Source organism: Elephas maximus, chromosome 20 (genome assembly GCF_024166365.1).
Source record: "Elephas maximus indicus isolate mEleMax1 chromosome 20, mEleMax1 primary haplotype, whole genome shotgun sequence".
Classification (NCBI taxonomy): Eukaryota; Metazoa; Chordata; class Mammalia; order Proboscidea; family Elephantidae; genus Elephas; species Elephas maximus.
The window spans coordinates 5,551,054-5,622,846 of NC_064838.1; the positions used below are offsets into that span (position 1 = coordinate 5,551,054).

The 71,793-nt window shown below is 47.3% G+C and overlaps 1 protein-coding gene and 1 non-coding gene across 2 annotated transcripts; both read right to left on the minus strand.

Annotated features, from left to right (window-relative positions):
* Positions 1-17,549: 17,549 nt before the first annotated feature.
* Positions 17,550-17,653, minus strand: LOC126064442 (U6 spliceosomal RNA). Its single transcript, XR_007514519.1, has one exon. It is a non-coding gene; the product is annotated as a U6 spliceosomal RNA (small nuclear RNA).
* A 21,272-nt stretch (positions 17,654-38,925) lies between these two features.
* Positions 38,926-43,418, minus strand: EN2 (engrailed homeobox 2). Its single transcript, XM_049863169.1, has 2 exons — positions 42,719-43,418; positions 38,926-39,242 (listed from the first exon to the last, which is right to left on the minus strand). Exons 1-2 carry the CDS (start codon positions 43,416-43,418, stop codon positions 38,926-38,928), a joined length of 1,017 nt encoding a protein of 338 aa, XP_049719126.1.
* Positions 43,419-71,793: the final 28,375 nt, after the last annotated feature.

Below are 71,793 nucleotides of genomic sequence, written 5' to 3' on the forward strand. Positions count from 1 at the left end.
GAACCAAGCCATGGTATTTTCAATTGCCTCATACGCATGCGAAAGCTGGACAATGAATAAGGAAGATGGAAGAATAATTGATGCATTCGAATTATGGTGTTGGCAAAGAGTATTGAATATACCATGGATTATCAAAAGAATGAACAAATCTGTCTTGGCAGAAGTACAACCAAAATGCTCCTTAGAAGCAAGGATGACTTTGTCTCACTGATTTTGGATATGTTATCAGGAGGGATCACTCCCTGGAGAAGGACATGGTAGTTGGTAAAGTAGAGGGTCATTGGAAAAGAGAAGACCCTCAAGAAGAAGGATTGACACAACGGCTGCAACGATGAGCTCAAACAAAGCAATGATTGTGAGGATGGCAAAGGAATGGGTGGTATTTCATTCTGCTGTGCTGGAAGGCACCTAGCAACAGTGACAACTACACTATTCAAATGAAGAAGACTATTGGTAAAATTACAAGAAACACTAAGAAGCAATTTAAGGAACAGGAAAAAAAATGTTGATAATATAAAATTCAAACCTGTACCACATAAACAGAATTGTTCAAGTGAGGGGTAATTAGAAGATTCATTTTATCAGAGAAAATCTTGATAATCCATCCTCTAGTGCTCATTTTGATAGAGCTATAAAATCGGCAGTAAGACCACCGATTTGGTTTGAAATCCTTCAAACCAACATGCACGTTTGAAGGAGATAAATACTTACAAATAAGTTAACCATGAAGTTGTTGCTAGGTGCCATTGAGTCGGTTTTGACTTATAGAAAGACCTTGTGTGTTACAGAACTAAACTATGTCTGGTCCTGCACCAGTCCCCCAAGCATCACCATGTTTGAGCCATAGCTTCACTCAATCTATGCTGTTGGCAAAGTGAGATGTGACCTTTGGGTCCTTGGGTACTGTGCTGTCAAAATTCTTTTAAAAATATAGAAGCTTTGAGGGGAATATGCACTGAAAACATAAACTAATCTCATTAGTTTCTAAAATTGTATCCTCCAAAGAATGGAACAGTACGTGTTTTTATTCACTTAACCAATAATACAAATGAAAAGGCGGACAATTTTACTCTGTCATCATTTTCATAAATCAAAAGTATAATAATGTATGAAAATGTAATACTATAACAATATAATTTCCCTTTCTGTAATTTGTGTTTGAATCTCGATTGCTTTCTGTGTTATTGCAAGATAATATAGAGTCACCTTTCCTGTAATAAAGAGGTGCTATTCCACTAAAGGAGCCCCTCTGGCACAATGGTTAAGAGCTCTGCTGCTAACCAAAAGGTCGGTGGTTCAAACCCACCAGCTGCCCTGCAGGAGGAAGATGTGGCTGTCTGCTTCCATAAAGATTTATAGCCTTGGAGACCCTATGGGGCAGTTCTATTCTGTACTGTAGGGTCACTATGAGTCGGAATTGACTTGATGGCAACAGGTTTGGTTTTGTTTTAGTCCACTAACTGAACTTTCACCCAAGGAAGCTAATTCTCGCTGTCTTCTTCTGTTCCAGGGCTGTCTTCCTGTGTCTCCTTGCTCCACTTATTTTCATGTTACTGCCTCCCCAAACCTCACAGTGGGATAGGCCCTATTGTGTCTTCCACCAGTTCCAGCTCCTGGTACACTGAGAACAGGGCTGGCCGCTTCTTGTGCAAAGATGACACCTGCAGGTCCTGTATGGGTCCCTGTCCCTCAGCTGCCACCTTCTTTGCTAAGCCCGGTGTTCCTCTCGCCCATGCACTTGCCTCCTTCAGCTTCTCCTGCAGCTGAAGTTCTGGCCTTTCTTGCTGTCTATCTCAGCTCTCTTTCACTCCCAATGTTAACCCTTCCCACCCTCTCAGCATCATTCTTTTCCTTTCCAGCCTTCTTTATCCCAGTACTCAAGTATGTCTGGTGTTTAAAAAGCATGCGGAGTGGTTCCAGGGGAGGAGCTCACCATAGGGTGAGGCAAGAGGCCTGATGTTCCGGACTCTGGGCTTCCAACTGGCCAGGAGACCTTGGGGAATGTGCTGAACCCTTTAGCTTTCCATTTTTGTCCTGCCTGTAACATAAAGGGGCTTGACTGGACGATTTCTGCAATCCTTTGATTTTCCATGGTTTTACGCAATTCCAATCCTCACTCTCCAAAGCTATGTGTGTGTGTATGTGCATTTGTGTGTGCATATACATATATACACTTTTTTCCTTTCACCTTAACCTTCCAGCTTTTATCTATTTTCTCTACCTCAGTTCCTGGATATTCTACTTGTTTCCGTTGTGTTTCTGTTCTCCACTTCAGTCCCTTCCCGTTCTCTTTCCAGTTCCCCCACCAACATCTCCAGGATCACTTTGTAACGTACCTCCTTGCTCTTTCCTTTGCTCACTCCCTGCTCATTCCACCTCTTCAGTCTTCCTCCTTCTCGTCCATCCTGTCAGCTCCATCTTGTCCCTGCACCCCCCTTTGTTCTTCTAGTCTTCGTTGGGCCATCTTCATTTTTTCTTGCCCTTTGTTTTTTTTGTGGGGTTCTCTAAACTGTCTGCACATTTTAAAAAGTCCAGTCTTAAACTGAATGCTTCGAAAGTCAGCAGAGCAAGGGCGGGGGTTTGGGGACTATGGCTTAAGGGGACTTCTAAGTCAATTGGCAAAATAATACTATTATGAAAACATTCTGCATCCCACTATGAAGTGTGGTGCCTGGGGTCTTAAATGCTAGCAAGCGGCCATCTAAGATGCATCAATTGGTCTCAACCCACCTGGAGCAAAGGAGAATGAAGAACACCAAGGTCACACTATAACTATGAGCCCAAGAGACAGAAAGGGCCACATGAACCAGACTTACATCGTCCTGAGACCAGAAGAACTAGATGGTGCCTGGCCACAACTGATGACTGCCCTGTCAGGGAGCACAACAGAGAACCCCTGAGGGAGCAGGAGATCAGTGGGATGCAGACCCCAGATTCTCATCAAAAGACCAGACTTAATGGTCTGACTGAGACTAGAAGAATCCCGGTGGTCATGGTCCCCAAACCTTCTGTTGGCCCAGTACAGGAACCATTCCCAAAGACAACTTATCAGACATGGAAGGGACTGGACAATGGGTTGGAGAGAGATGCTGAGGAAGAGTGAGCTACTTGTATCAGGTGGACACTTGAGACTATGTTGGCATCTCCTGTCTGGAGGGGAGATGGGAGGGTAGAGAGGGTTAGAAACTGGCAAAACGGTCACGAAAGGAGAGACTGGAAGGAGAAAAAAAAAAGGGGGGGAGAGGGTTAACTGATTAGGGGGAGGGTAAGTGGGAGTATGGAGTAAGGTGTATATAAGCTTATATGTGACAGACTGACTTGACTTGTAAACTTTCACTTAAAGCACAATAAAAATTATTAAAAAAAAAAAAAGTCCAGTCTTCACATTACCCCTGTCTCCCGCTGCATCAAGTAATCCCTATGACTGTGTTTCCTGTAACTCGTCCTGGATGCCTGAAGCTAGCCATGGCAACAGTCAGAAGTGAAGGGGGCGGTGCTGATACAGGTCTCCCCAGCATCTTTGGGTACTTAATTCTATGCTATAGAAGTTCATTTTTTCGGCTGCACCTTCTTTGTGGAGAAAAGACTAGAAAGAAATTCCCTGGGAAGCAAAGGAGGAACAATCCAGAAACCTAGCCCAGGGCCCCAGGTTCTTAGGCAGTTCCACCAGGAGTGGAAAGGTGCATTTGAGTTTGTGCAGAAATAGCTCCACGCTCAGGAGTGACATTTGTTGCTAAAAATTGGCAGGTCATTGTAAGTGTATGAAAATAATACCTTCATACCACCATTAAAAAGAAACAACTGAGACCTCTACCAAAGGGCCAGATCTGTCCCTGATGTTAGGGTTGTTTTCTCTGATCTGTTTCCTTCTCGGAAAGCTCAAGACTCTTGAAGTCTTGGCCTTTGCCTGAGTTTACTACCAGGGCTGCCGCGAAACAGTGATCTTTGGCCTGGTTGTCCCTGATAACCCTTTTTGGCAAGGGCAGGAAACTCCCCAGCCCTGGCTCCTGTGATCACTTCCTGAGACACTCCTCTTTCTCTCCTTTGGCATCAGCTCTTCCCACTTTTAAAGACACACGGCACACAAAACACGCAGCCATGCATGCAGCCGAGAGGGGCCATTCAGTAGCACTTAGCTCCTTCCCACAGTCTCGCAGTGCTCTGGGAATAGACGCGCATCATTCACCCTTCCCTTCTGACAGCTTCTGAACCATGAAGCCCTGGTCAGTGGTGCTTAAGACAATCCCATGGATGAGAGGGGGCGGGCCCAGGAGGCTGTGGGGCCCCTTCTGAGGAGGGTCCCTGCTGGCTGGATTCACTCCTTCCCCAGTTCCCCTCATTACTGAGCCAGGCTTGTGACTGTAGAGGCCTCTTCCCAACAGCTCTTAAAAGTAAAGCACTGTCCTCTGAAGATGGCAGTGTGGTCACTGAACCTTGGCCCTCAGAGCCTGTGCTGTTTCAGGGCAAATGGGAAGGTGTGTCTTGCTTGATCCTCTTTCTCACGGGAACCCTAGCCCCTCACTGCCGAAGGAGAAGGTCACAATCTGCAGCCAAAAAAAGCAAGTCAGGTTGCCTTAGTGGGCGTGACCCTTCACTACCAACCATGAGCACCATTTTGCCAACTCTACTCTGTAACACTCTCACGTTCAGAGTTCTTTTGGATCCAACTCTTAATGCCCTATGCTGGCCCTCATCCCTGCTCTCTGGTCCTTGCAAAATGGCACCCCTCTCCCATCCGTCCTTCCGTCTGTTGTCAAGAAGCCTTCTAGCAACTCATCTCTGGTCACATCATCCCCTACAGGGGCTTACTCTGATAAGTCAAGGCTCTCCTTTCCATCTTTCCAGCTTTATTTTCTGTACTTCACCTCTATGTACCTGGTGCCAGAGCCAACCAAAGGATTGTGATTTTCCATATGCCATGCCTAGTTTCCACTTCCATGCCTTCACCAATCCCACTGGCAACACCCCCCCCCAAATCCACGTGTACAAATCCTCCCCTATTCACCCATTCATTCAATATTGATTGAGCGCGAGCTTTATGGCAGGCTCTGGTCTCCATGTCCAAGATCCAATGGTAAACAAGACCCACCCCTGTTAGCCAAGAGCTTGCCCAGTAGTGGGGCAGACAGACAGAAAGAAAGGCACCTTGGGTAGTGAAAGCACAATAGAGGCATCTGACCTCATTCTGAAAGTGACCTATGGAGTCCTTTCAGGGGAAGCTAAGAACTGGGGCTCAAGGCAGAGTGGGTGGGGTGCACAAGTTCCAGGCTATCTTACTCACCCAGTGCTGCTATAACAGAAGTACCACAAGCGGATAGCTTTAACAAAGAAAAATTTGTTCTCTCATAGTCTAGTAGGCTAAAAGCATGAATTCAAGGCGCCAGCTCCAGGGGAAAGATTTCTCTGTCTCTGTCTGCTCTGGTGGAAGGGCGTTGTGATGCATCAGTCTTCTCTTGGTCTGGGAGCATCTCAGCACAGGAGCCTCAGGTCCAAAGGACACACTCTGCTCATGGCACTGCTTTCTTGGTGGTATGAGGTCCCCATGTCTCTCTGCTTGCTTCTCTCCCTTATATCTCAAAAGAGATTGACTTAAGACACTACCTAATCTTGTAGATCTCATCCATATAAATGCCATTAATCCATCTCATTACGTCATAGTGATAGGACATACAGACCATAGGAAAATCACATCAGATGTCATACAATACTTGAAATCATGACCTAGCTAAGTTGACAGGCCTTTGGGGCGGTGCACAATTCAATCTATGACACAAGCCTAGCATTCCAGGCAGGAATTCATGCATACTGGTTCTCCTTCGAACAGAGTATAAGTTCCTTGACTGCAGGAAAGGGCTGGTTTGACGTTGTCTTTCCCAGTCCACCTAGTATAGTGCTTTGCCTATCAGGAGGGGAAACTGCCAGCCTTCAAACCTCTAAGCCTTAGTTTCTTCACTTGTAAGACAGGGCAGGTAAGGAGTAGAGAAGATAACTTTTAAGTGTGTAGGACAATGCTTGGCGCTTAATAAACAATGTCACTTATAAGATGATCACAGAATTTTTCATTCAAACTGAGACACTTAAGGTGGGTGGAGAGGGAGGGCTATTAGTAACAGCATCAGGGCAGCAGGCATACCTGGAGACAGTCCTCAGGTAACCACGGTGCACAGACTCTCTGTTCTTGCTATTGCACCAAGTGTTAGTAAACTTTTATGGACTGGGTAAAATTATAAATGACCAGATTTCTTATTAGACAAAGCAGAAAATGAAGGGAAATGGAGAGTCCGATAAGTCTGGCACTCAGCGGTCTGTGGGGCTCTGAGGGTCAGAGACAGGGCTGCTTTCTGACAAGGGGGTTGCAGCACGGTCTGTGAAGGCAGGATGGTGGCAGAGAAGATGATGTTTGTGGGGCAGAGTTAAAAGGGGTTGGGGGATGTTTTCTCAATGGGAAGAGGATAGGGGTGTGGGGCATTACTTCTGTCAGTTTCTTCCATGGTGAAGTGGGAATAGCCTTTTTGTACCTCACAGGGCTGCTGGAAGAATGAGATGAGATGATAATCTATCGCAAAATCCTTTGAAAAGAAAAAGGTCAATCAAATGAAGGGTATCTTGGTGGAGGTCTTCTAAGCACCAGCTACGGGGTGAGCGCGCAAAGGGGAATCAAGCTCAAAAAGCAGCCAGACCTAAGAGGGCAGGAGAGCCAGGTGCCTGCTGGGGTTAGGCTGGTCTCAAGGCTTGTGTTCTGGGCAGAAGGACGAGGAGCGAGAGTCGAAGTGGCCTCTCTCCTCTGTCCCTGAACACCTGGACGGGTGGCCGTGGGCCCCTGTCCCGGGGGCGCAGCAGGGCTCAGAGCTCAGCTGCTGACCAGGCCCATGCCCTATCCCTGCTGGCCTTTGAACCTCTTCCCAGATCAGCATCAGTTTTGGGCAAAAAATTAATGTTCAGGAAAACGTAGACCTATATGCCCTCCTCAGGACTAACTACCAGCCAATCACACCCTCATCCCGCTCCCACTTTTACCCTCAGCAGCCAGTGGTCATCCACCCTGCAACCCGTTGCTCCAACTCAATGGGCTCAAAGCCCTAATGAAAGTGTGTAACCACAGCAATGAGCAAAGCTTTTTGAGCTCTTCCTTCCTGCAGCTGCTCAAGATCTGACCGTCAACCCCCCTACGCATTTACCACAAGTAAACTGAGGTTTGGGGAATGAGCTGAGGGGCCCAAGGTCACACCACCAGTAAGTGGTAGAGTTAGGATTTAGCCCAAGCAATGTAAGGTCAAGGGGGTTGGGGGCCAACAGGGCCAGGGGTGGGGCCGGAGCTCAGAAAGGATGAGGGTGTCCTCCTTTTTCACTAAGGAGAAGTTGTCAAGGCAGGTCAGAAGCAAAAGGGATTCCAGGGGAGAGGGGGAGAAGGGGAGAGGTGGAGAAGGGCAGAGGGGGCAGCGCGGAGGTGTGTCACGCCAGCGGCAACTGACAGTGCTGACAACGGCTAGAGGGACACAGAGACCCAGGGGACCAACCACAGGAAATGAGGTCTGTGAAGGGAGGTAACTCGGTAAGAATAATAAGAAAACTGATATTTCTTGAGTCCCTTGCATTGTGCCAGGTGCTGTCCTAAGCTTTCTATGAAAATAGTCCAATTCCGTCTTCACAATCAGCCCACAAAGCAGGCATTATTGCCTCTTTTTTGCTGCTGCTGTTCTTGCTGTTAGCTGCCCCGGAGCCGGCCATGACTCACGGCCACTCTACGGACAGCAGAACAGAGCACCGCCTGCTCCACGCCGTCTTTGTGATGTTCGCTTGGTTTGAGTCCACTGTTGCAGCTGTTGTGTGGACCACCTTAGGGGACGTTTCTTTCATTTTTGTCGATCATCTACTTTACCAAACATCAGGTCCTTTTTTAGTGACTGGTCTTTTCTGACGACGAGTCCCAAGTAACCAAATCGAAGTCTCGCCATCCTCTCTTCTAAGGAGCATTCTGGTAGTATTTCTTATAAGGTCGATTTATTCTTTTTTTTTTTGGCAGTTCATGGCATAGTCAATACTCTCTCTTATAGATGAGGCAACTGAGGCACAGGGCACAGACCATATCTCAGTGCCAACACAATTGTACCATCGGTATAAAAGGTGCGAGGGAGATAAAAGAAAAGTTAATGATCAGGAAAGGCTGTCACACCTTGTGAGGGCAGAGACCCATCTAATTACTTTCTGTGCCTTGCGCTTAGCTCAGCATCAATGACTTTGTTGAATGAATAAGAGCTTGAGGTGGGAGTTGAGCCAGCCAAATGGTTCCCACTCTCTAGCCATAGCCCCGCTGGAGTATGGAGTTATTGCAAGAGATCTGCAAGCCTATATTCTCATCGGTTAGTTCTGTAGACAGAATAAATAATATACCTTGGTTTTATATACCAAAAAAACCAAATCCATTGCCACTGACTTGATTCCAACTCATACCGACCCTATAGGACAGGTAGAACTGCCCCACTGGATTTCCAAGGAGCGCCTGGTGGATTTGAACTGCCAACCTTTTGGTTAGCAGACATAGCTCTTAACCACTTCACCACCAGGGTTTCCAAGTAGGTTTATATAGCACAGTTTATATAACTGGCCTCCAAAATCCATTCTTTCCATCTTCCACAGTAGTGATATTGAGACCCAACACACGACTGCTTAGCAAGATGACATTTCCCAGCCTTTTTTTTTTTTTTGCATGTAGATGTGATCAGGTGCCTGAGTTTTCTCATGGAGTGTGGGTAGAAAGAGTGCTCAGTTCTGGGTCTCGGCTGTAAAACATGGGGCAATCCTCTTCCACTCTCTCTTCTAACTTCCAACTGAGCAGAAGTGCAATGTGGAGTCAACTCACGGCTGTGGCCAGGCAGATGGCAACAGCACCCTAGGAAATCTAGTAGAACTGTGCTGTCCAGTATGGTAGCCCTGAGTCCCATGTGGCCACACCAAACCCAAACCTACTGCTGTCAAGTTGATCCTGACTCACAGCAACCGTATAGGACACAGAAGGACTGCCCCATAGAGTTTCCAAGGAGCACCTGGTGGATCCGAACAGCTGACCTTTTGGTTAGCAGCCATAGCTCTTAACCACTATGCCACCAGTGTTTAAATTAACTAAAATTAAAAATTCAGCTTCTCATTTGCACTATCCACATTTCAAACACCCAATAGCCACATGGGGCTTGTGGTTCTCTTTTTGGACAGTGCAGATACAGAACGTTTCCATCATCACAAAAAGTTCTGTTGGACAACACTGGGAAGGAACCTAGGTTCCTAGTGATCCAAAGGAACAGAGCTGCCCCGTGTTCAAGATCCAATTCACTTCAAAATTATTTCATGAAAGAGAAATAAATTACCATAATCTTTTAGTCACTGTATTTTTGGGTCTCTTTGGGCCCTTTAGGCATGTGTACACACTGTATTTTTGAAGCCCTGATGACTAGTGGTTAAGAGCTCGGCTACTACTCAAAAGGTTTCGAATTCAGCAGCCACTCCTTGGAAACCCTATGGGGCAGTCCTACTCTGTTCTATAGGGTGGTTGCTATGAGTTGAAATTGGCTTGAAGGAAATGAGTTGTCATTTGTTTTATACCATATTTTTACATAAACGATGCACACTTTGTACGTTTGTTTGCCAACTGCTTCCTCCCCCCACAAAAAAATTAACATAGTGTGCTTATGAAAACACCTCAAGGGGGAGGGAGCACTTGGCAAACAAACATAGAGGGTGAGTGTTATTTGTGTAAAATATGGTATATACATATTTTGTATATACGTATTTGTGTGTATACATGTATATGTGTATCTATGTGTGCATATATGTGTTTGTGTGTATATATATTTATGTGAATATGTATTTGTGTGTATACATATATGTATGTGTAAATTATGCCTCAAATATATGTGGATGCTATTAAGATTGATAAAGTACAGAGTCATTTAAAAGCACCACTGAACTGAGAGTTTTTTGTCCGTATGTATTTTCTCCGTAAATACTAAAATATATAACTACCATCAGGTTATAAATCTCAAAGTCCTTGGAAGTTCAAAAGAGATCCTTTATCTGAAAATGTTGGCAGTCATTAACCAGGCCAAGAGTGACAACTAGGATTTGTAGAAGATTAAAAATAAATGCCCAGGTGGGATAGCTGTCAGCTGATGCTCCCCAAGTTTGACTTCTTACACCCTGGTGTGAAAGGAAGTCTGGGGAGCACAGCTGGGTTTTGGCCACTGGCCCTTTGTCTGAGGCACTAGGTCCCAAGCCCTTGCTCTTGAGGTAGATGATTGAAGTCACGTAAAGCAAAAAAAGTCCCCAGATATCTGGGCCCGAGGGTGCAGTTAATCCTCTAACAACCTAATGAAGAGATTACTGTGATCATCCCCATTTTACAGATGGAAAAACTGAGGCACAGCTATGTTAAGTAACTTTCCCAGGGTTGCACAGCTAGAAAGTGGAGGGTTCAAGGTTCAAACCGAGGCACTCTCATCCCAGAGCCCCTGCTCTTACCCTCTCTGCTACGTTGCTTCTCTAGTGGCAGTTGGTGGAGGAACAGTGTGGAGACGCGTTAACAGAGATGTATTTTGTTTCTTTGAGGCAGCTAACCACTATCGGTGAAATAGTCCTGCCTCATCATGCAACTGTTAAAAGTCTCCCTTCACTCCAGTTCTCCCCACGCCTTCATCTATTGGCCTTTGTTCAGGCTGTCAAATAACAGGCAATTGTACTCTTAGTTCTTTCTGATGTGTGAACACATCCCCTGGGAACTCACAATAACAGCCAAGAAATTAATTTTGTATTGGTCACCAAACACCTTTTGCTAAACGTGGTGATAATTCACTGTCCTTCCTGTGCCTCAGTGACGGCAATGCCACAAGCAAAGCCTGAGTTTATCAGCAGGATCTCCTTGCTCTGATATGTGGGTATTCCCTCCCCAGCCCTTGAACCCAGGAGCAAGTGTCTTTGGGCCAAAGGATCTGGCGTATGACCGGTAACCCTAGAAGATTCGTCCCTTATGGGAGGTCTTCTTGAAAACCATCCTCCTGTGAAATCCTCGTGTTTAGGATCCCACCCAATCTGACTGAGGCCGAAAACACTCAAATGAGGTCAGTTACGGTTGTCACTCTCAGAGGGGACGGTAGTGACCCCTGATGGAGTGGGGGTCCCTGGTGAGGTGGGGCTCCAGTATCTTCAGAGGCTGCTGAGTCACTATAGTGTTGGAGGGACTTGTAAGCTTTTAGGAGTAACTGTGACCTTAGGAAAGGCAGGAAAGCCCAGTAGGGGTGGGGTGTGTGTGTGAGACAGGGATGGGGTTTCTAGAGAGGGTGGGCCAGGATGAGCAGCCTGCAGGGAAAGCTCAGAGTCAAAATCGAGCTGAAGGGGAGTTTGGAAGAACCCCGTGTGCTGTTTGAAAGGGAAGGCTGGCCTGGGGGAACATTTAAGTACTTGCTGGCTTCCTACAGTGAGAGGAATCCCCACTCATCGTTGCAGAGGGTGGAGCATTGATAAGGTAAATTTCACAGTTTGGGAAATATTCATTAAATCTGAGCCCAGAGGCAGGTGTTGAGCATGTGGTCACCTGGAGCCCAGGTGGCAAAGGGGCTTTACTCCTCCTGGGTTAAAAATGGGGCTCCAAAGATTAAGAATAAGGACAAGTGACCCTGGGGTAAAGGGGAGCCAGAGACTGGACTGAAAAGAGCAGCCTGGACTCAGGAGCTACTCAATGGTGCTGCTGACTGCTCCACAGAGGGATCGGACCTCAGGAAGTTGATAGCATGAGACACTCTTGCCTTACTGTGAATAGCAGGGTCCTGATGCCACATGAAGGGTCACAATGAACACTGTAGACCAGACAGGCCAGAGGGGGAAAGACATGAAGGCCAAAACTCCCAGAGACGTGTTATTTGGAGGAGACTAACATGTCAGACCACCACCCATCTGTCCCTTTGTTGTACTGTGGTGGCTTGTGTGTTGCTGTGATGCTGGAAGCTATGCCCCTGGTATTTCAAATACCAACAGGGTCGCCTGTGGTACAAATTTTTTTTTTTTTTTTTTTAGGAATAAAGGCCTGAAAATCTAATCCTGAAATGTTGTTGTTGTTAGGTGCCATGAGTCACTTCCAACTCATTTTGACCCCATGTACTACAGAATGAAACACTGCCTGGTCCTGCGCCATCCTCACGACCATTGTTATGCTTGAGCCCATTGTTATAGCCACTATGTCAGTCCATCTTGTTGAGGGTCTTCCTCTTTTCCGCTGACACTGTACTTCACCAAGCATGATGTCCTTCTCCAGGGACTGATCCCTCCTGACAACATGTCCGAAGTATGTAAGATAAAGTCTCACCATTGTTGCTTCTAAGGAGCATTCTTGTTGTACTTCTTCCAAGACAGATTTGTTCGTTCTTTTGGCAGTCCACGGTATATTCAGTATTCTTTGCCAACACCACAATTCAAAGGTGTCAATTCTTCAGTCTTCCTTACTCATTGTCCAGCTTTTCCATGCATTTGATGCGATTGAAAATACCATGGCTTGGGTCAGGCACACCTTAGTCTTCAAGGTGACATCTTTGCTTTTCAACACTTTCAAGAAGTCTTTTGCAGCAGATTTGTCCATTGCAATGAGTCTTTTGATTTTTTTTTTCTTTTTTAAATTTTTATTGTGCTTTAAATGAAAGCTTACAAATCAAGTCACTCTCATACAAAGATTTATATACACCTTGCTATGTACTCCTAATTGCTCTCCCCCTAATGAGACAGCACACTCCTTCCCTCCACTCTTTCTTTTCATGTCAATTCGGCTAGCTTCTGACCTCCTCTGCCCTCTCATTTCCCCTCCAGACAGGAGAGGCCAACATAATCTCATGTGTCTACTTGATCCGAGAAGCTCTTTCTTCACCAGTATCATTTTCTATCCCATTGTCCAGTCCAATCCCTGTCTGAACAACTGGCTTTGGGAATGGTTCCTGTCTTGGGCTAACAGAAGGTCTGGGGACCATGACCACCGGGGTGCTTCTAGTCTCAGTCAGACCATTAAGCCTGGTGTTTTTATGAGAATTTGGGGTCTGCATCCTACTGCTCTCCTGCTTCATCAGGGGTTCTCTGTTGTTCCCTGTCAGGGCAGTCATCAGTTCTAGCTGGGCACCATCTAGTTCTTCTGGTCTCAGGCTGATGTAGTCTCTGCTTTATGTGGCCCTTTCTGTCTCTTGGGCTCATAATTACCTTGTGTCTTTGGTGTTCTTCATTCTCCTTTGCTCCATGTGGGTTGAGACCAATTGATGCACCTTAAATGGCCACTTGCTAGGGTTTAACACCCCCAATGCCACTCTTCAAAGTAGGATGCAGAATGTTTTAATAGATTTTATTATGCCAATTGACTTAGCTGTCCCCCGAAATCATGGTCCCCAAACCCCTGCCCCTGCTACGCTGGCCTTTGAAGTGTTCAGTTTATTCAAGAAACTTCTTTGCTTCTGGTTTAGTCCAGTTTTGCTGACCTCTCCTGTATAGTGTGTTGTTTTTCCCTTCACCTAAATAGTTATTATCTACTATCTAATTTTTCTTTTTCTATCTAATTAAATACTTCTCTCCCTCCCTCCCCTCTCCCCCCTCTCGTAACCATCAAAGAATATTTTCTTCTCTGTTTAAACTATTTCTCCTGTTCTTATAATAGTGATCTTATACAAAATTTGTCATTTTGCAACTGACTAATTTCACTCAGCATAATGCCTTCCAGGTTCCTCCATGTTATGAAATGTTTCACAGATTAATCACTATTCTTTATTGATGCGTAGTATTCCATTGTATGAATATACCATCATTTATTTATCCATTCATCTGTTGATGGACACATTGGTTGCTTCCATCTTTTTGCTATTGTAAACAGTGCTGCAATGAACATGGGTGTGCATGTATCTGTTCGTGTAGAGGCTCTTATTTCTCTAGGATACATTCCAAGGAGTGGGATTGCTGGGTCATATGGTAGTTCTATTTCTAGCTTTTTAAGGAAGGGCCAAATCAATTTCCAAAGTGGTTGTACCATTTTACATTCCCACCAGCAGTGTATAAGTGTTCCAGTCTTCCCAACATTTATTCTTTTGTGTTTTTTGGATTAATGCCAGCCTTGTTGGAGTGAGACGGAATCTCATTGTAGCTTTGATTTGCATTTCCCTAATGGCTAGTGATCGTGAGCATTTCCTCATGTATCTGTTAGCTACCCGAATGTCTTCTTTAGTGAACTGCCTGTTCATATCTTTTGCCCATTTTTTAATTGGGTTATTTGTCTTGTCTTTTGGTTTCTTGACTGCTGCTTCCATGGGTGTTGATCTTGGACCCAAATAAAATGAAATCCTTTACAACTTGAATATTTTCTCCATTTATCATGATGTGTCTTATTGGTCGAGTCGTATTTTTGTTTTCTTTATTTTGAAGTGCAACCCATACTGAAGGCTGTTGTCTTTGATTTTCATCAGTAAGTGCTTCAAGCCCTCTTCACTTTCAGCAAGCAAGGTTGTGTCATCTGCATAACACAGGTTGTTAATGAGTCTTCCTCCAATCCTGATGCCATGTTCTTCTTCATATAGTCCAGCTTCTCGGATTATTTGCTCAGCATACAGATTGAATAAGTATGGTGAAAGGATACAACTCTGATGCACACCTTTCCTGACTTTAAACCATGCAGTATCCCCTTGTTCTGTCTGAACAACCGCCTCTTGATCTATGCACAGGTTCCTCATGAGCACAATTAAGTGTTCTAGAATTCCCATTCTGAAATGTAGTCAACGAAAACCTTAATGATCACAACAGAGCATTGTCCCACTCGCTTGCTTTGGTTACATCATCAGAAGAGATCAGTCGCTGGAGGAGGACATCATATTGGTGAAGTAGAGGGCCACCTAGAGCAAGGGAGACCCTCTGTGAAATGGACTGGCACAATAGCTGCAGCGATGGATTCAAACATGCCTGCAATCATGATGATGACACAAAACTGGGCAGCATTTTATTTTGTTGTACATAGGTTGCTATGAGTTGTAGTTGACTCAATAGCATCTATCTGTCTGTCTGTCTGTCTATCTGTCTGTCTGTCTGTCTATCTACTATCTATCTATCTAATCATCTGTCTACCTACCTACCTACTTCTCTCTCTCTATCTATCTGTCTACCTACATATTTACCTACCTACTTATCTATCTACCAATTCAGCTATCTATCTGCCCATCTAACGTGTCATAACAGAGAGGAGTAGAAGACAAACTCTGAATTAGCCTTAGTTGACAGGTCTGACCCAAGAGTTGAAATAGTGAGAGGAGAGAGAAATCAAAGAGTCCTGGGAAACTGTAGAAGGCTGTGACTTCTGAGGGTAGGCGCTGTCTTAACAATCGTCTCTATGCTTGGCATCAAACCCAAACCAAACCCATTGTCATTGAGTCTATCCGAATCATAGAGATCCTACAGGACAGAGTAGAACTGCCCCATAGGATTTCCAAGGAGCAGCTGGTAGATTAGAACTGCTGAGCTTTTGGTTGGCAGCTGAGATCTTAACCACTGTGCCACAGGGCTCCATGCTTGGCACAAAGAAGTATATATTTACGGAATGAAAGAAGTGAGGATTGAGTCATGCCTGTGGGCCACCGCTTCAATGATTTTTTAGTTTCCTCTTGTGCATCCTTTCCCTCCATTTCTCCATCTAAGCAGGGCCCTAATTTTCCATGGATGTGGTCTTGAAGGGACTGACCCCACCCCCATTCCAGGAGGGCCCCGATTGGCTTATGCCAGTCAGCACATCACCTGTGTAATTGGTTCAGGTAAATCACATAAACCAAAGTGAGCCAATGAGGCATCAAGAAATGTTTACAGTATGCTTCTGGGAGAGAATTTCCCTTTGTCCATCTCTCTTCAGATAGAATCCTGGAAGGATATTTCCTCTGCCACTGGACGTGAACCAGGAAGATCAATGCCCCAGTTTTTCCTGTGTACAACTTGTATGCCTGCAAGAGGAAGCCTTAAGATAAAGCCCACACCATGAACTGCAAAGGGAAGAAATCAGTCCCTGGTAACATTGTTGAGCACTGGACCAAGGCTTGTCTAAAGTGAATCTTACTGCTGGACTTTGGAGTTTGTAAGCCAATGTTGCTAATGTTAGGTGCTGTTGAGTCCGTCCTGACTCATAGTGACCCCATGTGTAACTGAACAAAATGTTGCTCAGTCCTGTGCCATCCTCACAATTGTGGGTATGTTCGAACCCATTGTTGCAGCCACTGTGTTAATCTATCTCATTGAGGGTTTTCCTCTTTTTTGCTGACCCTCTACTTCATCAAGCATGAGGTCCTTCTCCAGGCACTGGTCTCTCCTGATAACAGGTCCAAAGTAAGTGAGACTAAGTCTCACCATCCTCGCTTCTAAGGAGCATTCTGGCTGTACTACTTCCAAGACGTATTTCTTCATTCTTCTGGCAGTCCATGGTACATTCAATATTCTTCATCAAAACCATAATTCAAAGGTGTCAATTTTTCTTTGGTCTTCTTTTTTCATTGTCCAGCTTTCACATGCATATGAGATGATTGAAAATACCATGGCTTGGGCCAGGCACATTTTAGTCATTAAAGTGACTTCTCTGCTTTTTAAGGTTTTAAAGAGATCTTTTGCAGCAGATTTTTCCAGTGCAATACGTTGTTTGATTGGTTTCTTTCTTATTTTTTTGTTGGGCTTTAGGTGAAAGTTTACAGCTCAAGTTTATCTCATACAAAAATTTATACACATATTGTTATGCGAAAATAGTTGCAATGCCCACAATGTGACAGCACACTCCCCCTTTCCAGCCCAGGTTTCTTGTGCCCATTCCACCAGTTCCTGTCCCTTCCCACCTTCTCATTCTGCCTCCAGGCAGGAGCTGGCTATTTGGTCTCATGTATCTGATTGAATTAAGAACCACACTCCTCAAGACTATTATTTTTTGTTTTATAGTTCAGCCTAATCTTTGTCTGAAGAGTGGGTTTCAGGAACAGGTTTAGTTCTAGGTTAACAGAGTGTTCAGGGACCATAGCTTTGGGGGCTCCTCCAGTCTCTCTCAGCCCATTAAGTCTGGTCTTTTTACGCAAATTTGAGTTCTGCTCCACATTTTTTTCTCCTGTTCTGTCTGGGACTTTCTGTTGTGTTCCCTGTCAGGGCAGTCATGTTGTTGATGGTAGCTGGGCACCATCTAGTTCTTCTGGTCTCATGCTGGTGGAGTCTCTGGTTTATGTGGACCTTTTGTCTCTTGGGCTAATATTTTCCTTGTATCTTTGGTGTTCTTCATTCTCTTTTACTCCAGGTGGGTTGGGACCAACTGATTGATCTTAGATAGCCACTCGAAAGCTTTTAAAACCCTAGGCATGACTCACCAAAGTGGGATGTAGAACATTTTCTTAATAAACTTTGTTATGCCAATTGACCTAGATGTCCCCTGAAACTATGGTCACCAGACCCTAGGCTTAGCTACTCTGTCCCTCAAAGTGTTTGCATTATGTTCAAGAAACTTCTTAGCTTTTGCTTTGATCCAGTTGTGCTGACTTAAAAATATGGAACACTTCAAGAATTTGGGTGTCATCCTTGCACAGGGACCATGCTAATCTTCTCTGTGTCATTCCAATTTTAGTATATTTCGTGCTGAAGTGAGCACTGTTGTTTGATTTTTTGACTGCTGTTTCCATGGGCATTGATGTTGATCCAAGTAAAATAAGCTTGACAGTTTCAATCTTTTCTCCATTTATCATGATGTTGCTTATTGGTCCAGTTGAGAGGATTTTTGTTTTCTTTATGTTGAGGTGTAATCCATATTGGAGGCTATGATCTTTGATCATCTTCAGTAAGTGCTTCAAGTCCTCTTCACTTTTGGTAAGCCAATCTATGGTGAGCCAATAGATTCCCTTTATTGTTTAAGCCAGTTTGAGTTTTTTGTTTTGTTTTGTTTTCTGTTACTTGGAACTGAGAGCATCCTAAGTGACACAGCTGTAAATCCATTTTGCATTAAGCAAGGCCTACAGGCTGAATAAATGAACTGTCTCATCTTTATACGAGTGGTACTGTTGGTCAGGTGTTGTAGATGTTGCTACGATTTAGTAAACTACAAAGTCATATAACAATATCACTGAATTCATAATCTACCACCCGTCCATCAGTTTGTCTTACTGTGGTGGTTCGCATGTTGTTTTGATGCTGGAAGCTATGCCATCATATTCCAAATACCAACAGGGTCACCCATGACGGGCAGGGTTCAGCAGAGCTTCCAGACTAGCACAGACTACAAAGAAAGTCATGGTGATCTACTTCCCAAAATCAGCTGATGAAAACCCCATAGGTCACAGTAGAACATTGTCTGACATGGTGCCGGAAACGTACTTCCTAGGCTGGAAGGCACTCAGAATACACACTGGCCACAATAACGCACTCAGGTACACCAGCAATCGTGAAGATGGCGCAGGACCGAGCAACATTTCATTCTGTTACACATAGGGTTGCCATGAGTTGGGGCAGACTCAACTACAACCAACAACGGTCACAATTGCTTTGTCATTGTACTGTCTCAAGGTACAGCTAGTGTCTTAGTCAGCTACTGCTGCTATAACAGAAATACCATAAGTGGATGGCTTTAACAAAGAGAAATTTGTTTTCTCACAGCCTCGTAGCTAGAAGTTCAAATTCAGGGCATCAGCTCCAGGGGGAAGGTTTTCTCTGTTGGCTCTGGAGGAAGGTCCTTGTCATCAATCTTCCCCGGACTAGGAGCTTCTCCACACAGGAACCTCGGGTCCAAAGGACACGCTCAGCTCTGGGCACTGCTTTCTTGATGATACGAGATCCCCACTCTCTATTAGCTTCCCTTTCCTTTTATCTCTTGAGAGACAAAAGGTGGTGCAGGCTACACCCCAGGGAAACTCCCTTTACATTGAATCAGGGATGTGACCTGGTAAGGGCATTACAATCTCACCCTAATCCTCCTTAACATAAAATTGCAATCACAAAATGGAGGACAACCACAGAACACCAGGAATCAGGGCCTAACCAAGTTAATACACACATTTTTGGGAGGACATAATTCAATCCATGACAGATGGTTAAGTAAAACTACTACCATGCTGTGGTCCTCAATGTTTTGGATGTTAAAAAAGGCCTTCATCTTAGTAAAGTTTGGGAACCAGACCAAATGAACCACACCAAGAGGAAAAAAACTGGCTTGTTTCCAGATTTGATTTCCTCTCACCACACCCAAAACTGTTGGCACGGTGGTTAAGAACTTGACTACTAACCAAAAGGTCAGCAATTTGAATCCACCAGCCCCTCGCTGGAAACCCTATGGGGCAGTTCTACTCTGTCCTATAGGGTCTCTATGAGTTGGAATTGACTCGATGGCAATGGTTGGGTTTTTTTGTTGTTGTTGAGTGGAGCACAGCTAGGGGTGTGACTGACAACTCTACTGTAGGGCTCTTTGTCCTCCTCTCTGGCTCATGGGCAGGTGGTCCCCCTGGCAAATGTGTGCTAGGTGGTTCCTAAGACCCAGTGTCCACCTAGACTCCTGGACCCCTGTTATTAGGCTTGACCTCTCCAGTCCCAGCCCTGTTGGCCATAGTGACCATCCTTCCTGGTCCTGGAAATAGTGAGATCCCCCAGTCTTACTCACAGCAGAAGATCTAACCTCAGCTGTTCCGCTGAGCTGCTCCATTGTGATAGTTCCCAAAATGCCAGTGGAGGTGAGTTTTGTCCTCTTTTTTACTACGTAAATGTTTGAGTTCAAATCCCCAGAGCAATTAATATTTCATATCAAACACAGCAACTGATAGAACACTCCATACCTGATTCTTAATACCCACCCACATACACACCCACACACACATGCACATACATGTATATGCACACACATATACACACAAATATATATCCATAAGCACACACGTACACACACACACACATATTGCACCAGGGCAGCTGCCAGAGTTGGTTTTCAGGGAACAAGAAGGTCTCAGTCTGGTGGAATGTCAGGAGCTCTCACCCTGCTGGCAAAAGGGGTCTGGAAAGACTCTCTGCTGCCCCCCGACAGAGGCCTAGGCAAAGAGCAGATTGTCCAATAAGCAAGGTAAGCACAATGCTTCCATTGCTTACCAGATCATCTATAGTAGACAATTTCACGTTTTTTCACCACATCAAAAGTTCTGCTTCTAGATATGGCTGGCCTCTATCTCTCTCCCAACCCCACAGCGCCTTCCTACAGAATCAAAGCCTCTTTCAAATTTACAATCTCTGACAAGGGAGGATGATTCAGTAAGCAAGCACAGGCTTCCTTGTGCTTGCTTGCTAACCTGTAGCGAACAATTTCACATGAGTTTCACCACATCAAAGGTAAGCACTGTGCTTACCTTGCCTGTTAGATATTCAGCCCCTGCCTAGGGACCCGCCCTTTCAGGCCACAGCCTCAGGGATCTCCTTCACCCCTCTCCATGGGAATCACCAGGTGCCTTCTGTCTTGGTTTTGGGGAGCCTGGGTTTTTCTACCTCCCTGCATTCTGGACCCCCTGGGGAGGTGAAGTTGCCCTCTGCCCCGGTACCATCAGCCCCATGGCCTGCCTGGGGCCCCGGCCTGTGCCACACTGCCTCTTTAACTTAATACTTTCTAAGCCAGGGCTGGGCTCGTCACCTCAAGCCTCCGGAGAAGCCTTCCTCATCCCTGGCACCCCTGGCTGTCCCTTCCCTCAGGGGGCCTGGGTTTGCCGCCTATCCTCAGGCGTATCTGTTGTGAACCACCTTGGGAGCCCTCGGTTCTCCCCCGTGACCTGACTCACCTTGCTTTCTTTCACAATTTCAGCGACTTTCCTAATGTAACTTCTCTCTGGGATCTGCTTGTGATGCTGACATGGAAACCTGCCTCCCCGGTACCCATCCCGACCTGTGTTCCACCCACCTCCCCACCAGCCACTGTGGCCGAGCACCATGGTAGCTGGGCTCTGGGGGCAGTGACAACCCTGCTGGGCCTTCCTTCCTCCCAGCTGCTGCAGAGGCTCTATTGCCACATGTCCCCACAGGGCCCCCACCCAATGGCGGTTACCTGAGCCCCATTTACCTGTTTGGTTTGAAATGCACGGAGGTCAAATCTTACACAGATTTCAGGAGCAGCTTTCAACCCTCTGGTGTGGGAGGGTCCTGACTGTGTCCCTGACCTTTCTCCCCCCATCACCCCCTCCTTCCCACCACCACCACCGGGACAGGGCCCACAGGTCCCAACGCTTTCCTCTGAGGACGGCAGGCGGGGGTTTCGTGACACCAGAGGCAGTGTCTGCAGGATGCAGCCTGGAGGCTGTGGGACCCTCCTGTGAGTCGCAGGGGCCGGCAGTGGTGGTGAGACAGCGTGGTCAGAGGAGACCCAGAGCTCCTCCACCGACTGTCTTCAGCCTTCAGCCTTCGGTGCAGCCTCAGATAGGGCCAGACTGGTTTTTTCTTTTTTTTTTTTTCAACAAATACAAAGCACATTGTGTGGTCAAAGATGTGATTTGCATGAGTGCCCAAGGCAGAATTGGCCTCACAGAGATTCAGAGGGCATCTCCTCCCCCGCTGGTATCCCATTTGAGGCTGTGCGAGGCTGTGTCACGTATTCTGCTCTTTTTCTGTGTCCAGAAGGGGCTCCATTCATGTGCTGGCCTTTCAAAGGCTGGATGGACCAATAGGGAAGAATCAAAACTCAGTCCTATTGAGCACCTTTTGAGCTGCGTTTGCCGATATCAGCGGAGTCTCTACAGCTACTATGTATTGTAGAGCAGCCACCCCAACCCCTCGGCAAGAAAAGCCCATGGGCAGAGTGCACCTTTGCACACACGTACCCCTTTCCAGCTTGGACCTGTGGCCACAGAATGGGACTCCATTGTTGTTATTTTGTTATTGTCATTTTTACATTATTGAGTACATCGTTCTGCATAAAATGATGAAACCTTAAAAGACAGGAGGAATTACACCTCTTCTGTCACCTGAAGTCTGATCCTGGTTGAATGGAGAGTGGAAGCTGTATTTGAGGATTTGCAGAGCTCTAATTCATCCCTTCCTTATTATTCCCTTCAGAGCCCGGCCTCGTGCCAGATATCCTCTGTGAGCAGCCCTCCCAGGAGTCAGGGCCCAGAGCCCATGCTGGAGGAAGAGGACCATGGCCGTGCAGGAAAGGTGTGGCGCTGTGGTGGCCAGAACCGAGGAGGGGTTAGGGCCTGACACGTAACTGACTTTGTTGATGGTAGGAGGCAGAGAGGGAAGGGGAAGCAAAAATGATCCTCCATTTCTGGGCCAGGCGTCGAAGAAATGATGGAAATGTAGAGACACAGCTTGGCATGTATACAAAGGAATGTGTCTTAAGGCGATGAAGCCTTCTTTTCTGTCCTGGGACATCACCACAATCAACATCACCCAATTTAACTGACTGATGCCACCCAAGTGTCCTTTCTCCTGACAACTTCACTGGAATACAAGCTCCACAAAATTTGAGACCTGATCTGACCCTGTCACCACTGCGTCCCCAGGGCTAATGAGAGTGTTGGCAGACATGCACACTACATAAATATTTGTTGCATGCACGCACGAAGCATCCTTCTCCCTCTGTCCACCAGAATGCTTCCCACCACGCTCCCCTACCACCTACGGGTTTCAATACATCAGGTAAAGAGCCATCCAGTACTCACATGAAAAATCCAGTGTTTTCTCTACTTCTAGACGATATTTCTAACTTTTCTGGAAGACAGTATTCTTGGATTGGGAAAGATGCTTGCGTTAAGAATCAGAAAGCAAACCCTGGGTTGGGATCAGCATGCCCCATCTCTCATACTCACTCCGGCACAGGAGTGACAGGATGCCGGATTAAGCAGAGGGAGAGGCTGGGTGGCAATGTGATGACAACATGGGCCCCAGACTACTCCAAGGGTGCTCAGGAGCTGGCATGGCTTTTCAGAATCGCCCTTACAGCGGAGAGTGGGGAAACACCGCCAGTGGCTGAAACTTGGGAAGATCATTTGAGCATATCTTAGGGAGGACTCCCCGGGTGGTGCAACAGGCGTTTCATGTAAGTAAGAGCATAACAATATTTGTCCGTTTGCGTCTGTCTTATGGTATTCAGCGTAATGTTTTCAAGGTTCATTCACGTTATAGCAGGTATCAGGACTTCACTTCTCTTTATGGCCAAGTCATGTACCATTGTATGGATATACACCACGTTTGTTTATCCATCCATCTGCTGATGGACGTTTACATTGTTTTCCACCTTTTGGCTATTGTGAACAGTGCTGCAGTGGACATTGGTGTACATGTGTCTGTTTGTGTCACTGCTTTTAAGTCCCTTGGGTATATAGCTAAGAGTGGAATTGCTGCGTCACATGTAAGTCTATTTTTGACTTTTTGAGGACCTGCCAAACTGTTTTCCACAGGCTGCACCATTTTACATTCCCACCAGCAATGCCTGAGGGTTCTAATTTCTCCACATCCTCATCAACACTTATTATTTTCCAGCTTTTTGTTGTTGTTGTTGTTTCTTTTCTGATAATAGCAATCCTAGTGGGTGTGAAGAAGTATCTCATTGCGGTTTTGATTTATATTTCCCTAGCAAATAACAAGGAAACTCTGGTGGCATAGAGGTTAAGAGCTACCACTGCTAACCAAAAGGAAGTTCAAATCCACCAAGCGCTCCTTGGAAACCCTACAGGGCAGTTTTACTCTGTCCTACAGGGTAGCTATGTGTCAAAATCAACTTGATGGCAACTGGTTTGGTTTGGTTTTTTAATGACCAGTGAAGGAGCCCTGGTTGTGCAGTGGTTAAATGCTTGGCTGCTAACCAAAAGGCTGGTGGTTTGAACCCACCAGCCACTCCACTGGAAAAAGATGTGGCAGTCTGCTTTTATAAAGATTTTATAAAGATTACACCCTTGGAAACCCTAGGGCAGTTCTACTCCGAACTGTTCTTGTTGTTGTTCAGTGCCGTTGAGCCAGCTGGGACTCATAGCAACCCTATGTACAACAGAGTGAAACGCTGCCTGGTCCAGCACCATCCTCACAATCGTTGTTATGCTTGAGCCCATTGCTACAGCCACTCTGTCAGTCCATCTCATTGAAGGTCTTCCTCTTTTTCACTGTTCCTCTACTTTACCAAGCATGACGTCCTCCTCTAGGGACTGACCCCTTCCTGATAACGTATCCAAAATACGTGAGATGAAGTCTCATTGTCCTCACTTCCAAGGATCATTCTGGTTGTACTTCTTCCAAGACAGATTTTTTCATTCTTTTTGCAGTCCATGGTGTGTTCAATATTCTTCGCCAACACCACAATTCAAAAGCGTCAACTCTTCTTCAGTCTTCCTTATTCATTGTCCAGCTTTCACATGCGTATGAGGTGATTGGAAAATACCATAGCTTGAGTCAGGTGCGCCTTAGTCCTCAAGGTGACATCTTTGCTTTTTAGCACTTTAAAGAAGTCTTTTGCAGCAGATTTGTCCAATGCAACACGTTGTTTGATTTCTTAACTGCTGCTTCCATGGATGTTGATTGTGGATGTAAGTAAAATGAAATCTTTAACAATTTCAGTATTTTCTCCATTTATCATGATGTTGCTTATTGGTCCAGTTGTGAGGGTTTTTGTTTTCTTTATGTTGAGGCGCAATCCATACTGAAGGCTGTGGCCTCTGATCTTCATCAGTAAGTACTTCAAGTCCTCTTCACTTTCAGCAAGCATGGTTGTGTCATCTGCATAACGCAGGTTGTTAATGAATCTTCCTCCAATCCTGATACCACATTCTTCTTCGTGTAGTCTAGCTACTCGGATCGTTTGCTCAGCATACGGATTGAATAAGTATGGTGAAAGGGTACGACCCTGATGCGCAACTTTCCTGATTTTAAACCACACAGTATCCCCTTGTTCTGTCCAAAGGACTGCCTCTTGGTCTATGCACAGGTTCCGCATGAGCGGGAAAAAAAGCTGAAGAAAATTATCAGCTACATGATTACCAAATATTTTCTCCCGTTCTGTAGATTATCTTTCACTTTCTTTTTTTTTTAATTAAAAAAAATTTTTTTCTTTGGTGAAATATACACAGCAAAACATACACCAGTTCAACAATTTGTACAATTCAGTGACATCGATTATATTCTTCAAGTCATGCAACCATTCTCACTTTTTCCAAATTATTCCACCATCATTAACATAAACTCACCGCCCCCTAAGCTTCTCATCTAACCTTTTGAGTTGTTGTCAATTTGATCACATAGACAATTCTTTAAAAGAGCACCATTGCTCAAGGCAAACATTATTTAGCAAGCTAATATAAATTATTGTTTGGTTTTAAGAAGACTTCAGAGGATATTTTTGCTTTAAGGTTTAAAGATTACCTCAGGGCAATTATTTCAGGAGTTCTTCCAGCCTCCATGGCTCCAGAAAGACTGGAGTCTCTGAGAATTTGAAATTCTGTTCTGCATTTTCCCCCTTTTGATAAGTGTTCTTCTATGGAATCATTGATCAAAATGTTTAGTAACAGTAGCCTAGCACCATTTAGTTCTTGTGGTCTCATAGTAAATGGGGAAGTTGTTGACGGAGGCAATTAGACACACATTTCAGTTGCCCCTCTGGTTACTGATGCTCATTTTTCCTCTGCTGCTCCAGGTGAATGGAGACAAATTATTGTACCTTGGATGGTCCTTCTTATAAGCTTTTAAGACCCCAGGTGCTACACAATGAACAAAGGGGTAGAACAGAAACAGTAAAAGTAATATTAGGCCAATTGATTGGAATGTCTCACCAAATAATGACCCTAAACGTCCAAACCAAGAAAAAAAAAAAAATCCTGTAAAGTGATTGGTTGTACGAAAGCATCAGCAGCTCTTTCTCTCTCTCCTGATTTGGTTAAAATATGCATATATAACACAACATTTGCCAATTTAACCTTTTTAAGGTATACAATTTAGTGATATCAATTACATTAATCATGTTGTACAACAATTACCCTTAATTCAGGCCAAAGTTTCCATCACTGTAAACAAAACTCACTGCTTCCCAAGTGACTCCTCTTGTCCTCCTTCCTCTCATCCCTGGTAACCACTAATAAACTTTAGTTGCCTATTTTTGTTATTTTATATAAGTGAGATCATACAATATTTGTTCTTTTGTGATTGGCTTATTTCCTTCAGCACACTGTTTTCAAGGTTCACCCGTGTTGTAGCATGTATCGGGACTTCATTTCTCTTTATGGCTGACTAGTATTCCATTGTATATATGTACCACATTTTGTTTATTCACTCATTCCTTGATGGGCATTTAGGTTGTTCCCACCTTTTGGCTTTTCTGAATGGTGCTGCAACGAACATTGGTATACATACAAACATAAGTCAAAAAGTATCGCTATAAAATCATAGAAACTTTTATTAAACAAAAATGTCAAAATGTGAACCTATTGTTTCATGACACATCCTTCTTCTAAGTCTGTACACTTCTGAAGGTGGTGTTTCTATCTCTCCGGTCCTTCCCTGAAGAATTCTGCACTCTTTGATTTACACCACGTCAAAATGGCAGTTTTGGCATCCTTCAAGGACTCAAATCGTGTTCCTTTTAAACGTTCTTTGAGTTTTGGAAACAAAAAGAAGTCTGAAGGGGGCAAGATCAGGGCTGTAAGGTAGATGGGGCAAGGATTCCCAATGAAATTCTTGTAGGACAGCCCTTGCTACCCTCGAAGAATGAGCAGGTGCATTGTCATGATGAAAAAATTCCTCAGTGCAAATTTCCTCGTCTTTTGCTCACCTATGCAGTTTTCAATTTCCTTAAAACTTCTTCATAATAAGCCCCCATGATACTCCTGTGTCCTTCCAGAAAATCTGTCAAGATTACCCATTTGGAATCCAAAAACTCAGTCGCCATAACTCTCTGAATGGTCTTCCCTCTCTTGGCTCATCTTTGAGGTCTGTCCGTCCTTCCTTAAAACACTTGACCTATCCAAAAACCGTTGTTCTGTGTGGGGCAGCATTCCCATAAACTTGTTGTAAAGCTTCAGTGACATGGGAAAATGTCCATATGAGTTTTATTAAAAATTTGATATTAACCATGACCTCAAAACTTCCCCATAAGGTTTCCAAAATTCCAATCTTTACGAATGCAGATTGCCACATCTTTCTCCCAAGGAGTGGCTGGTGAGTTTGACCCACTGACGTTTTGGCTAGCAGCCGAATGCTTAATCACTGCATCATCAGGGTTCCTATGAGAAAAATAGCTACGTCTTATTGAGCATTTATTATATGCCAGTCTGGTTACAGGTATAATTAGCAATCCCCTTAGGTAGGTATAAGTTCTCCCCATTTTGCATGGAAGAAAATGAGGCATAGAACAATAAAGGTGTGTGCCCCGGTCATGTAACTCCTAATGGTTGGCCAGGTTTCCCACTCAGTTCTGGCTCATTCCAGAGTCTGAGTTCCTTGTCATCATCTGCTTGAAGACTTTCACAATCCCGGGAGGGAGGGCTAAGAGCCAGGGCTTACATCTAACTGAAACAACCTGAGAACAGCATACAGGACTTTGCAGTTTAAAAACAGTAGATAATGCTGGCAAAGGGAAAACGGGAACGTAGCCTACGAATACTAGTTAACATTTACTGAGCGCTTACTGTGCTCTGTATTAGGCCTGATTCTGAAAGCTTTAAGGAGCTCTCATGTAATTCAACAAACTCCTAAGACAGGTCCCCTTATTATCTCCACATTTCAGGCGAGGAGGCCGAGGCATAGACTAGCAGGTGTGACGGCAGAATGCTTTCAAGTGCACTGTCCTATGGAGACACCTTGTCTCACTGGGGAGACACGGGTGCAGTCTGGCCAGGCCTAAACCAAGGTTGGGATTATGTAACTGCTAACAGAGGGAAGCCGAGAGGCAGTGTGACTCGGTGGTTAAGAGCTCACGAAAGACGGGCAGCATGTGTACTAGCTGGCAGCCCTTCACTTCTCTGCACCTCGGTTTTCTCGTCCATAAAGTGGTGATAATTATATCTGCCTCACAGGGCTTATTGAGAGAATGATTTAAGATAATCCATGTAAAATCCTGAGCACAATGACTGGCACATAGTAGGAACTCAATAAACGTTAGCTATTATTATTGCTATTATTCTAGATGGAAAGATACAATAAACCAGATGTTTGGGAAACCTGGCTGCTGGAGCAAGAACTATGAAGTAAGTGCTAGAGTATCTATTAGGATGACCACAGCTCCAGGTTAAAGCATTAAAGGAATTAAAAGAAATGGTAAGAGGAGGTTTGTCCCAAGACATTTCTCTTCTAGTGTCTGTGGCTGCTGGCCACACACTTCATTCAGCCTAACTTCCCTGGGATTTCGAGACCTACCGTTTACCCACTGTGCACTTATTGTAATTACAGTGTACGTCAACTGCATCACCACTTTCAGGAGACTGAGGGAACTACAGCAGAAATGGATCCATTCCTGAGTCCTGAAATCCAAAGCCAGCTGTCTCCTGGTGGCCCGGCAGGCCTCCAAGCCCCCAGCACGGACACTGCACAGGGCTGCTGGGAAAGGAGGGAGGCCCCGGTGCCCCCACCAGCCAGCACTGCCCATCACCCCCAGGACTGCGCATTAGTCTCTGTGCACATCTTTCCCCGCTGAAGGGCCTGGGTTCTAGCGGGGCAGAGGTGGGTCTTTGGAAAGCAGCGACGTAACGCACATCCTGGTTGGAGCCAGGTTTTATGCCTCAGGCAGAGGAATTCTAACACACTCTAGAGCAGAAAGACAGAAATTGCCTTTTAGATGGCTGCCATCAGCAATATTTAACAGGCAGGTTCTGCGGGGCTGTTTAACCTTCGGTAACCTTACAGTTAAGCTTGCACACGGTATGCTCTCTCTCTCTCTGTCTCACACACACACACACTCAGGTGCACAGATAGGTCCATGTTCGTATACAATGCTGTTCTTATTTGAGGGGAACTGCTACAAAACGACATTTCTTTCATCGTCTGTGTGCACATAACATTACATACATACGCAGAAACACGTATACACATATGTCAGGAATGGGAACTTCAAGAGGCAAGAACCTGAGAGCGTCTTGCTAATCAGGCCACTGCCGAATGTACAGTCGGAGCTCGACAAATAATTAATCGTAATAAAAATTGACACTGTAAAAATTAAAGTGAGCAGGCTGATAGGAAGGAATTGGTTTGGTTGTCAAACCTTGGGCCTAAAGGGAAACAGATTGCTTTGGAGAATCTTTTAATTAATTTCAGAGTTTCTCAGTTTCTTTTCCACCAAATGAGCCAAGTTCCTTTCTCAGCCATCAGGATCCCCTGCAGAAGGGCGCAAGATGGGGGTAGGGGGATGAAGGGCGAGAAGGCTCGTCCTATCGTGGGAGCCTCTGGGATTCCCCACGCCCTAGTGAAGAAAGCCCAAGGTGGCGGTGACCCACATCCAAATAGGGGTTCATTTGTACATTTATGTTTATTACCTATGAATAAACCAGGGGGTCTGCCTCATTCATAGCTAAAATAAAAATGGATCTCTACAGTCTGACAAAGTTCAGCCACTGAGCTGCAGCATTAACTTGTATTCTAACAAGATTAAAATATATTTGTCCTGGGGATTAGCATACTTAAGTCTCCTTTTGCCTTTTTAGCAGTGGCAGGGCACTTTGATCTGCCTTGCATGGCAAGAACGCGGCTTGGGCCCAGCCATCCGAGTGCCAAGTGTGAAATCGGCCTGATGTCATCCCCATTCTTCATCTTTTACATCTTTCACCAGTTTAATTATATTTCCGCCACAAAGCTCTGGCGCCTCATTGCATATTCAAGTTTGACTAGGAAGCATTTAAAAAAAAAAAAAAGGTGCGAATGAAATCACCCGGTGGGGGGAAGGGATAGGGTGCTGCAAATCTCATTGAGCAAAGGCAACAAGCCTCAACACTTGATTCTTCTCTAATAGATTTCCCTACCTGGGTGGAGATGTATGGCCAACTTTTCACCGCTTCTGCACTGGGCCGAGTCCCATACATGGCCCCAGGCACAAAGGACCTTGTCATTCCTGTGCTTTAGGGATGGGGGACTGTTTGGGCTTGTGACTCCAGTGGGTCTGTATGACAGTCATTCTCTGACGTGCCGTTTTTGTTTCCTTAAAGCTTGGGAAGTCACAGGGCATGCTCCTGTCTCTGCATAAAGGGCATCTTTTCCACATGCAGTGGTGAGCCACTGGTGGAATTGCCAACTAGGAGTCAATGTGCAGTTGGCTGAAATACACTCTAGGTCCCCTTCCATGCCCCAAGGGGCTATGCCGGCTAGTTAGGCATTTTAACTATCCGTCTGGACCCAATATTCTTGCCCTCTGGCCTCTCAGAACTGCTCAGAAAGGGCAGCAAGTGAGATGGGCCAGCACCCCATCTCCTGAAGTTACCTGCCTCTGAAACCCCACAGAAGCTTCCTTCTTTCCAGCTTAGCAGGTGGGAGAGGTGGGGAAAGAGGAGGGAGGGAAGGGAAAACTATAACACAGCAGTTACAAATGCAAGGCAGTGGTCAGCCCTTGGTCAGTCAGACTGCAGTGGCACCACCTCTGAGGGGTCTCTGTGTTTGGGCAGAGGAAATGAGCCACCTGTAGGGGTGGCTGAGGCTTTGACCTTCACCCCAGGCTCCTGGCTGCAGCTCCATTCACACTAAGTTGGAGTGTCTTGAAGACCCAGGGCATTCTCCCCAGGGCTCATCGAGTCAGGGACCGTTGGGCGTTACTTCCACATACAAGCTGGACAGAATAGAAATGCAGATCAGCTTCTTAGCATTTGAGAGCGGGTCAGCGCTGGGAAATGCTCTCCTCAGACAGGCCCCTTTGTCTGTGATTTTCCACTTTCTCGGTAGGAGTACAGACAGGTAAAGGGACAATAGACGGGCTCAGCTGATGGTCACTTTGGGCCATTTAGGGAAAAGAAAAAAATGACCTGATAGGTCTTTTAAATGGTCTAAATTCATGACAATTTTTTATTTTGAATCATCACTCCTGTTAATATTGGAGGTTGACAACACATTGCTTCTTAAATTGAATGATATAATTATAAAATTATCTCTACATAATTAACTCAGGATTATTTTTCATTCTATTTAACATGTAATCAAAGCCTGTTATGCTTTAGCTATAGGAACAGCAATTAATTTAAAAGGGTTACTTAGACCCTTAGCTGTTTAGACAAAATAGCTTATCATACCAATAGGACACTCATTCGTTCTTGAAGGAAAAGCTGTCAGGTGGGGTAGCACATTCGTGTGTAAACAGTCTGAGACACACGTGCATGTGGGCACACTTTGACTTTGGGTCCTCATCATCTGATTTGGTGAGCAGGTGGTGGGAAGCACTTCTTCCTGTGCTCTAAGTCAAGTTTATCTCATACCAATGCAGCAAAGGTCGTTTGGAACTGAAGATACAGTGGTGTGTAACATTATTGGGGTTCTCTTTATAGAAACCAAACGCAGAAAATGTTGCCCTATTCTGAGATCAAGAAAGGTGATAAAAATGCTGACATGAAGACGGGTACGTATGTTTGAAGCCTGCAGGGCGGAAGCACATGAAGAGCAGTGTTTCAAAAGAGTCTGGGGAGCAGTGCTTCCGGAAAATGCTAACAAGAACCCTGCAGTCCTTCATTTCTACCAGCAGTATTTTTCTCCCCTCTTCTGCTTCACTTTCTATCACTGTCCCACTTTTTATAAGCAGGTGAATATTGTCTGTCATATTCATTGTACTCTCTTCCTTTCCCTAAGCAAATCTCTAGGTGCCTCCCTGGTCAGTAGAAGCAAAGAAGGTATAGGCGCTTGATCCAAAACAGCAGCCAGGCTAGGAGGGCACAGTCTCCAGGTTAGCCTAAACTAACCCACAAGTTCCACTTATTCCCACTTGTCAGAGCCCCTATCTGTGCCAGGACTTTACATTCATTACTTCACAACCAACCTGTTAGGTTAGATGTTCCTTTTCTATTTAAGGGACAACTGGGTTCTGGGCAAGTTATATAATACTGTCACTCAGCTAGTGAGTAGTAGAGCTGGGGTTTGAACAGGACAGTCTGATTTCAAAACTCTATATTATCCATCACACCATCCTTCCTTTTTTTCAGGGCTAAGTAATGTCATACAAGCCTGTGCCTGACAAAGGTAAAACCCAAGGTGTCCTCAAGCCAGTGGGGGTGGTGTTGGGGCATCTGAAAATGAGCTCAGCCTAAAGCTTTCCGGGGAGGCTCCAGTCCTTTCCACTTAAACCTCTGTTTCGAAGTAAGCATATCCGTCCTTCTTTAGGGTGATGGCGATCTGTCCAGCCTCCACACTGATGTTTTGGCCTTGGAAGGCATAACGCGAAGCTTAAAACGATGACCTCTGAATGATAAGGGAAATGAGCTGTTGGGGAAACCTCCTGGTAAAAGTACCAGCCTTAGCAGGAGTCGAATTCTGCAAAACGCTGGGGAGTTCTGCCATTTCCCCTGTTGCCTGAATCGGAGGAAATGCCAACTTTCATAATTCAGATTTTGTGTTGGGAGAGGGAGAGAGAAGCGATCAAAAAACCTCGAGACAAAGTTTTGGCCTAAAGGAGGAACTCAGCTGCTACATCCCATGGCCACTAAATGACGCCGAGGGCAGGGGCCAGAGACGTCCTGGTGAAGTTAGAGGCAAGCGGCCAGCCTGCTGCTGGGAGGGGCAGCAGACACAGAAACAAGGCAGCAACTCCTTGCAGAGAGCCTGGCAGCTGGAGCCTGTGATTACCCATCCAAAAAGGAAAGAAAAGAGAGGGAAGAAAAGAAAGTTAGCGGAGGGGGTAGAGGTTGGGGAAGGGAGGAGGGCAAACCACAGCGGCAGAGCCTGACAGTCCCCTTCTAGACAAAGGACTTGGCGGGAGAAGAACCCCGAATGCGCTCGCTGAAAGGAGTTGGTCCCTGCCTTCCGCAGGCCGTGCGCCTGGATTGCGCCGCAAAGTTCCTCCTCTCTGACAGATGGGGACGAGCGGCGGCCCGCCCCTACTGCTTCTACAGGGTCCCTGCAATTCGCGGTCCTCACCATTCCTCGGCCCCCATCCAGGACCCTCGGCTGGAAGAGGGTCTTTCGCTCCTCTGTTTCCCACTCGCAACCCCCTCCGTGGCGGAGAGAGCGCGGAGGCTCCAGGAGCCACCAGGCCCATTGGGCCCTCAGCTCTTCTTCCCTCCCGGTCTCCGGGGAGACTGGGGCGCGGGTGACGAGGTGGGGACCTCTCCTAGGACGCCTTCCAGGCGGAGGTGGTTCAAAGGTGGCCCTGGAGGCATATCTCCGCGACGCTTTGTTTCTGCTCTGGGCAATGCGGAAGGCTCAGCCCTGGAGGGGGCGGGACGGCCAATGGGGCGGGATCCCGGCGTTGGACTCAAAGGAAAATCCTCCTTCCCAGAAAACCGGTCCGGAGGGACCCAGGAGCTTGGGGAAAGCCCTACCTCTACGCCCGGAGGATAAGCCCAGGCACTGCCCCGGCCTGAAAGTAGGGGGTGGAGAAGGGGAGGGCGGCTTGAGATTCACCTGCTGCCCAGGGCTCTTGCTGGAGTCGTTCCAGTGAAACCCCTGCCCTACGGGCCCCCCCAAATCCCTCTGCGGGGACTGGGCCTAAGCGGAAGAGCTGGACGTTATCCCGGCAGTTGTGCACTAGGCTATTAATAACAACAACAATAATAATAACGCCGTCATTGTCAGCGAGAACCGAGAGCGCGGGCGCCCCACGCTTGATTAAATCGCATAATTAGGAGACACTTTAATGAATATTATTACATTTTCAGACGATTTCAAAAAATGACTTTTTTATAGGATGGCAGCATACATATAATGAAGTATTTGAGATTACTAATAAAAATATAAATGGTCTACGTGGAGCTTGGCCGCCCGACAGCGGGTCCAACCTAGCTGAGCTCTTGAACTCGCCCGCGGAAACTCCTGGACGCAGGCGCACCGCCTCCACGCTGCTCGCTTCCAGGCTCCCGGGGCAAGGGGTCTGCCAGCCCCCCGGGATCCGGGGAAAGCCCAACACTCTGCCCCGCTTTTGGCCGCCCCTCTCCACTTGGAGGCCTAGAGAAGGTTTCGCCCTTGGCCGGGGATGGGACTGAGATGCGCGGAAAATGGGTGCCGGCCTCGAGGCCCCGAGCCCAGGCTGCAGCACACGTGTGTAAGAGTGTGTGTGTCGCGGCGCGGGCATCGGTCTCCCAGAGGCTAATTTCTACCTGCAGGGCGAGCTGGGTCTTGGAAATCGCGCTGTGGCCCTTTGTCAGTGGCCATTAACCTCCCAGCGCGCGGCAGTTTCGCCTCGCAGGCTGCAGTTTTCGGCAGAGCCGGGACCCTCCCAGGGGCGTTTGGGGTGCTACTGGAGCCGGCAGAGAATGTGCCGGTCGGATATTAAACCAGCTGGAGACAGAATGGCTTTTTAGCAGAGCCAGAGCGAACCACCGCTCCCCCGACCCCCGCCAGCCCCTCCCGGGCCGGCGCTCGTATTTGCATATATAGTGTCTGCGTATTTATTTTGCACGCAGCCCGCCGGTGCACACCTGTGCCAGTCGGTCTGCACGCCCCCATCGGCTTGCACTCTTCACTCAAGAAAAAAATTTTAAAAAGGTAGATCCTTCCCGGTCATCAGATTGCTGTCATGCCCTGGGCTCCCCCGCTCGTCTCCTTCGAGAAATAAAACTCATGGCGGCTCCACAGAGGACCTTGGTCAGGCCTGCCCTTATCCTCAGGCCCAGACTCCAGCTGGGTTTTTTTCCCTACTTATCCGACCCCTTTCTTGACTGAAGCGAGAGCAGCCTGCAGACCTCCGAGGACCAAGGACCAGGCTAGGCCCTCGGGACCCCGCATCCTCGCAGGAGCATCTATCCCGGGAGATCTAGGGGCGCAGGCAGCTCCTCCTGGGCCGGAGCTCCCGCGCCCTCACCTCGTTTCTGCCCGATCATGGAGGATGTGGAAAAGCCAGGGCACTTAGCTCCACCCAGGCCTGGCTAGGACACAGCTAGGCCTGGAGGTGGGGGGCAGTTCAGCAGGGAGGTGGGGGGCTAACCTCTTTCTGGCCAAGGGGGGCCGTTCAGCTCTGAGAAGCAAGGACTGTTTATAAATGAGCTTTCCTCTTACATTTAGGAAAGCAGCCTCCTGCGGGGGCGACAATGGGGGGGGGGGCACCACCGGCAGGGCTCCACGACTCTCCAGGGTCTTCAGTCCAGGTCCAGATCCAGCAAATGCTGAGCTGCAGAGGCCAAGGCGGCGCCTGGCCGGCGGGTGGACTTCAGAAAGGAAGCCGCCCTTCCTGGAGCTCGATTCTGGCCTCCACTCGTCCCTGAGGAGAGCAGGCTTTCTGGCTGGGCAGTGGTTTCCCAGGAGTTACAAGCTAAGTTGGCAGGCTGTTAAATAAAAAGATGTAATAAACTTAAGAGCAAAAATAGAATTTCCGCGTTTCAAGGGACTTGAGGGCTCATTCAGTTCCTAATATAGACAAAAAAGAAATAAGATAACCATGCACTTTAAGCCTGGTGCCTGCTTGAACACCTCTAGGATCAGGCAACTCATTACCTCACAAAGCTGTACATTATCCCTGTTTAGCCAGCGTTATGATTTGAGAACAAATTAAAAACAAACAAAACACCAGAATGATCTGTAATGCTGTTGTATTTTTTTTTTTAAGGAGGCCAGTTTTTTTTTTTTTTTTGAAGAGTGGCCAATAGGTGAAAACGTGTGCTAGGTTTTTGTTGTGGTGGTGGTGTTTAACCTAGGAGCTCTCAGAACTGTGCAGAGCTGGGAGGGGGAGGTGGAGAAGCTGCTGGGAATGTCCTATGTGATACCACCCCCGTGAACGATGACCCGGGGAGCCCTGGCTCCTGGGCCAGGGCAGCGGGCACTGGAGCGCCTCCACAGTGAGGTCTCAGCACTACGGCTCGATGTGTCTGTGCAAACCTCGGGAGCAGCCTGGCTGAAGCCTGCCGGCCGGGACCCCCTTTGCCTAGCCGGCCGCGTCCTTTGGCCTCCAGGCCAGGGAAAGCCCTGCCCAGCCTCCCGCGAAGACCGACTGCCTGCTGGCTGGCGTCAAAACAAAACCGCCTAAAAGGTCACCTTTGGTAACAGATGATCCTTGCTAGGCTCTTTTAGTTTTCTTTTACTGGGAGAAGAAAACTTTTTTTAAGCCAAGAAAGTTTGGAAATACAGGGTTGGGGTGAGCAGACGCACATCAGCTTTCCCGAGTAGCAGCTCTGACCAGGGGTCTCAGGATCACAGACCTCAAACACTCCCGGGGCAAACAGAGGACTCCAGAACGACCAGCTGACTCCTGGGGGGGGTCGAGCCCACCCCTCTTCACAGGTGAACCTGGCTCCTTCCCCTAGAAGTTTCAGGACGTCTTTGGCCTTTTGCAGGTAACAACAGAACGTAAACAAAAAAACGACACTTAAAAAAGAACTTCTTTGTCTAACTTCGGATAAGACTTACTCCTCACAGGGGGCAAGCGCCTCTGTCCAGAGCGCATGACCAGAGCCAGTGAACAGCTAGAGAGAAAGGGAAACTCATTGAACTCTACGGGATTTTAAAAAACTATTTGATGGAGTAGCAACTATTTTGAACACTTCCTCCAGGGAAGGAAATGTGGACTTAGGTAGATTACTTTGGTTGTTCTGTGCTAACATATGAGATATCCAAAGTGTCTTAATTTTCTTTTGAAAAATCATACCTCTGGCTACAAAAGTAGACACCCACATCCCTGCTCGGGCACAGGGCAGAAGTCATATCCACCTAGGCCTGCAGAAAGGATGTCAGCGGCAGTTCCTCTGGACTCAGGAACACACCTTAGAAAAACTAGTCATTCCACCTTGGGCATCAAGGATTTTATAATAAAGGGTTTTTTTTTTAATTTATTGAATGTAATTTTCAAGAGTTTAAACACACAAAAATGCAGAGAGAATGTTCACAATTTTGATAACCACAGTTGTAAATAGAAACATTCATTTCTTATAAGGTTATAAATATCTGATACTGCACTGTAAAATGCACATGTTTTATAAACCAAAAAAAAAAAAAAAAAAAAGGTGTTTCTTGCTAAAAAGGCATGTCATTTCATCGGGTTTCCTAAGCAGCAGATGGTTATTCACAGAATTTTAAATTACAATTTTCGTTTTTATAGTTTCCTTTTAAAAAAGAATGACACTATTATGTACAAAGTGGAACTATTATAGCAGTGAAATAAAGAAGTTTAAGGCAAAGAGATAAGTCCACCCTCCGTCCTCACGGAGACAACACAACTCAGGTCAGCACTACAGTGTGCGCCTGGGCCACCTCCCACCACAGATAGACGTTGGGACACCCTTCTTTTCCCATACTTGAAACAGAAGATGGTGTAGAATTACATATATAATGTGTGTGTGCGTGTGTATATATATGTACTTGGTGAGGAATATATTGAATATATTTAATTTACACCATACCACACCTTCAAAAAATAAAATGTATATTAAAAAAAACCAAGAAAAGAAAAAAAAAAAGCCATAAGAAATGATTATTTACACATTTTCTTCCTCTAGAGCCTGGAGGATTCTGAGTTCCTTTTCAAGTCAAGGTAGCCACATGTTCCAATACTTTGGGCTTATTCATACGTGTCTGCTTGAGTGTGTATGCATACGTATATAGTATACATGTATACACATACACATATATTTACCTTGGAAGAATATGCCCTATAGCAGAAACATCTACTAAAAAAAAAAGGAAAGGAAGAAAACCAGCTACTTTTCTGGGAGTCCTCTGTTGCCCCAGAGGTGGAAGGCCTCAGCCCCTTTTCTGGCGCCAGGGCTGGCGCCTCTGATGGCTGATGTGCAGCAGGAAATTCCCCCAGCCCCGGCCTGGGCGAGCAATGAGACATCTGCCCTGCAGCTCACGGGCTTGGCCCAAGGGGCTCGGTCCCAGGCTGGAGACACAGGAGTGCTAAGAGGTGGTGGTGCCCAGGGGCTGGAAGGGTTGCCACTCCAGCTCTCACTGGCTGCACAGGCGGGGAAGGGGGCCAGTCCAGACACTGCCAGCGGCTCACAGGAGGTGCCAGCCGGGCCTAGCCAGGGCAAGGCTCGGGAGGGGAGTGGGCAGAGCCTGCCAGGCTTCCTCCCATGCCTCCAGTGGCCATGGGGGGCAAGGGAGCCCACTGGTCTTTCACCCTGACTTCCCAGAGACAAGCTCCAGAACTCATCCAAAGGACAGAGGACCTGACAGTTCCCCCTCCTGCCAGGTTCCCCTGGCCGCTGCTACCAGAGGCCTGTGAGGCATTGGGGGTGTTGGGGGTCCTGCGCTCAGAGGCTCGGGGTGCGGGGGTGGCATAGGAATCCAAAGCTAACACAAAGTGGCAGAACTCACAGACCAAATAGGAGCTATTCATTCAGTTCACAGTTGTGTGAAATGCAGCAATAAAAATCTTTGGACTTCAGCAAGTTGTTTTAGTTTTTTCTTCTTTTGAATTAAAAAAAAAAAGTGTCCGATGTCCCATAATGGAGTTTAGGGGATTAAAAAAAATGAAACCCTAAACAGATCCCCTTGCCCCCCCAAAAAATCATAAAATTACTATAATCTCATAAACACACAAAAAAAATCAAAAATATTTTATAGTCAGATATTTTGGATTTTATACCACCTGTAAATTATATATACATAGAATATTGCAGAATCATAGCTAATACACGATATTTTCACTACTAATGCTGGTATAATCTTTTTACACTGGCCCGTTATGTTTTTAAATTATTGCATTGTTTACCGTGGACTGAAACCTGGGTCCCGATGCCCGCCCACCCGGCCCGCACCTCCCCTACTTGCTGTCCGACTTGCCCTCCTTGGCCGTGGTGGAGTGGTTGTACAAGCCTCCCCTATTCGCTATCCGACTTGTCCTCCTTGGCTGTGGTGGAGTAGTTGTACAAGCCTCCCCTACTCGCTGTCCGACTTGCCCTCCTTGGCCGTGGTGGAGTGGTTGTACAAGCCCTGCGCCATGAGGTGCACTGCCAGCGTGTTCTTGTTGCCCGTGGCCTTCTTGATCTTGGCACGCTTGTTCTGGAACCAAATCTTGATCTGCGACTCGTTGAGGCTGAGCTCCTGCGCCAGGCTCTGTCGCCGCTGCTCGGTCAGGTACCTGTTGGCCTGGAACTCAGCCTTGAGTCTCTGCAGCTGCTCCGCAGTGAAGGCGGTCCGCGGCCGCTTGTCCTCTTTGTTCGGGTTCTTCTTCTTTGGTTTTCGAGACCTGGGACCTGGGTAGGCATGATGCATAGAGAACACGGATCACCCACAGATGTTACAGCTTGCCTCCTTACCCAGAGGTAACCCCAACAGGCACCACCTGAGAGGCAGGGCCCAAATCCCTCCTTTTATGGGCAGGACACAGAGGTCCAGAGAGAGAGGAAGTGACTCAGCCAAGGCCACTCAGCTGAACTAGCCGCTCAGCCACATTAGCCACTTGGCTGAACTAGCAGGAAGTCAGACTGGACTCGGATTAGGCTTGGGCTCACCCCAGAGCTCTGTGACTCGCCCCTGAAGAGTGAGAAGATGGGCAAGAAAAGTTTGGGTACAGGATGTGAGTGGAGGTAACAGCTTACGCAGAGGAGTTGGGCAGGCTTAGTGGGAACATCAATCACAAACAGGTCTCCAGATAAAACTTCCAGAGAAAAGCAAAACAAATAAACAACAAAATTCCTCAAATGACTTTTTCCAGACTTTTCTGAGGCTCTTTCCAGAAAAAAAGGAAGAGAGGGTAGGTGCAGGAGGTGTGGGAGAAAGACTGGGGAAGGTGTTGGGGTGGCGGGAGACCCAGGAGACCTCAAGAGTTGCAGTGGGGACCCCTACAGGAACTGCACAGTGCACCAGGGGCTGTGGACATCAGGAGGCAGGTGGGCCCTGGGCACAGAAGCGAGGGTCCCACCCCATCCCTTCTGTATCCAACCCATGGTCCATTCATTGCTTGCTTTAGCGAGGGGTCACTGCATACTTGCCTCATCTGGGACAGAACTACTAGGCAGCCCCCTTCACACTTTGGAAGCCTCCCAAACCCTCAGCAACTAGAGCGGTAGCCTGGTCTCCGCTTGCCTACAGAGGCTGCCGGCCCACCTCCCAGACCCAGAGCTGCCCGGCTGGAGGCGGCTGGTGGGAACCTCTGACAGGGGGACAAGTCCCTCTTCTGCACCCCAGCCCTGCCTCTTCACCTCCGTGCCTCCTCACACGACCTGCAGCTGAGTTCTGGTGGGCGGTTTTAAGCCTTCTAGGGCAGTCCAGCAGGAAGGGCCCGGGTCAGGGGAGCAGAGGGAGGGCAGCGGCAGGCGCGCTTCTTTTTTGTTGGTGTCTACAAGCTAAACCCTGGACCTGCCCCAAAAGGTAAACATCAGGGTATCTGTGAAGGAAGATGGGATGTTGGGAAAAGGAGTTGTGACCTCAAGACCGGGTTTATGAGTTGGGAGGCTTGTGAATAAACTTTTGGGGAGAAGAGAACCTGCCCCAGCTTTCGCCGAGGCGCCTGCGGCAAGAGGCGGGAGAACGAGGGAGAAAGGCCGGTTCTTAGACCCGCTTCCTCTGGCGGGCGCCCCTCCTACCCCACCCCACCCCGCTGCCCTTGCCGCGGGATGGAGGGAGTTCGGTGGGAAGCCGCCCCCGCACTGCACTCCGCGCACGAGGCCAGAACCAGTGGGCGAGGTCCGGGGGCTCCCTGCACTCCCCTAACCCTGCACTTTCCTCCGGGAGGCAAACTTGGAAAGAGGGGCTGAGGGGGGAGAGAGACACTAAAGGCAGTTGGGAGTCAAATTCTGGGCCTTTCGGTTTCTAAAGCACAGCCACACTCGCCCCCCACCCCCCGCACACACCCAAGCACGCACAGGGTCATTCTCGCCCGCAGCGCGCAAGCCCGGCTCCGCTCCGCCGGCATCACTTGATGAGGCCAAGGGGGATTAGGGCCCGATAGGGCCTGGCTCTCTCCCTCCGCGGCTAGGAGGACAGAAAGAGGTGGTGTGATGGTGAGGATGTGGGAGGTGACCTAGGCCAGCCCATCCCCGCTTCTGACTCCGAGCGCGCCGAGCGCGCCGAGCACAGAGCCCAGCGTCGGCGCTGCCGGGGTTGGCTCTCTGCCTCTCTCCTCGTTCACCCAGCTGCCCGCTCCGTGTACCCCCAGCTCCACTGGTTGTGGGGTTCTGGTTCATGCACACGCACCAGCCCTCAAAACACAAAACAAAAAAAAGACATCTCCCTAAAATCACAATTTTAAGTTCCGTTTTTTCTTCTTCTTAATTTTATTGCAAAACGCAAACACGAACCTTGGAACAAGGTGTCACAGAAAATTCCCTTTTTTTAAATGCCAAGAAACAAAAACGTTATCTTATTTTTTGTTTTTTAACCCAGGAAGACCAGCGACTCCGGATCCGGAGCCTGCAGCTCGGTTCCCTCGGGCTCGGCCGGGGCCTGGCGGCGGCTCTGACTCCCCGCGCTGCACAAAGCGCTGGCAGAGGTTTCTCACCCAGCCTGGGCATTGTGAGGCTATATGTTAATTAAATATTAACAAAGGGTGGGAGGCGAGAACAATGGGGCAATTTCCAGATCTAGCTGGAAAATGTATGATTTCATCAGAAATATACAGGTACATATTTTTGCGGGGACAAGCCGGGAGTAGGTTGCGTTGTAATCTGGGTAAACGAAACCCGCAAAACAGTTGAAGGTTCTGGGGAGCAGGGAGAGGATCCTATCGGCGCTGCCAGCATGGAGACCGAGGGAACCCTCACAAATGGAGACCGTTCCCTCATGGCGCCTCCCAGCCCCAGACCCACATTTAATGTGTCTAAGGATTTCTACAAGGATTTGAATATAGCTTTTCAAAATCTCAGCCATATGAAACACAGACCCAGGGCCCCTGCACACATCCCAGGCTCACACACGCACATACACACCGAGGCAGCCCAGAAGAAACCTCTTTTCCAGAAGGTCCTTTCTATTTGGGATTCCAAAGCTGGTGGGTGGGGGGTGGGGGGTGGGGGGAGGGTGGGCTAGTCGCCTGCCTTCCTCCAGCTGTCTGCAGGAAGGGTCCCGAGCTCCACGCCGAAGGCTCCAGCGAATAAAAAAGGGCAAAGGAAAAGAGCGCTTCTCTTTTTCATTACTTACCTCCAAACAGGGAGCACCCTGAGCACCCACATCCCCTCTTCAGCCCACGCCTAAAGGACCTGGACGAAAAGCACAGAGTGCTTTTCCTACCCCCCCCCCCGCCCCCGACTGCTTCTTGGTATAACTGGATTGTAGGAAGAGTCTGGGCCTGGGGGTGGCTTGGGTCCGGGGTACGGTCTTAGTGGGAAGGAGGTGGAGAAAGGGATTGAGAGTTCCTGTCTCCAGTCACCCCCTTTGCCAGCAAATAAACCTCATACAGTGGGGGGGGGGGGGGAGGCCTAGGGAGGTGGGAACGAGGAAAGGTCGCAATCCGCAAGAGAGGAAGGTCCTCCGTTTCTGTTGTTCTAAGTAAGTCTGCTTTTACCCTTGCAAATCCTGCTCGCTCGCCTCGCTGCTGCCTGGGCCAGAGTCAGCCGCACACAATGTCACTGTATATGCGGTGTGTGTGTCTTTGTGTGTTTTGGGGGGCGGGTGTCTCCTCCCTTCAAGTTTCCAGCTGGGCCATGGGAGCGCTTCCGCACCAGCGCCGCCCCAGCAGCTATGCGGGCCTCCCTGGCGGGGGCAGGTGGTGCGGGATCCCCGCAGTTCTTACCTGAAGAAGGCCTGTCCGAGTAGCGCGTGCAGTAGACCCAGGCTGGCCAGAGCATGGGCTGCGTGCCCAGGTTGGCACTGGCCTGAGAGCTGTCCGAGTCCGAGCTCACCGACAGGTCGCCGCCACCCAGGCCACGGGGCTTGAGCGCTCCGTCAAGGGGGCCCCCCGTGTCGCCGCTTTTCTTCGCTCCACCGTGCAGCGAGACCGCCTTGGATCCGCCTTCGCCGTCGCCAGGAGAGTCGCCTCCGCCGCCAGGCAGTGGTCCGCCCGCTTCGGGCGCAGAGGAGGGGTTGTGCCGGGGCTCCCGGCCCCCAGACCGCAGGAGCTGCTCGGCGCCGCCCGCGACACCGCCTCCCTCGGCGCCGCCCGTGCTGCCGCCTCCTCCTCCGTCTCCTCCTCCGCCTCCTCGGCCTCCACCGCCGCCTGCACAGAACGTCCCGGCCTCCTTCCTCCGGCCGAACTCGGGCCGCAAGATGTTGTCGATGAAGAAGTTGGTGATGCGGTGGGGATGCTGGTGGTTGCCCGGCGCCTGCAGGACCACGGGCAAGATCAGAGCCCGCCGGCGGCCAGTGTCCGAGTCGCTGGGGCTGCTGCCGCCTCCGCCGCCGCTGCCGGAACCGCCCCCCGTGCTGGATTCCGGCTGCCGCTGCCGCTCCACCGCCGCTGCCGCTTCGCCGGGGTTTGGGTCATTCTCCTCCATGCTGTTCACAACAAATCCCAAACTGTTCTTGTTGGGGACCCTCCCAAAAAATCAGCCCTCGGCCCGCCCGCTGCACCCCCGGAGTCCCCCACGGTCGGCCCGCTCTCGCGCCCCGCGGACTCCGCCGAGGCTGGGCGAAGCAGCCGTGGCCAGGGTTGTTGTTTCCAAAGTGGCCGGCGGGGCTCGGAGCGGAGCCACGTTCGAATCCAAGAGTTGGCTTGGACAAATAGCCAATACTTGCCCGGTGCGCCAAGAAGCCGGGGCTTTAGAGAACGGTCCTTCTCCTTAGCGTCCCGGAAGCTCGACAGTAACAATAGTAGCCGCGGGGCAGGCGGCGCGGGCTCTGCTGGCCCTGGCGCCCGGTCCGCTCGGGCTCCGCTCTCCGCTCTGCCTGGCGCCGCCTCCCGCTCCAGCGCTGCCTCCCGGGGCTGGGTCTGTGCACATCCAGGCGGCTCGGTCCTCACCGCCGCGCTCCGGCCGGCGCCGGCGCCCCGCGCCTGCCCGTGCCGCCCGCCCGGCCCGACCGCAGTCTCCCGCTTACCCCGCGGCCTCGAGGTGCGGGGCGGGATCGGTCAGCGCGGGAGCAGCGGCCACCGCCAGCGCGCACATGGAGGGGTGCGGGCCGCGGGCTGCGCTCGGAGCTCGGGCGCCCCTACGCACGGCCGCCTCCCCGGCATGGGGACGCTGCCCCGCCGCCGCGCCGCGCCCCCGCGGAGCCCCGGGGTCCCGGGCGCATGGGTGAGGAGCAGGAGGGCGGGCACAGGTTGGCTACCGCCCTTGGCCCCGCCGGCCCGCGCCCGCCGCTGCCTGGCTGCGCACGCGGACTGAGGGAATTTGGAGGCCACTTAGTCGAGCCCGAAACACTTTCACTCTGGATTTTTGTTCTTATTTTTAACAGAGCCCCCCTCGAGTGACGTCGCGGCCGGTCTCCTGGACACGTGCCTCGGGCCAATGGCCACGGCGCGGCGCGCCCACGTGACCCGCCGGCGGCCGCTCAGTGAAAGGGGCCGGCCCGCGCCCCTCCCCCGTCCCCCGCCCCATCGCCCCTTAAAGCGGCCGCGTCCTCCCGGTGCCCTGGTGCAGGGCAACGAGGTCTGCTGGCGGTGCGAGTACCAGGCCACGGCAGGACCCGGACGGCGTCCCCTCCGCTCGCTTTCGCTCTCTCTTGCCGGTTCCTGGCTTTTAGAAACCACCATCACAGCCCGGCCAGGTCACTCTGCTGTGTATATATATGTCCACGCGCTGTAAGATTGCTATTTTTAACATTTCCATATTGTTTACCGTGGGGGGAAATCCCACAATTCCTTGCACAAAATGCATAAATAATATTAAATGAGCCGCCGACATACAAAGGGACTTTTACAGTCTGCCTTACGCGCTCTTGGAGAGGGCAATTGTCACTTAGATTTGACTTTGGTAACCGGGCAGCTTCCTCTCTTAAACGCAGAGCTGGCGAGCAGGACAGTCGTGCAGACACTTATTGTAAGTGTGTGTGTGTGTGTGCACGCAGACAGGAGCGTGCATATGGTAGAATCCCATCCAGGGATCCCATCTTCATGAAACCTGTATATAAACCTGGAAGAGCGCAGGAATATGGTTTGGGGCTCCGTTTGAGGAAAGGAGAAATAAAAGAGCTTAGTGGGTTATAGTACAATCTTCCTTATGGAAACAAGAGGAAGGCTGACCATTCAGCCAAACGTTCAAAGCAATGTCGGGAGAAGGTAAATGCACCCGCGGGCAGTGGTCTCCCCCACAACCATCCGACCCTCCCCACAACGTTTCCACGGTGATTCAGGGGCTATAAGGACGTTCATTTCATTTGTCTTAAAATTCCTTAAATTAGTCTTGCAGAAGAGCAGGACCAGTCTGAAAGGAGAATTAAGAATCAAATAGTGGCTTTGAGTGCGGAAAGGGAGAGCGGGCAACCTCAACTTGTTTCTCCCTCCTCTCTTTACCCCTTTCTAGACTCTTTCCCGCTGCCGTCAGAATGTCCAGCAAGAACTTCTGCTTCCTCTTCTCTCCCCCTTCTCCCTCACGCTTCCTGTATTCGCTCTTTTCTCTTCACCACAGGCGGCAGACACCCCACTAAACACCCGCCGTCACCCCAGGCGCAGTTTTCTATTATTTAAAATGCATTTTCATGTAAATTTGTGAACGTTAAGAACCCTCCAGAAGGGCAACTCTGAGGATGAGCGGGTGCTTGCACAATAAAAATACACTCGGCGGGAAGACTGGGTGCGGAGGAGAGGAGAGGAACATGAACACCATGACGCTCCTAAGCATGACTGGCCTGGGACTTGGCGGGGCCTTGCACTTGGTGGGCCTGGGGCGCCGGCGACGTGGCCGCGGGAGATGGGGAGCAGCGGAGGCCCTCTGAGGCCCGAGCTTGGGGCCTGGGGCAGATGGCCGACGGTGCCAGGCCAGAAGGGAATGGGTGGGGTCTGGGCGAGGAGCTCCTCCACCCCATCCCCCAAGCCTGGCCGGCCAGGGCACCGCTGAGGCACCAAGTTTACCCCTCAGCCAGGCTCAGCTCTCCTCCTACTCCCACCGAGTCCTCCTCTCTTGGGCTCTGCCCTACCCTCCTCCGGGCTCCAGGGTCCTGGGATGGGACAAGAAGCAACAATTACCAAGGCAGTGCTTCAAGGGAAATTAACACGTGGAGGAGGAAGAGTGGGAAGGGGCCTGGAAGGAGGTACTGGGCCCATCACTCTGAGACTAATGCTGGCTGGATTGAAGGCAGGTGGGGAAAATGGGCTGGTGGAAGTATGGGTTAACATTCTGGAGTCTGGGGTGGGAGGAGGCTTGCCAAACCTCCCTGCCTTTTAGACAGGGTGGGGAAGCCACTTCTCACTTGGGGTGACTCACTTTTCTCTTCCTGCCTGCCCTCCCCACCTTCCACCCATTGGGCAGGTCTGACAGAGATCTGCTAGGCCCACTGACAGGGTTTCTCTGTGGGTCTCAAAAAATAAAACCCCACAGGGTCTGCCTGCCCCTAGGAAAATGGGGCTGTGATGCTTTGTGGGACACCCTATTGACTGTTTATGCTTTTTTTTTTTTTTTTTTTTGCCCTAATCGTTACCAGCCAGGAAACGGACAGTTCTAATTACTTATGCAAGGAGCCCCGGTAGAGCAATGGTTAAGCCCCCTTCTGCTAAGCCAGAGGTCGGTAGTTGGTACCCCCCAGCAGCTCTGCAGGAGAAAAGACCTGGCAGTCAGCACAGCCTAGGAAATCCTATGAGGCAGCTCTACTCTGTCCTATAAGGTCGCTATGAATCCGAATTGACCCGACAGCACACAATAACAACTTTTTAGACTTTTAAATGCAGCGAGTGGGTGGAGGGAGGGCCCAGGGCTATTGCGCTGCCTGCAAAGTCCCACTGGGTCAATTTCTTCTCCTGTCACTTGAAATTCATTAGTTGGTCTCCCCAGAAGTATTTCTTAGTTTTGGGGGGAACATTTACTTCTGGTTACCCTAGCATTAAATTACTTCAAGCTGCTGGACTTCTGCTGCATTCTTTCCTGCCACCCAGACCCAAATTCACCGCTGCAGCATAAACTCTGAAAAGCAGCTTCTACCTCCCAGGCAAACCTAGCTCGTTTGTCGGCCTGATCTGCGGGCTCCCGGGTCCCCAGGCTCTGCAGCCTGTCTGGCTTGAGTAAAGCCTTGGACTTGGGTTACTGACCGGGAGGTGGGAGTGGGGTGGCAAAAGGAAGGGAAAGGGAGAGAAATAATGACAGCAGGCGATCAGGCCGCCCGAAGCTGACCCAAACATGAAAATCGTTCCGGAAAAGGGCGCCCCTTTAGAGTGGATGCCATCTAAAACGGGGAGGCTGTGGGGGAACCTGGGCCAAAGGTGCAGAAAGTTGCTTTGCCCAGGGGGTAGAGAAATGCCAAATCTTACAAACACAAAAATTGCCACAAGCTGCTTCTGGAAGCTTCTAAAATGTGTGAAAACCCCATTGAGGGCTTGCGGCCCGGCCTCTCACTCCTCACCCCTCACCCCCCATCTGGAACACTGCTCGGGTGTGCTTCCTGGGACACAGGGGGCGTCGGTGGGGCGCCTCGCGCTCCCGCCGGGGCCTGGCCGCCTTGCGTGCCAGCGGGCGGCTCAGCTGCGCTTCGCGGCCACGGCTCGCCGAGCCTGTTTTCGGTGCGCAATCAGAAGAAACCATCTTTGGACATGTTTCTCCCTACTCGTAAAGTGAGGCCCTGCTCAGTGAAACCGGTTCCCCTCTACTCGGACCACGAGCGTGTACCGAACCGGCTGCTTACAGGGCCTATCCTCTGTGTGTCCCGGGTGAGCTGCCGAACTCGGGGCTCGGAGAGAAGAAACAGAAGAGGAGTTCGGATAGGCGGGATTTAAGAAAACTAACACTGGTGTTACACATACAACCTCGGCGGCGCGTGCTCGCGAATTGCACCGGCGCTCCTGGAAACGCCGGTGCCTGGCTGCGGATACAGCCTCCCATTTTTTCTTAAAACGAGGCCGGAGGGGGAGGCTTCCCAGGCCCCTCTGCTGTCCTCCTCGCTTCCCACGCGCATCTAGGTTGGAGTGGCGACTCTCGGAAAAACGAAAGCAGACCGAGCGGAGCTCTCTCGCAAGGGGCAGCGGTCACTCGGTGGGTAGAGACGCCTAACAATTCTGGCGCAAACACAGGCCGCACGCGCCCCAAGCCGGTGTCTGAGAGTCGAGCTCCGCACCGCGGGCACTTGGGAACCGTCCCTGAGGCTGGGGCTCTGGGAAAGAACTGCGTCCTGCCTGGGCTGGGGAGCCCCTTCGTGCCGGGGCCACCGCCCCCATCCTGGCCTGCAGACAAAGGCCGAAATGACTGGGCGAGGAGGAGAAGGAGGTTGGGACCAGCGGGGGCGGGTGGGCACCGAGGTTGAGCGTCTCTGCTCACCTCGGAGCGGGTGCCGCTGAAAGATCGGGTCGAGGAGGCTGGTGGCTGGGATCAGGAACCGTGTGGAATAACCCCAAGAAGGTAGTGATTAAACACAACGGTGGCGGGCCTGGAGGTGGTCTGAGGTGTCCTAGGGATTGGGGCGCGCACTCCCGTAAGCTGCCAAGGTTTCCAGCTCCCCAGAAGAGTGGCGTCACGCCCCGTATAGCCTGGTCTGTGGGCTGGCGCCCGCCTAGAGGCCAACCAAGAAGGCGGCGGTCAGTGGCATACTCCTGTCTCGGCTCTGCTGGAGAGCTGGAGCAGAAGGTCCCTGTGTTTGCCAGTGGAGTGGGTGAGGCACCCAAGGGCCGCCCTCCTGTCCGGGCCCCAGCGCCATCCTGGGAGAGCTGAGGAGGGGGCGGTGCGTGGGTAAGTCTCCAGAACTGGAGAATAAAGATGCAAAAACCGCCCCTACCCTGGTGTCTCCTGAAAACAGTAGCCTCTAAGGGATAATGCCAGGAGTTGTTGCACTTGAGTCAGGAACCCCCACACCCACACTAACCCCTCTGCCGTGACCAGCCATAGGCCCTCCCTTTGCCTTTCTCTGGGGCCAGGTGACCCTTGCTTCAGGTGACCTGACTCTCTTTGGGAATTACCCTGTACCCTCAGTACTCCTTCTGGACTCTCTCCTTGTTTCACTGCTGTTCTTAATCCCAGTGGAATTCAGACCCCTCTGGAATTTGGACCCCCTTTAACCTGAGGCCAACCACCATGTCTTCACCAAACTGACTCACAGTCTGGGGTTTGGCTTTGGGGTCTGCTAGAGAAGCCAGTGTGGGGGTCATGGTTGGGAGTCACCTAGACTGTTCCATTACCTACTGTTTCTGCTATAATGAAAATGTCCCCTTTGAATTGCAGCAAACCAGTATAAAGTGGCACAGGCCAAACACTTAGAGGCAAATATGTAAAATTAGTTTGGTAAAGAAATTTGCAGAATGTCATCGTCTATAGCCTGAGCTAAGAACTCCAAAAGAAAAACCCAAACAAAATCCGTTGCTGTCAAGTGGGTTCTGACTCATAGCAACCCTATAAGGTAGAGGAGAACCGCCGCATAGGGTTTCTAAAGGAGTGGCTGGTGGATTGGAACTGTCATCCTTTCGGTTGGCAGCCAGGCTCTTAGCTACTGCGCCACCAGGGCTCCAAGAGCACCATAACAGGAAGGAAAAAAATAAAGGATAATGAGCTAAAAAAAAAAAAAACAAAGAAAGAAAAAGCCACTCACCCCAATCTTGCAATCATTTACAAATGGTGGAAGAAGGACTGTTATCTACCCGCTGTCTTCCTTTTGACCTTTGGAAAGAAAACAAGGTCTTCAAAAGGACCTTCTGAAACATCTGCTTCACCTCACAGAAAAAGAAGTTTTCTTTTCTTTTCCTGATGGCTCCAGGTAATTACAGAGAAAGCTTAGCATAAACACATATGTGCCAACTTTCCAGTATTTTTAGGAATATGATTTGAGTGGCTAGAAGATTTCCAGAATTTTAGGCAACTATATGTTTAACTCAAACCATCTGGATTCAAGTCCCACCAAACTGTAAAGCTAGTTAGACAAGGAACTCATTAGTCTAGGTTTAATGTAAGGAAAGAAATATCTAAATGAACACCCCTAAATACCCGTAACTGAGTAATGCTTAATTGGGGGAACCCACATGGAGAGAGATTTTGGTTAATTTTGAGAGACATAAATTTTTAAAGAACATTTAAGTTAAAGTCATGAAATTGATTTCATTTTTTCCTTTATAAAATAGAAATCTATATCTAGTTTTATGTAAAAAGGCAAAACTAAATCGTGAATTAAATTAAAACATTCCCTATCATTGATCATCAATTACATTGAGTTCGACAAAGTTAGTAATTTCTTTAAAATGAGTATCTTTAATTTATGTGTGCTTGTAGGTACAGTGTTGGGGGGGGGTATCCATGTACCTAATCAATTTCTTGTTAAAGGTACCAGCACACGCATGTGAAACACCCTGACTTCCAAATGAAAGTGTTCAGTAGGGAGTTCTGTGAACGCACACAGTAGGACATGACACTATGGTCACACACCTTCATGCCAAGCAGCCCAGAGGCCCAAGCACCTTTCCCTGGGCAGTATCCTTCACCATTCCCATTTGGGCTGGCAAAGCCACACTCATTTCCTCTTGCTGCGCTGCCCTTTTCTTTCCTTTCTCTGTTTAAAGAAAAGTCCAGCAAAGCAATATTTTAAAGTTAAGGTACATTGTAGAAATGTTCGCTTTCTCCTGTCCCCAAACCCTTCCCTGTCCCCGGCTCCTCTAACAAATATCCATTTCTCTTCGGGCAGACTTTGTGTTGCATTTTATTTTATAGAGTTTCAGGATTTTGTGTGTGTCTCAGATCAGTTAATCCCCTAAGACACAACAGCCTCTGTGGTGACAGTAAAGTTCAGCAACTCTATACGCTTGCAGCATTAACACAGGCCCGGAAAGAGAAATGGGATACGGGCGAGGATTTCCCACATATGTATCCAATTCCCTTAAATTCCTCGGGATTTACACCTCCCCATCTACCAGGAGCGAGAAATGTGGACTGTTCTAATTAACTGCCTGCTTTTAGCTCTCAATTCGCACTGCCAGGACTAACTTTGAAGGCGGCGCGACCTCTGGGTTACAGATGTCGCGGGCTGCGCCGGGTCGGGTGGGGCGGGGACTCAGAGCGCGCCGCCAACCCAGACTTGGAGGTCTGGGACCCAGGGATGGCAGACGTGCTCCGAGGCAAAAGCATGGGTTCCCCAAACCAAACTACACATCTCGGGCGAAACTTAGGTTTTCTCTGTCCTATTTGCAGAGACAAGTTCGGCTGCTACAAGTTCAGATGGCACACGTCCAAAGCAGCCCATAAAGCCTCAGGCTGGAAAACCGTGTGCAATCAAGTCTCGTTCAGTTTGAAACCGCTCTCCGGGTGCGTTCTCTCCGGAAATCGGCGGACAGAATGGATTTCGGATCAAGAAGTAAAATCTCCAAAGAGGTGAGCGTCTGCCAGTGGCCGAGGCTGAGCCAAAACACATACTTGTAGCTCTTCCGCCCGGGCAAGGGTCTCCTTTCTGCGGTGAACAACTCCTGGGAAACAAAACAGAGAGGAGAGGGGTGATGTCCACTGCACGTAGTGTCACTAACCCGGGCGTGCGGAGAGCTCCCTCCTCGGGAAAGGAGGCGCCTCGCAGTTCCAGGCTCGAAGGGGAGAGGAGTGGATTTGGGGGCGCCGTCCCCAGGACTCCGTCTGTCCCCGGGAGGGAGAGGTGGGAGGCACATTCCCGGGCACCCTCCGCGGTCCAACCTGCTCCGCCCAGTCGGAGCGGGGAGGGGGGCCAGCGCTCTGCGCGTTACCGGGGAATGACCCAGAGCTGTCTCAGCGCGAGCACTGCGCCTGACGCTAATTAAAAAAACTAAACCCAAGGCTTCACCACTCCGGGAGATCTAACAGCGGGGGAAATTTAGGAGGTAGAGGTAGGGGAGCCCCACACTGGATTTTTTCTCCGTGAGTCTGCAGCGCCCGCAGGCCCGGGAGCTGGCCATGCACTTGTGTGGCTGAGTGGGTGGGTAGGGGTGCGAGCGTTGGCACCCCAGTAAGTAACCAGTCTCTTCCTCCCGGAATTAGCAGCCTCTGCTGCGGCCGCGTCTCCTCTGCCCGTCTCGAGCTCCACTCCCCACCCTCGTCGCTGCGCGGGCTTGGTGGAGGAAATCCCTGGTTGCAGCTGCTAGTCCGGGACTCCCGGGAGCGCCCCCAGACGGTTTCTCACCAGGGTCCGGAAAGCGGGTGCCGGCCTCCCTCTCCGCCCCTCTGAGCAAGCCGCGACACACGCGGCGAGGGTCCGCATCTCCCCTCTGATCTCAGTCTTGTCCACGGTCCCGGCAGTGTTTTTTAGGGGATGCTTCCTAGTGGCTTTCGCCTGTGACCCGCGATGCCCCCAACGCGTGGCGAGCGAGGACTCACACCCGGGAAGGGGAGGGAGGAGGCGCTGTGGTTCCGGCTCAGGGCCCCGTCCCAGGGCGGCCGCGGAGTGTCTACACTCGCTCTCTGCGCCCGGAGCTGGGCCCTGGGGGTGCTACCCTGGCCGCACCGGGCACCGCCGCTTGGCTCAATCTCTGTGCTCGACGTCGAGGGCCCCCGGAGCCAGAGCCAGGGATGCTGGGGGCGGACGTGGAGGGCGAACTTTTCCTCGGAGTCGAAAGCTTGCCTTCCCTTTCCCATTTCCCAGACTCGGAGGAGTGCTGGGCATGGGCGCCCGGTGGGAAGCCGCGCTCGGAGCCAGGCCCCCGCGGCCCGGGAGCGCCCGGGACAGCCTGGGGCGGAGCAGCGCCGCCGCGGCCCGGGGCCCGGGTTTCTCAGTGAACCGCTGAGCTCTTTGCCAGCTCACAGATCAGAAGGCTGCGATCGCTTCCCCGACGTGGTCCAATGAGTCGCTGCAATATCTGCTTTGCGACAAAGCGGGGGGCAAGGCCGGGACTCGCTGGTTCCGCGCTGCACCCGGCTGGGTTGCGGGAGGGGGGAGAAAAGGCAGGGACATCAAAGATAGGTTGTCCCGACTCTGTGAAAAGGGTAGGTTCTCCCGGGGGTTCGGATTTTTAAATAGCACACTCCCACCCCCGCCCCCACCGTCCCAAAGACGTTCCTAACCGAAAAGGCAGTGACTCTGAGCCTCCGGCCGCTTCTGAACCTCCCCTGGCCGGTCCTTTGCGTTCCCCGGGGACACTGGGGTGCGATCACAGCCTGGGACCTAATCCTGTAGCTTCCTGGCGCAGGTCCCTGCGGCCTTCCGGGTCAGAAAGGACTTGCTTCACTAAGTAGTGTTTTTCAACCACCTCGCTCCTGGCCAGCTCCTGCCTTTTCAAAGTAGTCTGTCACCGCCTCCTTAATGTTCCTTCCCGGTTTTCCGTGTGTGTGTGTGTGTGTGTGTGTGTGTGCAGACACCCACGGTGTACTTGTCAGGGGAAGCACCGGTCCTCCACTGAGAGACTTCTGTTGGGAAAGAAACCCAGGCGCCATAATGTACACTGCGGGGATGAGCACCTCAAACTTGGCCCCCCTTCTCTCCTAGCTGAATTTTACGGCATTCCAGAAGCCCGCACTTTAAAGAAATTTCTCCCGATTTAATCACTGCCTCCTATTCCCCGCCCCGCCCCCCCGCCATTTTTACTTTGTGCGCTATTTTCTGGAGGACTGTGGAGAAGGGGTGGGGGAGGTTGAAGGTATTCTGGGGGTAGAGAAGTTGCTTAAAGGAAGGAGTGAGAGGTCAGAGGTCACGAAGGATTATGGCTACCTGACCCCTCTTACCTTCGCGGTCCGAGGAAGGAATCGCTGAAGCAGGGGGTCCTGTATCTTTAAAAATCACCGCATTTTTTGGGGGGGTCATGGGTCCAATGAAGACACAGAGGAAGTCTGTAGGACCAAACTCCCCTAAAGGTGGAAGGGAGGGCAGAAGTTACACAGGGTGAATACTAAGGGGGGAAAAAGACCTAGAAGAGGAGCCGAAAACCTTTCATCTCTGATGTTTCTGCCTCCTGTGACAACTGCACCCACCAAGTACAAAGAGCAGAAGGTTGAGTTCTCTCTTGCACCTCAGTTAGAGCAAACTCAGAGGCCAGCCTGCCAAGGGGGAAACAGCCAGGCCTGGTTATGTCCACATAGGCTCCTGAAGGGGCACTTAGGGCTGCCAGGAGCAGCCCCAGCTGCCTCCCTCCCCGCCTTGCTCAGGAAGAAGGCTCTGGAACATCCCCTGCTGTGGTTTCTGAGAGGGAGGCTGGCCTGCCTCCAGCCCAGCCCCTAGCCACAAGAGGGGCTCCAGGTTTGGGGACTTCGGAAGCTATGGCAGCCAAGACTAAGAAGAAAACATAAGAATGGAGCGTTTCCTTCTCCACTGAAGCCTTCTTAACATCATCACCACCTCCTCCACTGTGACACCTCCCACCAGCCAGGGTGAGGGGAACTGCCAGAGGGGATTCACCTTAGCTCTCCTGCTGCTCTGATGACTACCAAAATTTACCTCAAGCACTGACGTCTTGGTAAACAGAAGACTCATGTATCTAACTGCCTCTGGACTCCTCCACTTAGAAGCCTAATGGGCATCTCAATTTTTTCACGACCAATTCAGAACATCTCAGTCTTCCCTCAGCTATTCCCACTCATCCAGTTGCTAGAGCCAAACACCTAGGAAGCGTCCTGAGTCCTCCCCTTCCCTCACATGCTACACTCAGCTTATTAGTGAGGGCTGTGGCTTGCTCTTCACCATGTACCTACCAGAGAGACTCCATACTTTAAGCTCAGGACTCGCTGCTCTTCAGTATCTGCCCTGCTCCCTCCTCAACCCACAGAAGAATAACCTGCTCCTTTTTTTTTTTTTTTATCTGTGCTACCAAAGCTCCTTATACAGTCCCTGTCCTCAGGTGACTTCCGGCCAAGTAAGACCTGCGTTTCTGCATGTTGTTGTTGTGTGTAGTGGAGTCTGACTCCTAGTGACCCTAACAGGACAAAGTAGAATTGCCCTGTAGGGATTCCAAGGAGCAGCTGGTGGATTCCAACAGCCGACTTTTTGGTTCGCAGCCTGAGCTCTTCACTACTGTGTTACCAGGTCTCCAATGTATAGTAAGTGCCATAACAGTGCTATGTACCAGGAAGAGCTGTGCCTCAAATGTGGAGTGCCTGAACTAGTTGTTGGAAATGGGATGGTGGAAAGGAATGGGTATGGAGGGCACAGGAGTTAAGGAAGATGATACCTGATGTAGTCTAGAACTGTTCACTAGCCATATGTGGCTATTGAGCACTTGAATTTGGCTAGTGTGACTGAAGAATTGAATTTTAAATTTTATTGGATTTTAATGTAAATTTAAAAACTGATACTCAATTCAGTTATTGGAAAACTTTCAGGTATATTGGAACAGCTTGAGTGTCTGAATCTACTTTTTGATTGTAAATTTTATAAACTCTAAACACAGATCAAGTATTTCCAATGAAAATTTAGTGCCCAAATTGAGACATGCTATAAGTGTAAAATACACATGGGATTTCAAAGACTTAGTATGAAATAAGGAATATTAAATATGTAAATAATTTTTTGTATTAATTACATGTTGAAATAATATTTTGTATATATCAGGTTAACTAAATATATTATTAAAATTAATTTTGCCTGTTTCTTTTTAGTTTTCTTAATGTGACTACTCTAAGATTTGAAATTGCGTATGTGGTTCCCATTTTATTTCTTTTGGACAGTCCACAGTCTAGAAGTGGAAACCCTGGTAGCATAGTACTTAAGAGCTACGGCTACTAACCAAAAGGTTGGCAGTTCGAATCCACCAGGTACTCCTTGGAAACCTATGGGGCAATTCTACTCCATCCAATAGGGTCTCTATGAGTTGGAATCGACTCAACACCAATGGGCAATGGGAGTCTAGAAGCATGAGTCTGAGTTCATTAGAGGAAGTGAAAGAGAGGGAGGAAAAATATTAAAAGTACATACAACAGCAGATGTGAGGGAAGCAAGGCCTCAAGCAGGGAGCAGTGTGTTCAGGTAGACTAGAAGCAGTTAATCAGCTTAGGTTTTTTGATTTTTGTTTTGACATCAGGTGTAGGGGAAGTGGCTTCAAAGAGGCAGGCAGTGTCTTGATTCCAGTGATCTTATAAACCGTGCCAAGGACCCTGGCCTTTATGGCAATTTCCTCAAACCTCTCTATCTCTCAGTCATCATCTGCAAACTGAAGGTAATAATAGCACATATATCATAAGGTGGTTGGGGGGAATTAAATGAATTTTCAATGTAAAGCACTTAGAACAATGCCTGGCACAGTGAGTGCTATATAAAGGTTAGTTATTCTTATTTACCCTAAAGGCAAGAGAAAGTCACTGGTGCTTTCCAGTAGCAGAGTGAAAAATGGTAGAGAGGCAGATCAGTTTTAGAACTGGCTGTTCAATACAATAGCTGCTAGCCCCATATGACTACATTTTGATTAATTAAACATTCGGTTCCTGACAACTTCTGGTTTCTAGTCTGGCATGTAAAGAACTTGGAATTCATCATTCCTGTCCTCACTGAAAAACAGAAAATCAACAACTCTTTTTAGATCCATCAGAGAACTGAGGTCAAGGGGCATACTGGTGCCCTGAAAACTGGAGAGACAGAAAGAGAATCATTGCTTATTGGGAGAAGAAACCACCACTGGCTGGATCCAGCATGAATTACATAAAGGATAATTGACTAATTTCTGGAGACTAAGCATGGTCTAGCTTGGGAGATTAAAAAATCTGAGAGGCCGAGCCTAGGGCTCCCCTTTCCCCAGTTCTACCAGTTTCTTGCTGTGAAGTGCAGAAGAAAAATCTCCTCATGCTTCCTGCTTCCGACAGGGGTAGGGGAAAAGAAACCATTTTGAAATAGTGTTCTGTTCTTCTTAACAACAGCCTGCCCTTAAGGTAAACCACTTTACCAGAATTCTAACCAAAGTGGAGGAAGGGAAATACCAAACTACAACCCCCCTCTATCCTTCCTGTTTCACCTAAGGGGCAGAAAAAAAAAAAAGCTGAGAAGCACTTGTGAAGGTCACAACAAAAGGACACATATTAAAAGACTGGGACCTAATCATAAAATTATGTAATACTTCCTCTCCTCTTACACCTTACCACCACATCAACATCAATAGAACTTTACAAATGGAAAGAAACTCAGTTCCTTTTATCTGATACATCACATCTGGATTTTGACAAAAAATTACAAGGCATGCTAAAAAAAAAAAAAAAAAAAACAGTTTGAAGAGACAGGACAAGCATCACAACCAGACTTAGTTATGACAGAGATTTTGGACTTATACAATAGAGAATTTATAATAACTATGATTAATATGCTAAGGGATGTATTGGAGAATGTGGACAGCATGCAAGAGCAAATGGGTAAGGTAAGCAGAGAGATGGAAATGTTAAGAAAGAAGCAAAAGAAAATGCTAGAAATAAAAAACACTGGAGCAGAAATGAAGACTGCTTTTGATCAGTAGACTGGGTGCAGGTGAGGAAAGAATCTGAGCTTGAAGACGTGTCAATAGAAACTACCAAAACTGAAAAGCAAAGAGAGAGAAAAAAAAAAAACCTGGGGAAAAAAAAAAAGGACAGAATATTCAAGAACTGCAGGATAATTACAAAAGCTGTAACATACGCATAGTGGGGATTCCAGAAGGAAAAGTAAGAGAAAGACATAGAAAAAATATCTGAAGTAATAATGGCTGATAATTTTCCAAAATTGTTGACAGACACCAAACCACAGATCCAGGTTGCTCAGAGAAAACTGAGCAGGGTAAATATATAAAAAAAAACCCACACCTAGGCATAGTGTATTCAAACTGCAGGAAGCCAAAGACAAAGTCTTGAAAGAATATAGATTAAAAAACAAAAACAAAAACAAGAACGTGGTACTTATAAAAGAACAAGGATAGAATTACATCAGACTGCTCTTCAGAAACCATGCAAGAAGGAAGAGAGTGGGGTGAAATATTTAAAGTGTTGAAAGAAAAAAATCCACCAACCTAGAATTCTGTACTCAGCAAAATTATCCTTCAAAAGTGAAAGAGAAATAAAGACATTCTCAGACAAACAAAAATTGAAGGAATTAGTTGACACTAGACCTACCTTACAAGAAAGATTTACAAAAGTTTATCATAGAAAAGGAAAATGATATAGGTCAGAAACTCAGTTCTATGTAAAGAAAGGAAGACTGCTCAAGAAGAAATAAATGAAGCCAAATAAAATAATTTCTTTTTCTTTTTCTTAACTGACCTAACGGATAACAGTTTGCTTAAAATAATAATAACAACACTAAATTGGATGATTATAGCTTATGGTTAAGTGAAATGTATGACGGCAATGTCTAATAGAGCAAAACAAAAAAACTATCACTATTGAGTCGATTCAGACTCATAGTGACCCTACAGGATGGAGTAGAACTGCCCCATAGAGTTTCCAAGGAGTACCTGGTAGGTTTGAACTGCTGATCTTTGGTTAGCAGATGTAGCTTTTAGCCCCTACGCCACTGGGGTTTCCATACAAGGGATGGGAGGGAGGAATTGAGAGTACTCTGTTGCAAAGCACCTGTACTCCTCGTGAAGCAGTACAGTGTTATTTCAAAGTGGACTTAGATTAGTTGTGAATGTATATTACAAACTCTAGAGAAGCCACTAAAATTTTTAAAGAAGTATAATTGATATGCTAAGAGAGGAGAGAAAATGGAATCATAAAAAGGCCCCATTAAAACCAGAGAAGGCCAAAAAAAAAAAAAAAAAAAGAGTGGAAGACAAAAGAAGAAACAAACAAGGGTAAAAAAAAATTGAAAACAGCTACAAATATAAAAAAAAAATAGTAGATGTTAATTCAACTATTTCAGTAATGCCTTTAAATGCCAATTAAAAGACAAAGACTAGTGTATTAAAAAACAAAACAGAACAAAACAAGACCCAACTGTATGTTGTCTAAAATAAACCTGCCTTAAATATACAGACAGATAAATTAAAAGCAAGGAACAAAGAAAGATATACAGTGCTAACACTAATTAAATTAAAGCTGGAGTAACTATTAATTTCAGACAAAGCAGACTTGAAAGCAAGGAAAATTATTAGGGATAAAAAGGGGCATTACATAATGATAAAGGGATCAGTTCTCCAAGAGGACATAACAGTCTTTAATGTGTATGTGCCTAACAATAAAGCGTCATATATATGAAGAAAAACTAACTGCAAGGAGATAGAGAAATCCAGTATTATGGCAGGAGACTTTGATACCCATCTGTCAGTAAGTGACAGATTCAGCAGGCAAAAAACCAGTATGAATATCATTGAACTGAACATCACCATTGACCAACTGTATCTCACTGACATTTATAGAATGACAGCAATATACACTTTTTCTCAAGTTCACATAGAAAATTCACCAAGATAGGCCATATCCTCGGCCATAAAAAACACCTTAACAAGTTTGAAGGAGTAGATGTCATACAAAGTATGTGCTTTGACAACAATAAAATTAAATTAAAAACAGTAACAGAAAGAGAGCTAGAAAATCCTAAATTATTTGGAGATTAAAGAACACAGTTTTCAAGAACAGTAATCAAAATGATCTCAAGATGAAATTTAAAAAGTATTTTGAACTAAATGAAAATAAAGCTTATCAAAATTTGTGGAATTCTGTGAAAGCAATGCTTAAACGGAAATTTATAGTACTGAGTGGATATATCAGAAAGAAAGATCTAAAATCAATAAACTAAGCTTGTACTTTAAGAAAATAAAAAATTTCACTAATTAGATAGACAATAGATAGACAAGAACTAATTTAGGTGAAGGGCTGGACAACACACGATACAGGAGAGGTCAGCACAACTGGACTATACCAAAAGCAAAGAAGTTCCCAGAATAAACCGAATGCTTCGAAGGCCAGAGTTGCAGAGGCGGGGGTCTGGGGACCATGGTTTCAGGGGACATTTAAGTCAATTGACATAACAAAACCTATTAAGAAAACATCCTGCATCCCACTTTCAAAAGTGGCATCTGGGGTCTTAGACACTAGCAAGCGGCCATCTAAGATGCATCAATTGGTCTCAACCCACCTGGAGCAAAGGAGAATGAAGAACTCGAAGGACACAAGGTGATTATGAGCCCAGGAGACCAAAAGGGCCACATAAACCAGAGACTACATTAGCCTGAGACCCGAAGGACGAAATGGTGCCCAGCTAGAACTGATAGGACTGCCCTGACAGGGAACACAACAGAGAACCCTTGATGCAGCAGGAGAGCACTGGTATGCAGACCTCAAATTCTTGTAAAAAGACCAGACTTAATGGTCTGACTGAGACCAGAGGGCAGAGAGACACCAGAGGTCATGGTCCCCGGACCTTCTGTTAGCCTAAGACAGGAACCATTCTCGAGGCCAACTCTTCAGACAGGGATTGGACTGGACTACAAGACAGCAAATGATACTGGTGAGGAATGGGCTTCTTGGATCAAGTAGACACACGAGACTATCTGGGCAGCTCCTGTCTGGAGGGGAGATATGAAGGCCGAGGGGGACAGAAGCTGGCTGAATGGACACAGAAACAAAGGGTGGAGAGAAGGAATGTCCTGTCTCATTAGGGGGAGAGCAACTAGGAGTACATGCAAGGTGTATATAAGGTTTTGTGTGAAAGAATGACTTGATTTGTAAACTTTCACTTAAAGCACAATAAAAAACTTAAAAAATAAAAAAAGAAAAGCAAATTAAATCTAAAGTAAGCAACAGAAATAATAAAAGAGAGTATAAATAAATGAAACTGATAACAGGAAATAAGTAGAGAAAACCAATGAAAACAACAAAAGCTTTTTTTTGTACAGAACAATAAAACTGATAAACTTCTAGCCAGGCTAACCAAAAAAAAAAAAAGAGAGAGATGACACAAGTCATTAACAACTAGAAATGAAAAAGGGACCACCATGACTGATCCCATGGATACTGAAAAGATAATTAGACATCTATACCCACAAGTCTGATAACTTAGATGAAATGGACTAATTGCTTGAAAGACATAACCTACCAAAACTCACACAAGGAGAAATATATAACTGGAATAGGCTTATATGTATTAAATAAATTAAATCAACAATTACTAACCTTCCAAAACAGAAAGCACTAGGCCCAGGTGGTTTCACAGGTGAATTCTACCAAACATTTAAAGAAGAATTAACACATTCTTCTCAAAAGATTCCAAAAAATAGGAGCAGAGGAAGCACTTCCTAACTCATTCTGTGAGAAAAGTATTATTTTAATTCTAAAGCCAGACAAAGACATTATTAGGAAAAAAATAACAGAACAATGTGTCTCATGAACGTAGATGAAAAAATCCTCAAAAAAAATACTTGCAAACCAGATCTAACAATGTATATAAAGAATTGTACATCATGGTCAAGTGGGATTTATCCCAGCTCTGTAAGGCTGGTTCAACATTTGCAAATCAATTAATATAATTCATCATACGAACAGGCTAAAGAAGAAAAATTATATGATCATATCAATAGATGCAGAAAAAGCATTTGACAAAATTCAACACCCATTTATGATAAAGATTTTCAGCAAACCAGGAATAGAGAAGGACTTCCTTAACTTGGTAAAGAACATCTCCAAAAAACAAAACAAAACCAAACAAAAACTTGGTGGTAAGATACTAGTTTCTTTTCCTTTAAGATTGGGAGCAAGACAAGGATGTCCTCTCTCACCACTCCTATTCACCTTGTATTGGAAGTTCTAGCTAATAAATCAGACAAAAAAGGAAATAAAAGGTATACAGATTGGGAAGGAAGAAATAAAACTATCTTTGTTCACAGATGATAGGACTGTCCATGCAGAAAGTCCCAAAGAATGAAGCAAAAACAAACAAAACAAAACCAAAAAAATCTGCTGGAACTAATAAGTGATTATAGTAAGGCTGCAGGATACAAGATTAAGATACAAAAGTTAATTGTTTTCCTATATATCAGCAAAGAACAACTGAGATGTGAAATTAAAAACACCATTAGTACCAAAAAAGGGAAATACTTAGGTATAAAACTAACAGAGTGTATACAAGACCTATATGATAAAAGAAATCAAAGAAGACCTAAATAAATATATATTTCATGTTCATGGTCGGGAAGACTTAATATTATTAAGATGTCAGTTCTTCCAAACTTGTTCTATAGATTCAATGCAATCCCAGTTAGAATCCCAGGAAGTTATTTTGTAGATATTGACAAACTGATTCTAAAGTTCATATGGAAAGGCAGAAGATCCGGAATAGTGAACACAATACTGAAGAACAGAACTGGAGGACTGACAATACCCAACTTCAAGACTTAATATAAAGCTACAGTGGTGAAGACAGTGTGGTGTTGGTGAAGGAATAGATCAGTGGAACAGAACAGAGACCAGAAATAGACTCGCACAAGTATAGTCAACTGATTTTTGACAAAGGAGCAAAGACAATTCAATGGAGAAAGGATAGTCTCTTCAACAAATGGTGCTGGAACAACTGGTCATTCTCATGCAGAACAAAACAAAATGAAAAAACTGAGTCTAAGACTCAGCTTATATCGTTCACAAAAATTAACTCAAAATGGATAAAAGACCTAAACGTAAGATGCAAAACTATACAATTCCTAGAAGATAGTAAAGGAGAAAATCTAGGTGATCTTGGGTTTGGTGATACCTTTTTGGATACAACATCAAAGGCATGATTTATAAAAGAAAAAATGGATAAGTTGCATTTCATTAAAATAAAAAAACGAAAACAAAAACTTCTGCTCTGCAAAAGACACTGTTAGAATGAAAAGATAAGCCTCAGACTGGGAGAAAATATTTGTGAAAACACATCTCTGATAAAGGATTTGAATCCAAAATGTACAAAGAACTCTTAACTCAATAGTAAGAAAAAAAACAACGCAGTTACAAAGTGGGCAGAAGATCTGAACAGACACCTCACCAGATAAAATATGCACATGGCAAATTAGCATACAAAAAGATGCTCAACATCATATATCATTAAGGAACTGCAAATAGAAACTGCAATGAGGTATCATTGCATACTTATTAGAATGGCTGAAATCCAAAACACTGAGAACACCAAATGCTTCTGAAGACGTGGAGCAACAGAACTCTCAGTTGCTGGTGGAAATGAAAAACAGTATAGCCATTTTGGAAGACAATTTGTCCATATTTTACAAAGCTAAAGATAAGCTTGCTTATAATCCAGCAATCAGACTTTGAGGTATTTTTCCAAATGAGTTGAAAACTTATGTTCACAAAGAAGTCTGCACATGAATGTTTATAGAGGCTTTATTTATAATTGTGAAAATTGGAGGCAATCAAGATGTCCTTCAGTAGATGAATACGTAAACTGCAGTACAGCCATACAATGGAGAATTACTCAGCAGTAAAAAGGAATGAGCTATCAATGTATGAAAATATACGGAGGAACCTTCAATGCATACTGCTAAGTGAAAGAATTCAATCTGTAAAGGCTACCAACTGTATAATTCCAACTATATGACATTCTGGAAAGGCGAAACTATAGAGACAGTCCCCCACTTGTCTGTCAGTTTGTCATACTGTGGCGGCTTGCATACTGATGTGCTGCTGGAAGTTATGCCGCCAGTATTCAGATACCAGCAGGGTCACCCATGGAGGACAGGTTTCAGCTGAGCTTTCAGACTAAGACAGACTAGGAAGAAGGACCCGGCAGTCTACTTCTGAAAAGCATTAGCTAGTGAAAACCTTATAAATAGCAGTGGAACACTGTCTGATATGGTGCTGGAAGATGAGCCCCCCAGGTTGAAAGGCACTCAAAAGATGACTGGGGAAGAGCTGCCTCCTCAAAGTAGAGTCAACCTTAATGACATGGATGGAGTAAAGCTTTTGGGACCTTCATTTGCTGATGTGGTGTGACTCAAAATGAGAAGAAACAGCTGCAAACATCCGTTAATAATCAGAACCTGGAATGTACAAGTATGAATCTAGGAAAATTGGAAATCATCAAAAATGAAATGGAATGCATAAACATCGATATCCTAGGCATTAAAAGGCATTAGTGAGCTGAAATGGACTGGTATTGGCCATTTTGAATTGGAAAATCATATAGTCTACTATGCTGGGAATGACAACTTGAAGAGGAATGGTGTTGGCATTCACCGTCAAAAAGAACGTTTCAAGATCTATCCTGAAGTACAACGCTGTCAGTGATAGGATAATATCCATATGCCTACAATGAAGACCAACGAAGACCAGTTAATATGACTATTATTCAAATATATGCACCAACCACTAGGGCCAAAGATGAAGAAACAGAAGATTTTTATCAGCTGCTGCAGTCTGAAATTGATCTAACATGCAATGAAGATGCATTGATAATTACTGGTGATTGGAATGTGAAAGTTGGAAAGAAAGAAGAAGGATCAATAGTTGGAAAATACGGCCTGGGTGATAGAAACAATGCCAGATATTGAATGAAAGAGTTTTGCAAGACCAATGACTTCTTCATTGCAAATACCTTCTTTCACCAACATAAATGGTGACTATACACATGGACCTCGCCAGATGGAACACACAGAAATCAAACTGACTACATCTGTGGAAAGAGACGATAGAAAAGCTCAATATCATCAGTCAGAAGAAGACCAGGGGCCGACTGCGGAACAGACCATCAATTGTTCATATGCTCATAAGCTGAAACTGAAGAAAATCAGAGCAAGTCCACGAGAGTCAAAATATGACCTTGAGTATATCCCACCTGAATTTAGAGACCATCTGAAGAATAGGTTTGATGCATTGAACACTAGTGACTGAAGACTAGATGAGTTGCAGAATGACATCAAGGACATTATCCATGAAGAAAGCAAGAGGTCATTGAAAAGACAGGAAAGAAAGAAAAGGCCAAGATGGATGTCAGAGGAGACTCTGAAACTTGCTCTCGAATGTCGAGCAGGTAAAGCAAAAGGAAGAATTGAAGTAAAAGAACTGAAGAGAAGATTACAAAGGGCGCCTCGAGAAGACAAAGTATTATAATGACATGTGCAAAGAGCTGGAGATGGAAAACCAAAAGGGAGGAACACACTCAGCATTTCTCAAGCTGAAAGAACTGAAGAAAAAATTTAAGCCTCGAGCTGCAGTAGTGAAGGATTCTATGGGGAAAATATTAAACGATGCAGGAAGCATCAAAAGAAGATGGAAGGAAGACACAGAGTCATTATACCAAAAAGAATTAGTCAATGTTCAACCATTTCAAGAGGTGGCATATGATCAGGAACCGATGGTACTGAAGGAAGAAGTCCAAGCTGCTCTGAGGGCATTGGAGAAAAACAAGGCTCCAGGAATTGATGGAATATCAATTGAGATGTTTCAACAAACAGATGCAGCGCTGGAGGTGCTCACTCGTCTATGCCAAGAAATATGGAAGACAGCTTCCTGGCCAACTGACTGGAAGAGATCCATATTTATGGCTATTTCCAAAAAAGGTGATCCAACCAAATATGGAAATTATAGAACAATATCATTAATATTACACGCAAGCAAAATTTTGCTGAAGATCATTCAAAAACGGCTGCAGCAGTATATCGACAGGGAACCGCCAGAAATTCAGGCCAGTTTCAGGAGAGGACATGGAACCAGGGATATCATTGCTGATGTCAGATGGATCCTGGCTGAAAGCAGAGACTACCAGAAGGATGTTTACCTGCATTTTATTGACTATGCAAAAGCATTCGATTATGTGGATCATAACAAATTATGGATAACATTGCAAAGAATGGGAATTCCAGAACACTTAATTGTGCTCATGAGGAGCCTTTACATAGATCAAGAGGCAGTTGTTCGGACAGAACAAGGGGATACTGATTGGTTTAAAGTCAGGAAAGGTGTGTGTCAGGGTTGTATTCTTTCACCATACCTATTTAATCTGTATGCTGAGCAAATAATATGAGAAGCTGGACTATATGAAGAAGAACAGGGCATCAGGATTGGAGGAAGACTCATTAACAACCTGCGTTATGCAGATGACACAACCTTGCTTGCTGAAAGTAAAGAGGACTTGAAGCACTTACTGATGAAGATCAAAGACCACAGCCTTCAGTATGAACTGCACCTCAACATAAAGAAAACAAAAATCTTCACAACTGGACCAGTGAGCAATATCATGATAAATGGAGAAAAGATTGAAGTTGTCAAGGATTTCATTTTACTTGGATCCAGAATCAACAGCCATGGAAGCAGCAGTCAAGAAATCAAAAGACGCGTTTCATTGGGTAAATCTGCTGCAAAGGACCTCTTTTAAAGTGTTGAAGAGCAAAGATGTCACCTTGAAGACTAAGGTGCGCCTGACCCAAGCCATGGTATTTTCGATCTCATCATATGTGTGTGAAAGCTGGACAATGAATAAGGAAGACTGAAGAAGAATTGATGCCTTTTAATTGTGGTGTTGGCAAAGAATAGTGAATATACCATGGACTGCCAAAAGAATGAACAAATCTGTCTTGGAAGAAGTACAACCAGAATGCTCCTTAGAAGCAAGGATGGTGAGACTGCGTCTTACATACTTTGAACATGTTGTCAGGAGGGATCAGTCCCTGGAGAAGGACATCATGCTTGGCAGAGTACAGGGTCAGCAGAAAAGAGGAAGACCCTCAACAAGGTGGATTGACACAGTGGCTGCAACAATGAGCTCAAGCATAACAACGATTGTAAGGATGGCGTAGGACTGGGCAGTGTTTCATTCTGTTGTGCGTAGGGTCGCTATGAGTTGGAGCCAACTTGACAGCACCTCAGAACAACAACAACACAGAGACAGTAAAAAAGATTAGCATTTGCCAGGGATTTAAGGGGAAGAAGATGAGATGAATAAGTGGAGCTCAGAGAAAATTTTAAGGGCAGCGAAAGTGTTCTGTGTAATACTGTAAGGGTGGACACACGAAACTGTGCACTTGTCAAAACCACAGGACTGTATAACACAAGGAGTGAACCCTAGTGTAAACTACATACTGTAGTTAATGTGCCAATATTGCTCCATCAGTTGTAACAAATACGACAATTTACAGGAAAGCAAGATGTTAACAATAGGAGAAACAACCTGCAGGGCAGAGAGGAGGAAGATGGCAACTCTACTTTCTGAACATTTTTTCTGTAAATCTAAAGCTGCTCTAAAAAATAATCTGTTAAAAAATTCAGTTTCTCAGTCTCACTAGCCACATACCAAGTGCTCAATAGCCATACGTGGCTGGTGACCCCTGTGTTGGACAGTGCAGATATAGAATATTTCCATCATCACAGATAGTTCTACTGGACAGTCCTGCTTTAGGAAGACCCCTGTGGTGGCCTAAAGGACTGGGCTGGAATTGAGGAGGTATCTTCCTGAACAATGGCACTAATAGTGGGGAGGGTGTGGAACAGACATACAGTAGAGACATATAGGGCCGAGAGAGGCAGGGAGTCTAGGTTGATGGGGTGGATGGAACACAGGGAGCACAAGCTGGGGAGGGGACGGCAAAATGGTGAGCTTTGGGCATGTCGAATTGAGAACCATGTGAGACAGCCCCAGGTAGAGGTAGCATGCATAGCTGGGCAACGCACCTGGAGCTCACAAGAGAGGTCTGAGTATGTAGATATGGGTGCCATCACTGTGCAGACGGTGGTGGAAGCTGGGATAATGGATGAGAATGATAATATTAGATGTAGTAGTAATATTAATAATAATTTCTAACATGTATATGGAGCCCTGGTGGCGCGGTGGTTGCTATGAGTTGGAATTGACTCAACGGCAATGGTTTTTAAAAAAAATATTTACTAAATATTAAATTTATTAAATATATTTTTTATACATTAGCTATGGTCCTCAACCCTTTACAAATATTATTAATAACTCATTTGCTCCTTGCCACAACCATATGAACTATGTTGTGAGATGTGTATTATTTTTATATTCCCTTTTCAGCAAAAGGACCTGAGAAACACAGATAGTCAGTGGTAGAGCACATGTTTGAACTCAAGTTATGGAGTCCTGGTGGTGCAGTGGTTAAGAGCTCGGCTGCTAACCAAAAGGTCAGCAGTTCGAACCCACCAGCTGCTCCTTGGAAACCTGATGGGGCAGTTCAACTCTGTCCTATAGGATCGCTATGAGTCGGGATACATTAAATGGCAACTGATTTGTTTTTTGTTGTCGGTGGTGGTGTTGTTTGTATCGGGTTGAACTTAAACTGAAGATGGGACGCTGCCCTCTAGGGGGACATTTTCAAATGCTGTGGGAGTTTCTTTATTGTCACACTTATGGGCCCATGCTGCTGGCATTAGTGAGTGGGAGCCAAGGAGGTCAGATTCTAGCAGTGCCTGGGACAGCCCAGCACCATGAAGGATTGCCCTGTATCTAGAACAAATTATGTGAGTCCCTTTGGAATTCCTGTAGGCAACACGTACAAGCAAGGAACCTAATCCTGTGTGTCACATAATCACACAATACCTCTTGCATGGTTCCAATATCTCCTGTGTTTTCCAGTGTAAATTAGGGGATGATTGTATCGTGTTTTCTTCGCAACTTTACTAAGGGCTAGTCATCATTTCGGGAAACCCCATCCCTCCCCACAGCACCACTCAGGGGTGTGAGTGGCCAGTAAAGCTCGCCATGTCAGTCTGCAGCGTGCTGTCTCTTCTCTGGTGGGAAGCACCTGACCCCTCACCATGTCACGTCCTGTGGGCACGCCCAAGCATTTACACTGACATATGTATTATTTTATCGCAAACGGTTTTCCTTTTAATTATCCATATTACAGTTAATACAGTACATTGATTTAGAAAAAGAAATTATGTGTCTAGCTGGTCATGTTATTTACCAATTCCATTTTAGGACAGTAAAGGGTGTCTTACAAAATGTGTACGTGAAGGGGGCACTGGGTCTGAGAACGCTGAGTCCTGCACTCTGGGGCCTGTGACTGTGGAGGGAAGAATCAGGAGGAGAGGCTAGACATAGGGAGAGGAGGCTGTGAAGGAGACTGGAAGGAAACGGCCAAAAAGGAATCCAACGGGGAGTGGCAGGCGGGGGCGTCCAGCACAGAATAATAACAACACTGTTGCTGATAGTTGCCATTCAATCAGCCCCTGACTCATGGTGACACCATGCACAATGGAACAAAACACTGCCCGGTCCTAGATCAGACCATTGTGATCCATAGGGTTTTCACAGGCTGATTTTCAGAAGTGGATCACCAGGCCTTTCTTCCTAGTTCATTTAGTCTGGAAACTCTGCTGAAACCTGTTTAGCATCATAGCAACACCTACGCCTCCACTGACAGACTGGTGGTGGCTGCTCGTGATGAGCTCATTGGCTGGGAATCAAACGCAGGTCTCTGGCGTGTTTTTGTCCTTGGAGAAAACCCAAGGCTCTTCAGATTTACAAAAGGAATTGTGGCCCTACGTGGTTAAGATTCCTGGGGCAGAGGGAGGAACCTGGTCTGGAGGGGGGCTCATTAGTCTGACACTCTCTGGGGTGCCTGTGTAAGATGGGGGCGAGGCAGGGTGGGGCATCTCACAGGGCCATCGTTAGGCTCAAATGAGGCACGGTAGTCATAAAATCTAAAGTAAAATTCAGGCACCCAGCCCCACCCCAGACCTACTGAGCTCAGCTCTCTGGAGTGGTGCCTGGAAATCTTCATCTTAACTAATGTTCCCAGTGACGGAGCCCACTAGAGTCTGGAAACGTCCGTGTGAGGCTTCCTACAGGCAGTGGCATCCCTCTGTAGACCAGGACATTTCTTTCAAACACACCCTGCTGTCACTGGCCCAGAGCGGCCACAGGTGAGGAGAACACAAGCTCCTTGAGGTCCGCTGGCATCGCAAGAAGGGTGAAATCCAAATATTAGACAACACTAAGCACCAGCATCCAAAGTGCTTTAGGAATGGGGATGAGCGTGGCCCCTGCCTCCTGGTGAGATTAGAAAAGCTTGAAACGTGATCCGCTGGTCATCAGAAACACTCTCTGTGGGACCAAGGTCACATCAATTAGCAGGTCACATGATATTGGTGCTAATGAACAGGCCAGCCACACTCCAAAGAGGAGCCTTTACAATGGCTTCTGACTAATCACCAATCAACCCTACTGGTGCAAGCTGTGGCTGTTCTTCATTTCCTAAGGATCTTAGGCTCTGTAGGACCTCATAAGTGGTCAGCTTTGGGAAAAGAGATATAGAAAGAAATAAATGGAGTCAGTTGCCAATTGTTTTTAGCAGCAGTTTTACCAGTCTTAGATTTCTTTGCTGGAGAAGGAATTGCAGTGGTCAGTGACTTCATTCTACATGGATCACAATCTACTTCCATGGAAGCAGCAGCCAAGAAATCAAATGACACATTGCAACGGGCAATTCTGCTGCAAAAGATCTGTTTAAAGTTTTAAGAGGCAAAGATGTCACTTTGATGACTAAGGTGCATCTGACCCAAACCATGGTCTTTTCAATCATCTCATACGCATGAAAAAGGAAGACAAGAAAGGATGCATTCAAACTGTGGTGTTGACAAAGAATGCTGAATATACCACGGACTGCCAAAAGAGTGAACCAATCAGTCTTAGAAGAAACACAACCAGAATATTCCTTAGAAGCAGGAATGGTGAGCCTTCGGCTAGCTTATTTTGGACACATCATCAGGAAAGACCAACTCCTAGAAAAGGCCATCATGCTTGGTAAAGTAGAGGGTCAGTGAAAATGAGGGAGACCCTCCATGAGGGGGATTGACACGATAGCTGCAACGCTGGCCTTGAACATACCAGCGATGTCGGAGATGGCACAGGACCTGCAGCCCTGCACTCTGTTCTGCGTAAGGTCTCCAAGGGCAGGAGATGGCTCAATGGCAACAACAGCAGCAGACTTCTCTGCAGTGCAATCGCCCTAGAATTCTTCAAAGGGATGAAACCATCGCACTCGGGCTTTGGGCCTTTGGGGAACTAAGCTGCTAGAAGAGCGGCAATTATTTGGAGGCAAGGTTTCATCTGAACCGTGTGGCTCTTTTGTTGACTGGGAACCATTTACCTCCTTCTGCGGTAGACCTCAGGGTTGTGAGCAGTCCCGGGAAAGACTGACAGCCTTAGTGAATGAAAACTGTAACTTGCACCAAACCAATAGGGGCTGGTGGACCTGTGGGTGGCGCTTTTCTGATTCATGTTTATTCATTTCCAGCATTTGGGACGTGATTTTAGGGGGTGACACAGACTGGGACAGGATTGGCTGTTCTTTCGCCAACCTAGAGTGTTTACTTTTTCATTGATTTTTGTTGGCAGTTAAATGCTCTGGATTATTTTTTAAAGTCATAAGTTTATTTACAGAAACCGATGACTACTGTGCTCGATGAGACGTCGAGCCTCTGGTCCCATTCCACATCACGTGCTCCTGATGCACAGGGGGTAGCTGCAAAGGACAGACCCACTGATGCCCAAGCCCCTCCTCCTGGGGCTGCTGGAGTTGAGTGCCCAGCTGGCGCCTGCCCGGTGGACACCTGAATAAGGTCACTTGCCAAATAATGGGCATAAAAACTCCGTTTCAGCCAGAAGAGATCACCGAGCCAGAGCAGTGGTCCTTTTTGTTTTGTTTTCCATGAACAAGCTGATGGTTCCTCCCACTTGACTTTGTGGCTGCCTGAAGAAACAAACAACCTTCGGATAGGGCCCGACGGTTCCAGACAGGATGCCACGTTCTATCCTATCTCCTGGCATGCTGGGCAGGTGACCGTGGCCGGGTATGCTGGGAGGGTGACCATTGCTGGGCTTGCCAGCTCGAGAAGAATCAGTGTCCTAATTCATAGATAGAACCGGTATCCTTTGCCTCTTTGGTGCCTGGCTCTTCCTCTGACTCCTTCATGGCGTCCTGCGTGCCCAGCCTTTCAGGCTCTCCTCTCCTCCTCCCCTGCCAGGGCTCACTGT

Bases quoted from the DNA above. Each gene is read 5' to 3' on its own strand.
- EN2 (XM_049863169.1), bottom strand. From the start codon at position 43,418: ATGGAGGAGAATGACCCAAACCCCGGCGAAGCGGCAGCGGCGGTGGAG. The intron at 39,243-42,718 runs GTAAGAACTGCG...ATGCCTACCCAG, and splicing joins CTCGGACAGGCCTTCTTCAG to GTCCCAGGTCTCGAAAACCA.